We start from the raw sequence: 72,089 nt of genomic DNA, 5'->3' as shown, positions 1-72,089 counted from the left end.
ATCGTGCACATCTGAGCAGTGTCGGATTTCAATTCCAAAACGTTCTGACAGCCATCTGCAGAAGTCGACACAGTTGGTTAAAATCGGCCGGCGGCCCTGAGTGTGGTGCACATGTTCAAAACCCTCCTTGTGCCGTCAAGATGGGACACCTATCTGACGGCGGTCCACGTGTATTCTGAGGACCATCTGACTGCAATTTACATATTCTGATGCTGTCAAAACAGCATCTAAAACAATCTGATTGCGGTTGATTGAGATCTGAGAACAATCGGTCACAGCAAAGCCTGTCGGCATGTTGTGCCACATTTGTCCACCTCCACTGGACCCCGGCCAGGGAGGATGAAGGAAATGTTCTTATGTAATAACATATATGTGGCAGTCTGCGTGCATTAGAGGCTCGGTGCAGTGCCCCACAATGCAGCTGAACTCTTATTGAATCTTGAGGAGCATTGATACCAAATTAATGTGGGGAAAAAAAGGCTCTCCGTACCTCTGAGCTGAGCTCAGCCGGCTGCTACACGTCAGCGCAGAACGTCTCATTATGGGAGGAAAAAACCCGTTTTGACTGGTTCCAGTTTATTGTTTGTATTACAATGTTTGGAAAGAGGTGTCATTTGATTTAAACGGTGATTAGCTTGAAGTTATTAATTCTGACCGGACTCCATCTTTCTAACTTGACTCGGCAGAGTGCAGCATTTGAAGCGGTATAAACGGAACAGGACAGGAGTTGGTGACTTTAATCCGCACAAAAGTGAATCGCGATTTACATATTTTAATGGCTTTGAGAGGTGTTAAGAAGTGGATTTGCCACTTCTGAAAAGCAACTAAGCAAAGAACCAATGAAGCAGCGGTTCAGAGCACTGCTTTGTTGCTTCAAGCTTCAAAACAGAGCTGCAGAAACAGTTAATTACAAACCTGCTGCAGCTCTACAATCAACGTAGAGACATGATCATTTTTCCAACAAACACCCTCAAAAGCAATGGCCACTCTGAAGGACCAATAAGGGAATCGTTAAGCAAAAAGGCTGTTGATGTTAGTGGATCAAATCATTTCTTAACGATACCCAAAAATAACCAGTTCCCGATACCCAACCCTAGTCAGGACTTGCGTGTCTTTGGCTCGTTCACGTTGCAGCTCTCTGTGTTCCGGTGCTTCTGCAGCCACTGTGTGGTGCACCGAACAAAACACAAACACCACAGAATACTCAGCTTTCATGCATGCACACTGTAAAAATAAACCCTGTACTGTGGAAAAAGTTGTGTGCATTTTGAGTTTTATGTGTTTTGACTGGGTTGAGCCACCGTAGAGTACCTTCAGAGTGTTGAAGCCTGAAATGTTTCTTTTTGGCCCTAGACATATTATCTGTCTGTAAGTACTTGAATGAAAGTGATGTTAGCTTGCTTTAGATTGTACTGTAGATGATACATGATGCAAGATAGGGAGGACAACACAAGGTGGAGTTATGAAAAGACAGATATGTGAACAGGTGCCAAGAGTGTGAGTGAAGGAAAACACAAAGCAGACAACATAAAGGTGAGAGACAAAGACACGAGGCAGGTGCAGTGATGTGGAGTGGGAACATAAACAGACGGACGTGAGGAAAACAGAGAACACAGATCACACGGAAACCTAGGACAGAGTAAAATACAACTATGAACTGGACCAGAACACAGCATGAACATGAGAGCAGAAAAATAACTACAGAAGAAAAACCTACTTGAGAACTAATCAGAGAATAATAAGAAAATAAATGCAAAGACAAAACTAAAGTGGAACTGACTAAGAAAACAAAGTGGCTAAACAAAGTATAAGAAAAACAGAGACTACATGATAACAGAAAACAAATCCAACATTACAGCATAACTGATTACACAAATGAGAAAAGCAAAATAAGTGATAAACTAATCAATAGTGAACACACAAACTGACAAAGCAAAACTAGAACGGAAGTGAACAATGGCCAAAGTATAAAAGTAACAAAGAAACAGTGTTACAAAGCAAAATAGAATGATGAAAATAAACATGATGAAAATAAAATAACTAGTAAATCAGTACTAGTTAAATAAATATAATATAATAATAACTAGTAAATATAATATTTTATATATATATATATATATATATATATATATATATATATATATATATATATATATATAACATAATAAAGTAACTAGTAAATCAAAACTGGAGCAGAAGGTGAGTAAGAGAAAGGAGGCAAAAATGGACTCAAGACTCCGGATCCGGGCTGAAACCTGACAAAAGCCCCTTTCACACCGGGCCTGCTTCGAGTTATGTCGTGTGGCATCATGACAACACCACGTTGATGCAACCTAGTGCCAAGACACTACAGCTCAACACCACAACACCGTGAGGGACGCAAATGGTGAAGCAAAACGGACACCAAAAATGAAACATTTAATTTTTACTGCGTCGAGCACAGGACGCAGACAAGTAGTTTTCTCACAAGTGGAGGCAACGTAATGGTACTTAACGTGACTGGATGCCACCCGATGCCAATTTATGATTCCTGCTGTGCTTCCATTCCGCTCGCCGGCTCCAGTTGTCAGTCATGTTAACTTGTCAGTCATGGCCGCTTTCAGTGGTCCTTCCGCCTCTGCGGGACCCAGTTTGAGGACCTCCTGTCCCGTTCACGCACGCACATATAAACAATTAAAAACAACAAAAAAAAAGAAACTCTGCTGCCTGCTGCGGGGCTGCTCCTCGTTCTTCCTCAAAAAACTGTCATAAATGTGTTTAGAAACCAGTCATCATTTGTTTTATTATACATCTGTGTAGTTAATAAGTAAAATAATCTCCATGGACAATTCGCTCACGCACGCACATAAAATAAAAATAAAAAGAAACTCCGCTCCCCCTGCTGTGGGGCTGCTGCTTGCTCCAAAAACTCTTGTCATAATTGTAAAATAAAGGAAAAAAGAGACATAAGTCCTGCTCACAGGCTGCTACCAGATACAGGACATGTTCACATCTTCAGTCAAACTCCAGACATCTCCATGTCACTACATATTCAGTCCCTGATTGGTCATCGCAGCGCAACGAGATGAAAAAGTTCAGATTTTTCAACTTGGGGAGGAGGGCAACGCGACATGATGCGACGCAATATCGCGCTACAAACGCGCCAATCACTCAAAATCGCTTCACTCACATCGCTTCATTCGCGTCCATCGCATCACGTTGCGTGACTTAGTGCCAAAATGCGTCATTCCGTAGGGATTACATGGCAACCTGTTCTCTGCTGTCACTCACGTCGCGCCCAGTGTGAATGCAGCATTAGATTTAAGTCAGCCTTTATATCACATAAGTACAAATATCGTGACCAACAGAATGAACTCAGAGATTAAAGTCAGACTTTATATCACATAAGTACAAATATCGTGACCAACAGAATGAACTCAGAGATTAAAGTCAGACTTTATATCACATAAGTACAAATATCGTGACCAACAGAATGAACTCAGAGATTAAAGTCAGACTTTATATCACATAAGTACAAAGGTCACGTGACCAACAGAATGAACTCTGAGATTAAATTCAGAATTTATATCACATAAGTACAAACATGTGACCAACACAATGAACTCAGATTAAAGTCTGACTTCTTTACTTTATATGTGTGTACGATTAAAGAGCTTTGTGTAATTTTGACATATGTGGCATATTCACACTTATCACACAGCGAGTGAACAGTAGTCACACAGCGAGTGAACAGTAGTCACACAGCGAGTGAACAGTAGTCACAGCGAGTGAACAGTAGTCACAGCAAGTGAACAGTAGTCATATAGTTTGTGGAAAAGTCAGCAGCAAGTACCATGGCAAGGAATGTAAAAATGGCTAAAACTAAAGGTATGGAGAAGACACCCCAAGGATCCGAAACAACAAGGCTAAAAGAAACACATAAGCGGGAACAAGACATCTTAATGAGACAGCTGCTTCTCAAACAACGTAAGATAGACTCTTTAAATAAGAAGTTCCAGGAGCTTCAGAATCAGCTACAAAGTAACACAAAACAGAAAAATGATGTGGTCAGAACATTCGAGGCACAGATTACAACACTGAAGAAGCAACTGAGTGCCCAGGAGGTGAAGGTGAAGATGGCACAGCAAAAAATAACCCAGTCACAGTGGACGATTAAACAAACATCTGAATGCTGCGAAAGATACAAGAAGAGTTTCCTGCAGGAAAGGGAAAAAGTCAGACAAATGGAACAAAAGTTTAAAAAGTGTGAGAAAACTGTTTGCACTGCAGAGACAAAAATGCTGGAACGCATGAAAGAAAACAAGAAGGAATGTGAAGTTCAGATGAAGAAGTTGGAGGAGAAGTGCAACGATGAGATCAGGCAGAGCGAAGACAAAGTGAAAAGCATGATGTCACTGTTAAAAGTCAAAGATGAGTCCATTCAACAGATCCAAGAAAAGCTGTTTGATGTGATCAGAGACTTCAGAGTACAGTCTGAACTCAATATCACAAAGGATCAGAAAATTAAAGCGCTGGAAGAGACAATTTCAACCTTTCCAGCGAAAGTAAAAGCCCTTGAGAAGGATATAAAGGTGAAGAGTGAACAGCTGTCCCAAAATGAAAGCCAGATTGTAATACTTCAGAAATGTGTTAAGGACAGACAGTCTGAAATTCAATATTTAACAAATGAAAGCAGAGGACTTCATCAAAAATTGGGTAAAAATCAATTGGAGTACACCCATGTAAAAATGCAAGTTGTAAATGTTGAAACGCAACACCAGAAAGAAATGGATGAAATACATAAACACCGTGCAGAAGTAAAAGAATTGATGCTAACTTTCCAAAAGGAAAATGAAGCCCTTAAACAGACTGTCCAACAACAGACTCACACCATCTGTGTGCTGAAACACAAGCTGACCTCAAAAGAAGAAAGTTACAGCAAGCTGACTGTGGAGAACAAGACGTTCAAGGAGCATGTCCAAAAGCAGCTTCAACAGTGCGTGAAGGAGGAGAATCAAACTGTCAAACTGAGGGACAGAATACGTCATCTCCACTCCTGGTGTGACGGAGTACTCGGTGTTCATCTGATACCGGTACCTCTGGTTTGCCACGACCCTAAACATGGTGCTCATATGGAAAAGATGGAGAAAGAACTGCGTTTGTGTAAGAACAAGCTGGCCAAAGAGACTGATAAGTGTAGAAGGTACGAGATGGGACACAAGTACAGCATCTCCGTCATGGAGTTTAATAATGTGGTGAAAGAGCTGACTGAGTGCAAAAAAAAGCTAAAGGAATATGAAGATGAAGAAAGGAGAAGGAAGAGCAAACAGCATATCAGAGATATCCAAAAGGGAAAGGTACCAAAGAAATGAGAAGGATAAACGCAATATAGTAGAAACATCTATCCCAGAATACCTCAGCAGTACCCAGACGATGAGACTCTGGCAGTTTGTTTCTGATGACCATAATAATAATAATAAAAAAATTACTTTTTTGAGTTGTCCTTTGTCAAACTGTTTTATTATGTCCATGTCACATTTATTGCCAAATAAATACAAATATACTGAATCTGTATTTAGGGCCCGAGTAGCTAAAAGTCCTACGAGGACCCTATTGTAATTGCGCTGTTTATTATTATTATTATTATTATTATTATTTACTATTATTATTATTCTGCACAAAATGAAATAGAAATTTCTGCCTTTTCCCATGCTCAAAAACTCACCAAATTTTGCAAGGTCATCCGGTTGGATCCGAATTTTGATATTTTGGGGGTCCCGCACATGGTCGCAGCGAAATAGCACCCCCTAGAAATTTTCAAAAACCCCTCCACATTGGGGTTTTTTCGTCGTAGCCTCATGAAATTCGGTACACATACGAGGGTAGGCTGAAAAGTTCTAAGGCTCACTATAATGCAGTTAATGCATTACTCCTTCATGGGGAGCCTTAGAACTTTTCAGCCTGCCCTCGTATTTACCAAGCTAGGACGCACAAAAAAAGTCTCTTACCATCATGGTGAAATATCGACAGGAAGTCGGCCATTTTGATTTTAAGTTTCGATTTTGAGGTAATTTTTGCTGTTTTTGGCCATTTCCACTACTTACATTTGAACAAACTCGTCCTAGGGATCGTCTTAAAATTTGGTCAACATCATCACGTCACAATGGTGATCAAAAGTTATCAAAAGATTGTAATTAGTTCAAAAGGCCCGGCTGCTAGGGTTTGTCAGACTTTGGCGAGCTTTTTGGAGGGCGCCGTTTCACTTTGAACGGCTGTCACGCCCACATACTTAATCGTAGATCCTTCAAACTTGCTAGACATGATGAGTGCTCTGCCCTGAACGTCTGCATATATTAACTTCCCACCTCCGCCATAGCGCCCCCGGTGGTAACTGGAAACATCCTATTTTTACTTTAACAGGTCCTAATGTCACATAATTAACCCGATCAACTTCATTCCACTTCTAAAACATGCAGAACAAGTTGGTGAACGTAGGTGATGATCACTGTGAAGTTACGAGTAACGGCGTCCGTGTGGCAGTGCACCGAATATCGCCCCTTTGCCATGAAATTGCGTTCTTCCTTTTCACGGCTTTAATTTTGTCATATCATCATGAAAATTGATAACCTCTTAGACAACCTCTTAGAATTCATAGCGGCATCACCCATAGGGCGGGGCAAAATGCCTCAATAGCGCCCCCTTGAAATTTGAAACCCTGTTAAACCCTTGAAGCCCCATAGGGGTTTTTTTTTGGAGTAGGGAAATGAAAATTGGTACACATGTGTGACTTGCATAGACGCACAAAAAAGTCTCTTGCCCCATTGCTCAACTCCAAACAGGAAGTCGGCCATTTTGAATTTTCTTGTCATTTTGCCATGATTTCCACACGTTGTACAACCCCTGGCAAAAAGTATGGAATCACCAGCCTTGGAGGATGTTCATTCAGTTGTTTAATTTTGTAGAAAAAAAGCAGATCACAGACATGACACAAAACTAAAGTCATTTCAAATGGCAACTTTCTGGCTTTAAGAAACACAATAAGAAATCAAGAAAAAAAAATTGTGGCAGTCAGTAATGGTTACGTTTTTAGACCAAGCAGAGGAAAAAAATATGGACTCACTCAATTCTGAGGAATAAATTATGGAATCACCCTGTAAATGTTCATCTCCAAAACTAACACCTGCATCAAATCAGATCTGCTCATTAGTCTGCATCTAAAAAGGAGTGATCACACCTTGGAGAGCTGTTGCACCAAGTGGACTGACATGAATCATGGCTCCAACATGAGAGATGTCAATTGAAACAATGGAGAGGATTATCAAACTCTTAAAAGAGGGTAAATCATCATGCAATGTTGCAAAAGATGTTGGTTGTTCACAGTCAGCTGTGTCTAAACTCTGGACCAAATACAAACAACATGGGAAGGTTGTTAAAGGCAAACATACTGGTAGACCAAGGAAGACATCAAAGCGTCAAGACAGAAAACTTAAAGCAATATGTCTCAAAAATCAAAAAATGCACAACAAAACAAATGAGGAACGAATGGGAGGAAACTGGAGTCAACGTCTGTAAGAAACCGCCAAAAGGAAATGGGATTTACATACAGAAAAGCTAAACGAAAGCCATCATTAACACCTAAACAGAAAAAAACAAGGTTACACTGGGCTAAAGAAAAGCAATCGTGGACTGTGGATGACTGGATGAAAGTCATATTCAGTGATGAATCTCGAATCTGCATTGGGCAAGGTGATGATGCTGGAACTTTTTTTGTTGCCGTTCCAGTGAGATTTATAAAGATGACTGCCTGAAGAGAACATGTAAATTTCCACAGTCATTGATGATATGGGGCTGCATGTCAGGTAAAGGCACTGGGGAGATGGCTGTCACTACGTCATCAATAAATGCACAAGTTTACGTTGATATTTTGGACAATTTTTCAAGATGATAATGCATCTTGCCATAGAGCAAAAACTGTGAAAACATTCCTTGCAAAAAGACACATAGGGTCAATGTCAATCAGCACACAGAACAAAGTGCCACTCTCCTTTTCTTTGCTCTGTGATTATTTATTATAGTTATTTGTTATGTAATTGTGTATGTAGTTATCGTAGTATTTATTTATATACTTGGCCTGGCTCTGTTCTGTGTTTTTAATTTAACACCTCGTGTGCACTGAGCCATCATTTCCATGTGCTGTGTGTGCTCAGACATGGCTGACTAGCCCCCATGTGTTCTAATCTGTACATTAATATCAGCATGTCATGCAAGTGTGCTCCCCCACGTCACATGGGTTGAGGGGGCAGCCGACACACTGGCACACCACATGTGTTGGGGAAGCCGTGACACACACATGCCACATGTGTTGGGGGGTGGGGGAGGGCCTGCAATACAGATGTAAGCTACATGCTTTGTGGGGGGGGGGGGGAGTTCGGCACAGCCATGCCCATATGTGTTGCTTGGTAATGCCACACGCATGTGACTCTTGGACTCTTTTCATAGACAGCTCGAATGTGGTCAGCTGCTCTCAACTCTCGTAACAGGAGCGCGAATAGCCCCGCCTTTTCTAAGTGTCCAGTGAGCGGTGTTAGATGTTCATGTGTGACACCTGGAATTTGGCCGACACCTGCTGAGAAAGGGATCGTATGAGCATGCGCAGGGCAGTTGCTGTCCTTTGACAGCTCTACGAGGTGTTTGAGGTGGCTCCGATTTTTATTTTTTGCCATTTGGCTCCTCCTTCATGTGCCATTCTGCCTCAATCATGTTATGTGCGAAGGGGCCCTTAATAAGATATTTGCAGTAAGAATGGGACAAAATAACACCTGAAATAACACCTTAATGCAGGTTAGTTGAACTGGAAACTTAAAAATTGTCCAGGTCTTCTGTGTAAGAGAGATCTTGATCTCAATGGGACTAACGTGGCTAAATAGAAACTTTTTTTTTTAAGGCCTTGCAGGCCTTAATGCAGGAATGGGTGTATATGAACAAATGAAATGAAGTTGAACATACAAAGCATGAAATATCTTAGGTTCTTTCTGTCTGCAATGAAATAAAAGTCAAAGTAAATGTCAGTCAGAATCATTTGGGCGGGGTTTCTTTTCCACCCAGGAATTAACAAACATCTGTTTTAAAGGTCCAGAAGCTCAGGATCACAACTAAGGAACTGATGGAGTCGGAGGCATCTGATTGAAATGTGACATCATCCGTCTTCATCACCGCGGCCTGAAAGGCTGAAACCATTAAACAGTTGTTATATGTACACAACATCAGCGAGGTCGTATGTGTGAGGGGAAGTGTTTCTGGATCCATTATCAGAACAGTTTAATCTCTCAGGATATGAATGAAGGACTTCTTCTCTCCTGTTTTTACAACTCACGTCACCGCTGTGCCGGAGCGAAAGCAACACACTCCATTCATGTGTACACACATCTATGGTCTTTGTCATGCAGTTATTACACCTCCAACATATTCTTATATAAGCAAACCTTTTTCATAAGTTCTGAAAGCAGCAGCCTTGATCTGCTTTTTTCTGGCTCAAATCAGAGAGGATTCAAATGTCACTGAACGTCTGAATACCTCCAGTACACATTACAATACACACTACAATACACACTACAATACCAGTGAGGTGAGAAATACTGACATTTGTTTTATTATATTATTATTATTGGTTTTGGATACTGTACTCACACTTGCAGATGTTGGTCTTTAAGTTAGCTGGATGTGTGTATATGAGGTTATTGTCTTCATGGTGCTGTTAATACACTCGTACCTGTTTTTCCCTGTTTTGATGAGTTTTGTGCACGTTGAGGAAGAGCTGCACCAGGAGCATCTGCATATTTAAGGACTGTTGCCATTAATAGGGTTTTGTCCTTGTGCCTGCTTCTTACCCGAGGCAAATGTATGGCCATCGGGTAGTCCGTCTGTCTGTCTGTCCGTCTGTCCATCTGTCTGTGCTCAGCATAAGTCCAGTCCTGTTACTTCCAGGGTATTCAAATTCACAGGGAACATTCTTGGGACACAGACCTTGGACAAGTTCAAAGATGGATAATCTTGACATGTTTTAAGAAGTTAAAAAGTAACATTCTGTTTGGATCTGTTCTGCTTTGTTTTTGAGTGGCGGGGAATGACAGCCAATCAGAGTAGACGTCACCGTGATGTCAGTGGCTGGTCTCTTCAAAACTGCTTTGCTTTGTGTTTATATGCATGTCTCTCATATCCACCTTATTCCGAGCTCCCATCAGGCTTTGCGTGAATTATGGGTGAGACTTACGGTAAGAACCAGAATCAGCATTTGTTTACATGTTAACTGTTCATGTGAATCCAGACGTAAGCAGCAGCTGTCACAGCTCAAACGAGACAATGTTACAATCCCACTGTCTCCAAATACAGAGAGGCGGGAGGACGACATGAAGAAGTGGCCTAAGATAACATACGGGAGCATTTTTACCTACTTAGCTCTCGCTCCGGACGGGAGGCAGTGAACAATCTGAAAACATCTGAGGCACATCAGGACCTGCACAGTAATAAGGTCGGTCAGGTTCTGTTAAAAAGGTCTTGGGACACAACTTATTGACCTTCAGGCAGACGTAGAGTCCAGCAGAAGCCTTAAAATCCCACATCACAGAGCCTGAGTTTGAGTTTCAGCGTCAGATGAAACACAGACAGCAGGTGTTCATGGATCACAGGTCAGGGCAGATCACCAGGTGGGTAACTTTAGTTCATTAGAATCTATGAACTAATGTGACAGAATTCATGCGAGCCTTCATTAAGATAAACTCTAAGCCATATGTTTACATCCCTCCAGGTCCAGGTGTCACTGATGTGCCTCCAGCTGGTCATCTGGACACCTGCTTCCAACATCAGTGGATGAATCTGTTGCAAAGAAGGTTCTCATCATGTATCAGGTGTAATGTGTGTTACAGACAACAAAAGAGCACTGTGTGAAGGAAAATAAAGAAGGATGGAAATAAGACACTTTCAGTTGTTTATTTTTTATTGTTGCAAGGAAAACAGTCTTTTCAATACATTTTCAACATATGTTCCAAATCTTTAAAAATCTTTATCTCTGTTCTGTATATGTCACATTTTCCTCCATAACTGTCAGAAATAAACATGATTATTCCAGAGGGGCAAAGAGCCCCTAAATACTTAACTGTGTTATTTGCATAATAGTGTCTGCATGACTCACTTCTTGAATCCAGGTTTTTGCTTTTTGAAAAGTGTCTGTGTGCAGTCAGTTACACCGGTTGTGTTACCAACGTGCTCTTTAAAAGGTTTTGGCAGCGTTGCTTTGTTTCATGAGGCAATCACAAAGTGAGACCCTTCATGTGTTCACACATTAATGTCTACCCTCAGTCCCACTGTGCTGCTGACCTGACCTCTGATATTTTAATCAGTGTTTCAAATCAGCCGTGACACAGTTCTGCATTTACACATAACCACGACAAGTCACGAATGCCACGAAGTACACATTCTTGGCTGCTGATCATGAATGTGATGATTCTGGGCAGAGGCGTCAGGTGTCCTCAGGAACTGCTGCAACCTGTTACCATACGTTATGATTAATGGCACATGTTGCCGGAGAATTATTAGTAACCATTACGCACAGTCAAGAATAGTGTTCCACGTTGTTACGCGCTATTGCGTGTAACAGCGCATTAAGTTCTGTCACGTTGTGAACGAGGTGAATTGTCTCCACACACACACCCATATTCATCCAACCGAATTCAAATCGCTCCAGTTTTTCAGAAGAACTTTGTGACTGCATGCGTAGTTGGGCTCTGTGCCATGGAGTGGTGCAGAGAGAAGGAGGAGGACAGAGCCAGATGTGTGGCTTCATGCGGCTCTCGTCTGGCACATTTTCCCAAACATCAGGCACATGCAGCAGGTGGAACACCTGCAGGTGCGCGCTGAAGAGCACTGAAATTTGACTTTTAGCCGACTTGGTGTCAGCAATCAAACTGAATGCGGTGCAGCAGGGTTTAATTGTGCACGCGCTTCTTCCTCCGCCGGACTGGAGGAGGTGCAGAGATGTCTGGCTGCACGTGAGTCTCCTCTCGCTCCTCTGGTTGCTCAGACTCGTTCTCCCACTCATCGGTTACAACAGCAGGTGGAACACCTGCAGGAACGTCCTGAGGAGCTTCAGCAGGAACTGTGGACCGACATTTGGAGCCGAGTTTAATTGTGCGCACGTGACAGAAAACTGATCCGTTGTGGCGCACAGTGAAATGTGACCCGCGTTACAAGTCGTGTCAAAACTTGACAGTTTCCGTGTCATTTCCTAATAACACGTGACAGTTTGGGCTCCAAGAACCATCACAGGAACCACTACGAACGTTGTCACGTTCTATTAAGGATCAATACTCATCAAGACGGATCAATACGCCCAGTTGCGACCTCCACGATGTGAAACGAAATGAGGGTGGTGTGTGACATTCGTGGAAGATTTTTTGACAGACAAAAACACGCTCCACGAATATCAGGAATATCACACACCAACACGCACTATTAAGAAACCTGTTCAGAGGCGTTAAGTCACATTAAGAATGTCAGGAATGTGTCACGAATGACAGAAAAATGACATTCGTAACGTGTCTTGGTTATGTGTAAACGCACCTGTTTGATCAAAGTTATTAGAATTTGGGGCACAACCAGCATTGATGTTGAAGTGTTTGAATCCTGTGGAATCCCTGCATACAGATGGGAGTCTGCATCACTCAAGATGCAGTCAGCTGCAGGGTGTGGAGGTCCTGGTGGATGAATTTCACATGTGATGGTGGGTCCTTTAGAACAGGTGTGATCTTCTCCATCTCTGGGTCCAACATGACTACTTTGTTACCGCAAACAAGCTCCTCACCGTAATCCATCTCCTCTGTTTCATCTGAGGGCAGCGATAAAGGACATTATGATCAAGAAGTGATTCATGAGGGTTTTCATGACAACACTTTAATTACAAGATTAACCTTCCATCAACCCCACAACTTCCCACTGGTACCAGCATCACCGCTGTGCTCCAGAAACCAAGAGAAAACCTGGTACATAATAACAGCTACAATATTAAATCCAGATTAAGATTAAAATACTGTATTGTTGAACATTTAATGTCTGTACTGTACAGAATGTACTGAAATTGTGGCACTTTTAGGTTCATGCAGACCAGCAGTCCAAACACATTTTAAATTTTAACTCTTCAGAAAAGGATAGTATATGTTGTTGCTAATGATTGATTTGTCCTCCAGACACATGAAATCATACCTGTTATTCTGGTGACGCTGCTGTCAGTGCTCGTTAGCTTCTCCGCTGGTCTGTCACATCACAACCACAAACTAGGACGTTTCTCTGTGGGCTTTTTGTCAACAAAGTGAAAGAGCAGACATATAAAGTTTTAGGTGGTCTTTTAAAATTGAGTTTTTTCAGCCACATCCTTCTGGACTCCTCATTAGAGGTGGGCGATACCGGGAATTTTGGTGTTGATCCGATACCAAGCAAATACAGGCCCAGTATCACCAATATCGATACTGATACATTTTCATATTTAAGCTTCATAGATCCCAAGGATCCAAAAGACCCAGGAGAGAATTTTGCCAAACATTGTAGGTGACAACAAAATATCACAATCAACTTAAAACAAAATCTCCTGAGGTAGAGGGCTGACAAACCACAATACAAGGGTGCACTGCTCCGTGTTGTGTGACACAGCGCAGCGTTGCTCTTACAGACACAGAGTAGACTCTGATGAATCTGCGTGCGCAGCAGTCAGTGCGTGTGGGAGAGAAAAAAGCTTGAGTATCAATCTTTTTACATGAGGATCATTCAATATCAATACCAGCGTTGGTATCGATATTAGGATCAATCCGCCCACCTCTACTCCTCATCTCTCGGTCGGCGGTGGAAACTCTCTCAGTCCGGCTGCCCGTTAAAAACATTGTTGTTGTAGCCGCAGATTTAACTTTGTCTGGTTGTTAGTACAACCGTGAACAGCGCAACATGTTCCTGAGCTGCGCAAGGACATTTTTTAAATGCTACAGGAGCTGAACATCAACTAGAAAAGAAAACAATAAACCTTCAAATAAACCAGTCAGGGAAATGAAAACCGCTACAAAAAAATGACTCACTGCCACGCCCAGTGTCCAACAGGAAGTCGCACCCATAATCACTTCTACAGCAGCGCCCTCGGGAATAAGGTGGATATTTTGTGAAAGCTAGTGAGAAATAAACACTTCTAAAACTGCAAATGCTGTTTTTGGAACCTAATAACACCTCTGAACTTATTTCGTGGACATTAGCATGGGGCGCCACAGGGTGGTTGCAGGCTCCATTTGTGTGCAAATATTTCCTCTTTGTAATATATGATGTAAAAGACAGTGAGAAATAAACACTTCTAAAACTGAAAACCCTCTTTTTGTAATCTGATAACACATTTTGTGGTGTTAGCATGCACGCTAACATCCACTAACTCAAAGCTAACTTCTTATGGAGTTAAATTTGTCTCATTAATACCAACAAATGCACAGAGGGTGATCCACAAATATTCCTTGATTTGCATAACTTCTGCTTTTGTCAAAAGCTCATGTACACACATATACAAAGCCTCCTGCAGATGCTGTTAAAATATAAATATTATTTATGAATGACTGATTAATAGAGGAGCTTCATGTACAAATTGTATGTAAGACAACAAGATCTTAATACAACTCCTGGCAATAATTATGGAATCACCGGCCTCAGAGGATGTTCATTCAGTTGTTTAATTTTGTAGAAAAAAAAGCAGATCACAGACATGACACAAAACTAAAGTAATTTCAAATGGCAACTTTCTGACTTTAAGAAACACTATAAGAAATCAGGAAAATAATTGTGGCAGTCAGTAACGGTTACTTTTTTAGACCAAGCAGAGGGAAAAAATATGGAATCATCTCCAAAACTAACACCTGCATCAAATCAGATCTGCTCGTTAGTCTGCATCGAAAAAGGAGTGATCACACCTTGGAGAGCTGTTGCACCAAGTGGACTGACATGAATCATGGCTCCAACACGAGAGATGTCAATTGAAACAAAGGAGAGGATTATCAAACTCTTAAAAGAGAGTAAATCATCACGCAATGTTGCAAAAGATGTTGGTTGTTCACAGTCAGCTGTGTTTAAACTCTGGACCAAATACAAACAACATGGGAAGGTTGTTAAAGGCAAACATACTGGTAGACCAAGGAAGACATCAAAGCGTCAAGACAGAAAACTTAAAGCAATATGTCTCAAAAATCGAAAATGCACAACAAAACAAATGAGGAACGAATGGGAGAAAACTGGAGTCAGTGTCTGTGACCGAACTGTAAGAAACCGCCTAAAGGAAATGGGATTTACATACAGAAAAGCTAAATGAAAGCCATCATTGACACCTAAACAGAAAAAAACAAGGTTACAATGGGCTAAGGAAAAGCAATCGTGGACTGTGGATGACTGGATGAAAGTCATATTCAGTGATGAATCTCGAATCTGAATTGGGCAAGGTGATGATGCTGGAACTTTTGTTTGGTGCCGTTCCAATGAGATTTATAAAGATGACTGCCTGAAGAGAACATGTAAATGTCCACAGTCATTGATGATATGGGGCTGCATGTCAGGTAAAGGCACTGGGGAGATGGCTGTCATTACATCATCAATAAATGCACAAGTTTACGTTGATATTTTGAACACTTTCTTATCCCATCAATTGAAAGGATGTTTGGGGATGATGAAATCATTTTTCAAGATGATAATGCATCTTGCCATAGAGCAAAAACTGTGAAAACATTCCTTGCAAAAAGACACATAGGGTCAATGTCATGGCCTGCAAATAGTCCAGACCTTAATCCAATTGAAAATCTTTGGTGGAAGTTGAAGAAAATGGTCCATGACAAGGCTCCAACCTGCAAAGCTGATCTGGCAACAGCAATCAGAGAAAGTTGGAGCCGGATTGATGAAGAGTACTGTTTGTCACTCATTAAGTCCATGCCTCAGAGACTGCAAGCTGTTAGAAAAGCCAGAGGTGGTGCAACAAAATACTAGTGATGTGTTGGAGCGTTCTTTTGTTTTTCATGATTCCATAATTTTTTCTACGGGAATTGAGTGATTCCATATTTTTTCCCTCTGCTTGGTCTAAAAAAGTAACCGTTACTGACTGCCACAATCTTTTTTTCTTGATTTCTTATAGTGTTTCTTAAAGCCAGAAAGTTGCCATTTGAAATGACTTTAGTTTTGTGTCATGTCTGTGATCTGCTTTTTTTCTACAAAATTAAACAACTGAATGAACATCCTCCGAGGCCGGTGATTCCATCATTTTTGCCAGGGGTTGTAATTAAACAACTGCAAATTATAAAGAACACAAGACTCATACGGCTGAGGGTATTTTAATGTTGCCTTATGTTTGATTTTGATATTAGGGATTCAGTTGCCCCCCTTCTTTGTCTAAGCAGGGCCGAGATCACTAATCTTCAGGAAGAAATGTCAAAGCAATTTTGTGAGGATAACTTGCAGAATAAGCAGCAGAGGCCTTCGTGGTGTCAGACCGAGGCTCTGGAAGTGGAAGACACACAAACAAGCTCATTTCAAGCTCCATCCCTTGTGCTGATGGTCCCAAACACTCGTTTTAAAACTTGGTGGTGATCAGTCAATTCAACCAGTCGCACCAAGACTCTGGAACGCTCGTCCTCTGTCTTTACGCTTCATCGTCTCTTTTAAAAACCAAATGAAGACACTTTCATACAGACTTGTTTTTTTATGCTGTTTACTATGTTTTATACTGTTTGATATGCTACAATTTTATTTATATTGTTTCTTATGAAGCACTTTGTGATTTTTATCTGTGATAAATGCTGTATAAATAAAACATACTTTCCAATGCAAAGGAATATGATGAATGGTAAATAAATGGACAGCATTTATAAAGCGCTTTGGGTGTCTGATGCAGATGGAAAAGGGCCCTTTGTGATTTTCTAGTCAGGCTGGGATTTGAACTGAGGATCCTCTGGTCTCAAGCCAAACACTTAAACACTAGACCATCACCTCCCCCAATGATGAAAAATAATGTTGCTTTCAATAGTAATATGATCCAAGTGTTAAATGTCATTTATTTGAATTGTGTGCGATGGATTATTAGGATTTTATTTAAATTGTCTGTCACTGAAAGCATTGATGTGTAAGACGTCCAACCACAAATCAAATCAAATCAATTTTATTTATATAGGGCCAAATCACAACAACAGTTGCTCCAAGGCGCTTTATATTGTAAGGCAAAAGCCATACAATAATTACAGAAAAACCTCAACGGTCAAAACGACCCCCTGTGAGCAAGCACTTGGCAACAGTGGGAAGGAAAAACTCCCTTTTAACAGGAAGAAACCTCCAGCAGAACCAGGCTCAGGGAGGGGCAGTCTTCTGCTGGGAGGTTGGGGCTGAGGGAGAGAACCAGGAAAAAGACATGCTGTGGAAGAGAGCAGACCACAGTGCAGTAAAGAGGACTGGAAGAAGAATACTGCATGAAATAGGGGAAAAAATATATTCCTACAGCTCAGAAAACATGTACATCAACACCAAGAGCACTACCATCAACCAAACACACACATTTCTTAAAAACAGCAAGAATTTTGTGAGGCAACGTTTGTAACAATCTTGCAAAATTGCCAAAATCGCCAACAAAGGTGAAGGACGTTCTGTTTTTGACCCTGTTTGTCTGTTTGTGAACAGCGTGGAGTCCACAATTTGTATTATGAAATTTTTGCTTAAGATTCATATCCTGATAGGCAAGAACTGATTCAGTTTTCATTGTCAAAGGGCAAAGTCAGGAAAAATGTAGGAAAATTGGAAAAATCCCTTTCTTTAACATTGAACGAATTTTCAAAAATTCACAACTCTGTCAGAAAAGAGCAAATGTCTTTCATATTTGAGAGTGTTATGTAGGATGGTATCCTTTTTCGACCAACAAAGTTTGATCCAGATCTCATCCAGATTACAGATTTTGTGAGCATTTAAATTTAACATTGAAAACCCCATTTATTGTATATTTTACATTATATCTTAATCAAATGTGCTCCATTCACTCGCACATTTTAAAGTAAGATGCAGACTGGCATTTATCACCTGACAAGGTTTGATCTGGATCTGATGCGGATTGTGGATTTAGCAGATATCTGATTTTAACTTTGAAAAGCCCTTTTGAGCAATATTTTGTATTATATTTTATCTTATGAAAAGCCACTTCTAACATTTGACCTTGAAGGTAAAAATTAGTGGAATTGGAAACTAGTGTTGCTGGAGGTTTGTGTTCTACAAGCGCAGGGCTCTGGTTTGCAAATGGCCCATCACATGTTCCTTTGAAGAAACACCATATCAACCTTGGTGCTTGCATCACATTTTATGTACATTTTCTATGATCTACCCCGACTGAATAAAATTAAACCGTGTGGGACGGCGCCTCCTTTTGCTTCGAGTGCTGAACTCTCAATCAGCCGAGAGGCTTCTCGCTCTCAGATCGATCGAGCAGTCAGAGTATCTGACAAGTGGCTGCTGCTGCTGAAGGAAACCTTCCTAATTAAACTGAAGCTCCTTCTGTTCTTCCACTAGAATACTTTCTGCTTCTGGTCCTGCCAGTCACTATAGCGACCATGAGATGCTGGCAGTGCGAGTTGGATATTTAATTTACTTGCAGTCGCAGAGAACACACACACACACACACACACACACACACACACACACACACACACACACACACACACACACACACACACACACACACACACACACACACACACACACACACACACACACACACACACAGGGACCCAGACTGAGGTGTGTTTGTCTGAGGGCCAGTGAACATGAACTCAGCACATTTACTGTCACCGACCACTTTGCTGGGTTTTCCATCTCCACTTCCTCCTTTGCTGGAAATCCAAAGAAACATTTTACTTTCAGTAATGTATCAACCCGGACGTTCATTTCTTGACTTAAAGCAGAACAGACGCGTCAGACAAAAAGCGATGTCTTTTCATAGACATAACAATCATTGTGTCAAATATATGATCAGCACAGTATTGCAGTCAAGTGGTCAAACAACAAATCTACATTTTGCACAAATGTACAGTTAGTCACAGCATTTTTTTCGTTTTACACTGAAATTGTGATATGGCAAAAACTAAGGACAAAAGAAACAAAAAACAAAAATTGCACCCATGTGGGGACAGGACACTGCAGAGCCTAGTGATTTAATATTGAGTATCTGCTGATACCGAGTCCTGTTTTCACAGGTAACACATTTGCATTAAAGTCAGTCCTGTGTATGTGCTTGAAAACGGAATTTAATAACTAATGTACTTGTTTATTATTTTTAAGAAATCACTCCAGATAAGCTTTGATCAAACCCTGTATGAGTCTTTGACATTGGACGTCTCTGTTTACAACCAAAAATCATGATACCAAACTGCAACCTAAAAGACTTTACTTTAACCCTGTTTTGAGGATATTCATCAAGATCATGCTGAAGCTGTATGAAACTGTGTTCTTTTAAGGCTGAATGTTTAATTTTAGGGGCCCCAAATTTGGAGCATCAGCTGTTGCTCAGCGAGCCATTATTATAAGATTATTTAATTAACAATATTAAAAAGTGACATTTGCAATTGGAATCTCTTGCTGTAAATTATGAATATTGGAGTACCATCTCTGACTATTATTAGGTCAGAAAAGTTGAAAAGAGAGAGAGAAAAAATTGTATATATATTGTTCTTATTTTGGCTGCTCCAGTTTGGCTGGTGTTGCCACAGTAGGTATGATGGCACCACATTATTTGGCACAGGTTTTGCACTGGACTGTCTTCATGATGCAGCTACACACAGATGCAGAAGGCTGTGGTATGTGTAGATGAGAACAATGAACCTTTGTGCTATAAGGCAAGAGCTCTAAACACAATATTCACAGTTTTGTTTTTTTGACACAATATAGAAACACCATCTACATCATTCATATCTAAAAAGGAAGAGTAAAATAGGAGAGTAGAAAAGAGTATAGTAGAGCCACTTAGGTGCCTGGTCTTGAGAACCACGACTTACTTACATGTCTAATCATCAGTGTGGAATTGTGTTTTTGTGAGTGCAGTATTCAGGCCAAACACATCTTTTACCTTTGATTTTTTTTACGCAGTTTTTCTTTCTTGGTCAACCTTCTTCACATAGAAATATTGTAATGAATCTGTAATTTTGGCAATTTAAATGTCCAGTAGATCCTCCACTGATTGTATGTGAAATAATTCATATAGTCATTTGATTTTTCTGTGTTGTCAGTAATAATCATGTGTTTACTTCACTGACTTGACTCACATTTGGTAAAACTGATCAGGTGCTTCCCAAGAGGAGTTCATTTTGAATAATCTCTGGTCCCCTCCCTTCCCAGGGTAATGATGAGGCGTTTAGCAGGCAGACATTGTTAAATAGGTGGCTGGTGCAATTTTGATAACCGGCCTGGGGCCACTGCGTGGCGCTGCCATCTTGTCTGTGAGCATAGATAGATAGCTCTACAGGGAGGGTAACATTAAGACTTTACAGCAGGCCACAGAGCAGGTGATTAGAAACTCTGCAAGGCTTATGACAAATGTGGGTGTGGAATCCATTAGCTTAGCGGGAAAATCAGTGCAGAAGATCTACTATGGTGACAGTACAGTTTATGTGGCAGGGAGGGAAATTCGTCAGTTTGAGACTGTGGCCTGTTTTAGGTGTACCTTTAGTACACCTAAATGTCCCTATACACCTTAGTACTCTAAGCAGCTCAAGAATATGGACAGCATGTATATAAGTGACATTTACATGACAATTTATATGACAATATTGAAATATGATAATTTGGCCGTATTGTACAGCCCTACTGTCAACTAGCTGAATACCTTGAATATTAATTTACATCTACATTAAAAAAAAATGCTTAAAGTGGCAGGGGGTTAAGAGAGCTGTAAAAATGTGGAGAGTATGGGGGGCAGAGCCCTTCCAGAAGCTGAAAGGTAAAATAAGGAAAATGCTTAAAAAGGTTTTAGTCATGCTCATGCTCTCAAGACCCATTTTACTGAAACATCTGAAGGACCTAAAGGACATGGTTAGATGGTGAGGAGCTTTTCCAAGTATATGAGAGACAAATAAAGAAAAATGCTTAAAAAGGTGGGGGGTCTGGGGGGGCAGAGCTCCCCCCGAAGCTGAAAGGTTTTTGCCATGCTAATGCTCCCCTGAAGCATTTACTCAAAATAAAGTCTGAAGAACCTAAATGACATGGTGAGATGCTGACGGAGCTTCGTTCGTTCATGTCGGTGACATATGGATATTACTTAACTCTGCTGATCTTTCCTGCTCTGATTACTGCACACAGCAAACTTTACACCTGCCTTACTTCAAAAAGCTTCACGTAACCAATTTTTGTTCACAGTTTAGTGAATGTGGGCTGAGACCGGGACTATGTCACACATGTAAGGAAATATGGATCCTTGAAAACATTTATATACACTCAACAAAAATATAAACGCAACACTTTTGGTTTTGCTCCCATTTTGTATGAGATGAACTCAAAGATCTAAAACTTTTTCCACATACACAATATCACCATTTCCCTCAAATATTGTTCACAAACCAGTCTAAATCTGTGATAGTGAGCACTTCTCCTTTGCTGAGATAATCCATCCCACCTCACAGGTGTGCCATATCAGGATGCTGATTAGACACCATGATTAGTGCACAGGTGTGCCTTAGACTGCCCACAATAAAAGGCCACTCTGAAAGGTGCAGTTTTATCACACAGCACAATGCCACAGATGTCGCAAGATTTGAGGGAGCGTGCAATTGGCATGCTGACAGCAGGAATGTCAACCAGAGCTGTTGCTCGTGTATTGAATGTTCATTTCTCTACCATAAGCCGTCTCCAAAGGCGTTTCAGAGAATTTGGCAGTACATACAACCAGCCTCACAACTGCAGACCACGTGTAACCACACCAGCCCAGGACCTCCACATCCAGCATGTTCACCTCCAAGATCGTCTGAGACCATCCACTCGGACAGCTGCTGGAACAATCGGTTTGCATAACCAAAGAATTTCTGCACAAACTGTCAGAAACCGTCTCAGGGAAGCTCATCTGCATGCTCGTCATCCTCATCGGGGTCTCGACCTGACTCCAGTTCGTCGTCGTAACCGACCTGAGTGGGCAAATGCTCACATTCGCTGGCGTTTGGCACGTTGGAGAGGTGTTCTCTTCACGGATGATGTGAAGGAGATGTGTTGCACTGCATGAGGCAAATGGTGGTCACACCAGATACTGACTGGTATCCCCCCCCAATAAAACAAAACTGCACCTTTCAGAGTGGCCTTTTATTGTGGGAAGTCTAAGGCACACCTGTGCACTAATCATGGTGTCTAATCAGCATCTTGATATGGCACACCTGTGAGGTGGGATGGATTATCTCAGCAAAGGAGAAGTGCTCACTATCACAGATTTAGACTGGTTTGTGAACAATATTTGAGGGAAATGGTGATATTGTGTATGTGGAAAAAGTTTTAGATCTTTGAGTTCATCTCATACAAAATGGGAGCAAAACCAAAAGTGTTGCGTTTATATTTTTGTTGAGTATATATATATAAACATGTGTTTCAGTCCCATGAGCCAACCCCGGAGCAAGTCAGTGAACAGAACAGAACATATATCATCCTTAAGAGTTAAACTGTCCTCCTCGTGTCTGGAGTCTGGAGATGAGCACTGTGCTGAAACATCTACAGCCAAAAGCATAAAAACAGCAACAGATTCACAGTCATTTTAACCGTGATGCCTCGATGGAATCCTAAAATAGTTAAACTGCTAATATGTACAAAGTCACAGTTTACCCTTTTAGCCACATTCTTGAGTCTTTGTGTCCATTTTTGTGTCCTAAGTCCCACATTTGTCAGAATGACAGATTTTCTTTCCACATGAAGCAGAACTCTGGTGTAACTGTGACATCAGAGAAGAACTCTTGATGAATTCTTCATCACTTGACGTATGATCTCGGAGGTTCCTCATCAGTTCTGCTTAGTTAAAACGTTCAGTGACTTCACAGCTTCCGTTGAAGAATGACAGTGTCAGGGTCTGCAGGAATAAATAAATGACTTTTCATATTGATTTCATTCATTGATGTTGGAAACGTGCTACAATTATTCAGTGTGACGGACGGCAGAGTTCATACTGATCAATCATCTGAAGCAATTAGTCTGAAGGCATCAAGACAATTATGTGTTGGTGCTGTGATGAAGCTGTTTGAAGCAACAGGATGAGCTGAAGTCATCACAGTTTATCTCCAGGGTGTTGATGTTTAATTTGTTAATTCATTTTTTTATGTGTGTGATTCTGCAGCCTCTCAATGAGTTTGACAACCTGTATGAAAGGTATCAAAAAGTCCACAGAAGTTCAAATGATTTGGACGGCATTCATGCAGATTTTTAAGTTATGATTCCAGTTTTCCTTCTATCTAAAGTGGAAAAGCTCTCATTTTACAGAGAAGATCAGAACCAATTGCTGATTCATTCCAAAAATCAAATATTTTCCTGCTTCTTATCGAGGATCCTTGATTTTCTTGTGATTATGTATCCAGCTGCTCCACAGCCTGTCCTGTGGATTTTTATTTTATTTTATTTTTTAGCACTGTTGTTGTGCGTTACCTGTGCTGCTCCACAGCCTGTCTAGTGTCGGATTCCCTGTTTGGGAATCCGCTAGCTTAGCGTAGCTACTAGCTCTTAGCCGTTTTAGCATGGTGGCTTCTCCTGTCTCTCCCGTACTTTTCTGCTCTGGGTGTGAAATGTTTAGTTATTCCTCGGCCTCCTTTAGCAGTAACGGTACTTGTAATAAGTGCAGCTTATTCGTAGCTTTGGAGGCCAGGCTGGGCGAATTGGAGACTCGGCTCCGCACCGTGGAAAATTCTACAGCTAGCCAGGCCCCTGTAGTCGGTGCGGACCAAGGTAGCTTAGCCGCCGTTAGTTCCCCCCTGGCAGACCCCGTGCAGTCGGGAAGGCAGGCTGACTGGGTGACTGTGAGGAGGAAGCGTAGTCCTAAACAGAAGCCCCGTGTACACCGTCAACCCGTTCACATCTCTAACCGTTTTTCCCCACTCGACGACACACTCGCCAAGGATCAAACTCTGGTTATTGGCGACTCTGTTTTGAGAAATGTGAAGTTAGCGACACCAGCAACCATTGTCAATTGTCTTCCGGGGGCCAGAGCAGGCGACATTGAAGGAAATTTGAAATTGCTGGCTAAGGCTAAGCGTAAATTTGGTAAGATTGTAATTCACGTCGGCAGTAATGACACTCGGTTACGCCAATCGGAGGTCACTAAAATTAACATTGAATCGGTGTGTAACTTTGCAAAAACAATGTCGGACTCTGTTGTTTTCTCTGGGCCCCTCCCCAATCAGACCGGGAGTGACATGTTTAGCCGCATGTTCTCCTTGAATTGCTGGCTGTCTGAGTGGTGTCCAAAAAATGAGGTGGGCTTCATAGATAATTGGCAAAGCTTCTGGGGAAAACCTGGTCTTGTTAGGAGAGACGGCATCCATCCCACTTTAGAGGGAGCAGCTCTCATTTCTAGAAATCTGGCCAATTTTTTGGGATCCTCCAAACTGTGACTGTCTAGCGTTGGGACCAGGAGGCAGAGCTGTGGTCTTATACACCTCTCTGCAGCTTCTCTCCCCCTGCCATCCCCTCATTACCCCATCCCCGTAGAGACGGTGCCTGCTCCCAGACCACCAATAACTAGCAAAAATCTATTTAAGCATAAAAATTCAAAAAGAAAAAATAATATAGCACCTTCAACTGCACCACAGACTAAAACAGTTAAATGTGGTCTATTAAACATTAGGTCTCTTTCTTCTAAGTCCCTGTTGGTAAATGATATAATAATTGATCAACGTATTGATTTATTCTGCCTACAGAAACCTGGTTACAGCAGGATGAATATGTTAGTTTAAATGAGTCAACACCCCCGAGTCACACTAACTGTCAGAATGCTCGTAGCACGGGCCGGGGCGGAGGATTAGCAGCAATCTTCCATTCCAGCTTATTAATTAATCAAAAACCCAGACAGAGCTTTAATTCATTTGAAAGCTTGTCTCTTAGTCTTGTCCATCCAAATTGGAAGTCCCAAAAACCAGTTTTATTTGTTATTATCTATCGTCCACCTGGTCGTTACTGTGAGTTTCTCTGTGAATTTTCAGACCTTTTGTCTGACTTAGTGCTTAGCTCAGATAAGATAATTATAGTGGGCGATTTTAACATCCACACAGATGCTGAGAATGACAGCCTCAACACTGCATTTAATCTATTATTAGACTCTATCGGCTTTGCTCAAAAAGTAAATGAGTCCACCCACCACTTTAATCATATTTTAGATCTTGTTCTGACTTATGGTATGGAAATAGAAGACTTAACAGTATTCCCTGAAAACTCCCTTTTGTCTGATCATTTTTTAAATAACATTTACATTTACCCTGATGGACTACCCTGCAGTGGGGAATAAGTTTCATTACACTAGAAGTCTTTCAGAAAGCGCTGTAACTAGGTTTAAGGATATGATTCCTTCTTTATGTTCTCTAATGTCATATACCAACACAGAGCAGAGTAGCTACCTAAACTCTGTAAGGGAGTTAGAGTATCTTGTCAATAGTTTTACATCCTCATTGAAGACAACTTTGGATGCTGTAGCTCCTCTGAAAAAGAGAGCTTTAAATCAGAAGTGTCTGACTCCGTGGTATAACTCACAAACTCGTAGCTTAAAGCTGATAACCCGTAAGTTGGAGAGGAAATGGCGTCTCACTAATTTAGAAGATCTTCACTTAGCCTGGAAAAAGAGTTTGTTGCTCTATAAGAAAGCCCTTCGTGAAGCTAGGACATCTTTCTACTCATCACTAATTGAAGAAAATAAGAACAACCCCAGGTTTCTTTTCAGCACTGTAGCCAGGCTGACAAAGAGTCAGAGCTCTATTGAGCTGAGTATTCCATTAACTTTAACTAGTAATGACTTCATGACTTTCTTTGCTAACAAAATTTTGACTATTAGAGAAAAAATTACTCATAGCCATCCCAAAGATGTATCGTTATCTTTGGCTGCTTTCAGTGATGCCGGTATTTGGTTAGACTCTTTCTCTCCGATTGTTCTGTCTGAGTTATTTTCATTAGTTACTTCATCCAAACCATCAACATGCTTATTAGACCCCATTCCTGCCAGGCTGCTCAAGGAAGTCCTACCATTATTTAATGCTTCAATCTTAAATATGATCAATCTATCTTTGTTAGTTGGTTATGTACCACAGGCCTTTAAGGTGGCAGTAATTAAACCATTACTTAAAAAGCCATCACTTGACCCAGCTATCTTAGCTAATTATAGGCCAATCTCCAACCTTCCTTTTCTCTCAAAGATTCTTGAGAGGGTAGTTGTAAAACAGCTAACTGATCACCTGCAGAGGAATGGTCTATTTGAAGAGTTTCAGTCAGGTTTTAGAATTCATCATAGTACAGAAACAGCATTAGTGAAGGTTACAAATGATCTTCTTATGGCTTCGGACAGTGGACTTATCTCTGTGCTTGTTCTGTTGGACCTCAGTGCTGCTTTTGATACTGTTGACCATAAAATTTTATTACAGAGATTAGAGCATGTCATAGGTATTAAAGGCATTGCGCTGCGGTGGTTTGAATCATATTTGTCTAATAGATTACAGTTTGTTCATGTAAATGGGGAATCTTCTTCACAGACTAAAGTTAATTATGGAGTTCCACAAGGTTCTGTGCTAGGACCAATTTTATTCACTTTATACATGCTTCCCTTGGGCAGTATTATTAGACGGTATTGCTTAAATTTTCATTGTTACGCAGATGATACCCAGCTTTATCTATCCATGAAGCCAGAGGATACGCACCAATTAGCTAAACTGCAGGATTGTCTTACAGACATAAAGACATGGATGACCTCTAATTTCCTGCTTTTAAACTCAGATAAAACTGAAGTTATTGTACTTGGCCCCACAAATCTTAGAAGCATGGTGTCTAACCAGATCGTTACTCTGGATGGCATTTCCCTGATCTCTAGTAATACTGTGAGAAATCTTGGAGTTATTTTTGATCAGGATATGTCATTCAAAGCGCATATTAAACAAATATGTAGGACTGCCTTTTTGCATTTACGCAATATCTCTAAAATCAGAAAGGTCTTGTCTCAGAGTGATGCTGAAAAACTAATTCATGCATTTATTTCCTCTAGGCTGGACTATTATAATTCATTATTATCAGGTTGTCCTAAAAGTTCCCTAAAAAGCCTTCAGTTGGTTCAGAATGCTGCAGCTAGAGTACTGACGGGGACTAGCAGGAGAGAGCATATCTCACCCGTGTTGGCCTCCCTTCATTGGCTTCCTGTTAATGCTAGAATAGAATTTAAAATTCTTCTTCTTACTTATAAGGTTTTGAATAATCAGGTCCCATCTTATCTTAGGGACCTCGTAGTACCATATTACCCCATTAGAGCGCTTCGCTCTCAGACTGCGGGCTTACTTGTAGTTCCTAGGGTTTGTAAGAGTAGAATGGGAGGCAGAGCCTTCAGCTTTCAGGCTCCTCTCCTGTGGAACCAGCTCCCAATTCAGATCAGGGAGACAGATACCCTCTCTACTTTTAAGATTAGGCTTAAAACTTTCCTTTTCGCTAAGGCTTATAGTTAGGGCTGGATCGGGTGACCCTGGACCATCCCTTGGTTATGTTGCTTTAGACGTAGACTGTGTTTCATAATTATTGTATGGCCTTGCCTTGCAATGTGGAGCGCCTTGGGGCAACTGTTTTTTGTGATTTGGCGCTATACAAGAAAAAAGTTGGTTGGTTGGTTGGTTGGTTATGACAGAGTTTGATTGTTTAAAAGGTTCAAGTTAGACTAGAACATTTCCAGCAAAATGCTCTTTACAGCCACAATATCAGTTCTTCTTGTGACTGTGTGAGGATGTTTTTGGCACAAGAAATTATGACGTTTGACACGAAAGGGATGGATCACAGTTTTATCTTCCATCATTGGACTCGTACCAGCGGTTTTGTGATGTTCGCAGGGTCTTTGCTTTATAAACTATAAAGCAGCGGTTGTTCTCTTTTTGTTGTTTTTTTTTATTTTAAGATTTGAGAGATAGATATTTTGTAGAGCCCAACCAATATAGATTGTGAGTGGATACAGATAGTGAATAAAAAAAATAAATAAAAAAAAATCGATAAATAAAAATAAAAATCTGATAACAGTAAATCTGCCAAAATATACACAAAAATGGCAATGACTCTGAACATTTCATTATCAAACCCTTATGAAAAAGGAAAGTCAGTGATGATTAATGTTTTACAGTTTGTACATTAAGTTTATTATTAATGACTACAAATATATCTACCAACATACATCATGCTGCCTTCACTCAGTATTTGCATGAAATGGACTTCTCTATTTTGGGTCCCTCTAGGTGGCAGCCTAGAGTAGACATGTCTCTTGTCCCTGTAAAAACATGGCACTTTGCCTTTGTGTCTTGTAGCTAATGTGATCAAGGGGCGATGGGGGTCTCAGCCATACTTGACAGCAATGGAAACAATGCCATCAGAGTGCCTTCTGTTGGACAAACTACATAATGACACCATTTACAACAGTCAAAATGTTTCATCTGCATTGTTTGGGAGGTAAAATAAAAAAAATAATGCCGATACTGATATGTTAGTGAATGGCTCATATCAGCTGATAATATCAGTTGACTGATATATTGGTCGGGCTCTAATTTATTTCCTCATCACATTCCTACGAGTGCCGTTGTGAGGCATTTCTATGTGTTTTTGTGTAAAGAAATCTATTTTGTTGAAAGCCATTTTAGATCAGTGTAGCTCATCCATCGTTTTCCTTTATCTTCAGCTGTTCCTTTGAATCTGCACCATTGAGCCTTCTTATTAAAACTCAGTTGTGGAGATCTGGGTGACCTCTGACTGTAGGTCCTGCTGGATCCGCCTGGCATGAGAGCCCCTGGGGATCCTGTCCATGCCTAGTCATGCCGGCTTCTTCCCTGCTTCTGATGGAGCGCAAATCGATACTGGCTCCCTCGTAGTGTTGCGACCTCTGTTGAGACTGTTGTGGTCCACATGGGTCCGGCATGGAAGGCAGAAATCTCTGAAGCATCGCTTAAAGTTTTCATCCAAGAATGCGTAGAGGACGGGGTTGAGGCTGCTGTTGGTGTATCCTAAGGCGATGCACAGGTGCCAGCTGGCTATCACAAAAGGGTTCTTTTTGTCGATCTCCACCATCGTCTTCACGATGATGAAAATGTGGATGGGGGTCCAGCAGATAATGAAGGCTGCTACGACCACCAGGACCATGCGTGTGATGCGCCGCATATTGCGGTCTTTCTCCTTGGATCCGGACAGCAGACGAACGCTCCTCAGACGTAGGATCATCAGGCCGTAACAGATGGTGATGACCAACACAGGAAACACAAATGCAAAGATGAAGACACAGATCTTTGTCACCGTGTCCCAGTACCAATCAGGATCAGGAAATTTGAGTGCGCAGAAGATTTTACCTAGAAGAAGAAGAAGAGTAAATGTATCATAAAAATCATAAATGCGTGTCATTAGTGCTTCTTTTTTTCCTCTGTCTTGTACTTCTCTCCTTTCTCGTCTTTATTCTTGAAATGCAAAATAAAAAAATAAAAAAAAGTCTTCCTGCCATTACTTTTTCCTTGATGTGGTCATAATAGTCTGTAGTAGGACTTCCTGCCTTTTAGGCTCCAGGACCACATGATCCTGACCTGGAACAAACATGTTACAAAATGGATGGATGGATCCAGAAATTTGAACGCAGATAAAATAAATTCTGATTTATAAGAATCTCTCCAATGGGCCAAATAATTTGCTTAAAACTGAACATATTTTGGGTTAAATTGGAGAGTTATTTTTGGCTTTACAACACAATCAGAAAGCCTTGGTAGAAAATTCCTAACACAGGAGCTCTCTATAACACCCCCCAACAGTCCACCCTCCAGCAGAACAGTAAAAGTATATTGAGTACAGCAAACACTATATTGACTTTGGATCATGAATCTTTCAATTATTAGGCTTCACTATAAAGAAATGCTGGTTCCTTATGAATGGACCATTTGACCAACGACAAATGGTCCATTCAGCTCGGCAGTTCGTGGTTGAAGTCGATGCCTCCAATGTTGCGGTGGGAGCAGTTCTTTCCCAGAGAAGTCTGTGTGATGGTAGGCTTCACCCATGCGCCTTCCTGTCCAAGAAATTGTCTTTCACAGAATGGAACTACAGCATTGGCGACCGCGAACTGTTAGCGGTAAAAGTGGCCTTAGAGGAGTGGCGGCACTGGTTGGAGGGGGCACAGATACCATTCGTAGTTTATACCGACCACAAAAATCTGGAATATTTGCATTCAGCTAAATGTCTCAGTTCCCGCCAAGCTAGGTGGGCAATTTTCTTTAGTCAGTTTAATTTTGGATTGTCCTATCGACCGGGCTCGAAAAACGGTAAACCCGATGCCTTGTCCCGACAGGGGGACCCAGGTGACACGCCCTCCACCCCTGGCACTATCTTGCCTGCATCCTGTTTCGTGTCCGCTATTACTTGGGATATAGAGTCGAAGGTCAAATCGGCCTTGAGTAAGGAACCTGCCCCCGCCGATTGTCCACCGGACCACCTATACATTCCCAAGATGCTCAGGGTGGAGGTGATATGATGGTGCCATGATAGCTGCCTGTTCTGCCATCCAGGAATCAAGAAAACTATATCAATAGTCAAACAGCGGTTCTGGTGGGTGGGTCTTTCTACGGACGTAGGGGAGTATGTTAATGCATGTCAAATCTGCGCTACACAGAAATCATCTAATCATCCACCTGCGGGTACCTTATTTCCCCTCCCAGTTCCAAAACGCCTGTGGTCGCACATTACAGCAGATTTCGTTACTGGTCTTCCGTCCTCTAAGGGTAACACTGTCGTATTAACAGTAGTCGATCATTTGTCTAAAATGGTTCATTTCATTCCTCTGCCATGCCTCCCGTCAGCTAAGGAGACGGCGGAGGTCATGCTGTCTCAGGTTTTTAGTTACATGGGTTACCTCAGGATATTGTGTCCGACCGGGGTCCACCATTTGTGTCGCACTTTTGGAGGGAGTTCTGCCGTCTCCTTGGGGTCACGTCAAGTGTTACCTCGGGCTACCATCCACAGGCCAATGGGCAAACTGAACGGTTAAACCAGAGATTAGAAAAGGGTCTCGACCTCCTGCCTGTTTCTACTGACTCTGACTAGCCTGATGATCCTGGTACCTCTGCTGTGTTTACTGGACTGCCTTTCTGTGTACCGACCATTGCTTGCCCTCACATTAAAGCCTGTTTGCAACCTCAGCCCAGACTTTGAGCCTTGCATTTATCTCCAACCTCACCTTCCTGTCAGTTAGCACTGTTACCTCACAGAAAGAAGGTCATGGGTTCGGTTCCCACCTGTGACCTTTCTGTGTGGAGTTTGCATGTTTTCCCCGTTTTTGTGTGGGTTCCCTCCGGGTGCTTCGGCTTCCTCCCACATCCAAAAACACGCAGGTTAGATGGACTGGAAACATTAAATTGTCCGTAGGTGTGAATGTGTTTGTGTGTCTGTATGTGACTCTGTGACAGACTGGTGTCCTGTCCAGGGTGAACCCGCCTCATGCCCTATGACTGCTGGGATAGACTCCAGCCCCCCCAAAAAAGAAGCCTCTGTGGATCATTAATTTTTGGAGTAGTTTGGTCACAGGTCAAAATCAACGAAAACATCATCCCAACTCAAACAACCCACAAGCCTAGACTTGGTGGGGATATTACTTTGATAGATATATACATGGGATTAGATTTTGGAGTAGTTTAATTAAAGGTCAAGGTCAAGTAAAACTTGTTCTTCTTCCAGCTGCGCCCATTAGGGGGCGCCACAGCAGCTCAATTTTTTACATCTCACCCTGTCCTCTGTATCTTCCTCTGTCCCACCAAAATGGGACACCACTTTTACCTTCTTCTCCTCCTGCCTGGTGGCTCCATCCTCAGCATCCTTCTCCCTATATACCCTGGGTCCCTCCTCTGCACATGTCCAAACCATCTCAGTCTCGCCTCTCTGACTTTGTCTCCAAACCGTCCCACCTGAGCTGTTCCTCTGATATGTTCATTCCTAATCCTGTCCATCGTCATCACTCCCAAAGAGAATCTCAACATCTTCAGCTCCGCCTCCTGTCTTTTTGTTAGTGCCACCATCTCTAAGCCGTCCAACATAGCTGATCTCATTACTGTCTTGTAGACTTTCCTCTTCACTCTTGCTGATATTCTGTCAGGAAAACTTGACGCCAAAGTGGGCAAGGTGTAAGAGCTGTTTAAGAATATCACATCCAAAGATAATACCTCCAGTGTTGTCTTGTAAGTTATGCTCATCTTTTGCGGCTTAAACAACAAACATTCACATAACAACACACATCAAAGCAAAGAAGCCGTCAGACGTATCTCACCATTTTCGGCCACTTTGGTTACAGCCATGATCATTATTGGTACTCCGATTGCTGACGACAGCACCCAGATCAGCACGTTGATCATCTTAGCCTTCACCGGCGTTCGAAACTCCAGCGCTCTGACCGGGTGGCACACGGCGATGTAGCGGTCCACACTCATCATGGTGAGAGTGAAGATGCTTGTGAACATGTTGTAGTAGTCGATGGCAATAATGAGCTTACACAGGACCTCCCCGAATGGCCAGGTACTCATGAGATATTTGGCACTCTGGAAGGGCAGCGTGCTGGTGGCCAAAGCGTCAGCCAGAGCCAAGTTGAAGATGTAGATGTTTGTTGCTGTCTTCATCTTGGTATATCTGGTTTTAATCACAGATAAGAGAACAGAATAAATATCAGGTGTAACAAGAGCAGTTCAAGAGAAGAATAAGGTCCAACCCTTATCAAGGAGAGTGGTTCTGGAGCCGAGGCTGTGCATGGAGGCGAAGCCCACCAGATCTAAGTGGTATCGTTCCACCTCCCACACAAGCACCGGCTCCTTCCTCCACAGGTAACGTTCCACACCCCCAGAGCTAGCCTCTGCCACCCAGGTTTGGTCTGTCAAGGCCCTCAACTTTCACTGCCTACCATGTGACAGTGCACCCGAACCCAGCGGTTCACCCTGCAGGTGGTGCACCCACAGGGTCATTCATACCAATCAATCACAAATATTTTGTTAATCAGCATATGGTTTTGTTCATCCATCTAGGCTTCTTGGTTGTTGAGATGAACCAAAAAGGTCTTTTAGTGGACCATGGTTTCCTTGACCTTTGACCAAACTACTGCAAAACCTAATCACCTCCTGATATCTATTCAAGTAATATTCTCACCTAGTTTTAAGGAAATCCATCCACTCATTTTTGAGTTATCTTGTCCACACACACAGACACACACACACACACACACACACACACACACACACACGACTATCAAAAAAAAAAAGACCTATTGCTGTTCTGTTGACGTGCAGTCTAACAAACCATTTTGTTATATATATATATATATATATATATATATATATATATATATATATATATATATATATGACAAACACAACACTTTTGTTTTTGCTCCCATTTTTCATGAGCTGAACTCAAAGATCCAAAACATTTTCTACGTACACAAGAGACTTATTTCTCTGAAATATTGTTCAGAAATCTGCCTAAATCCGTGTTAGTGAGCACTTCTCCTTTGCTGAGATAATCCATCCCACCTCACAGTTGTGACATATCAAGATGCTGATTAGACAGCATGATTATTGCACAGGTGTGCCTTAGGCTGGCCACAATAAAAGGCTACTATGAAATGCATAAATACTGCAAATCTACTCATTAAAATGCATGTATATCAAAATCATAAAATTTGCTGCACGTTTTATGAACATCCACAGCAATTGTGGTGATTTTGGATATTTGCCTGACGAACATTATTTTATGAATAAATACCCCGTGTTGGATACATGTGCCAGTTTTGGTGCTTTTATAACAATTTGAATGTTCCTCCCGATGCTCATGCTGAGCTTCTCACCAGGACAACTCACTCTTGATGTAATAGCTCTTGGCATCACACTCAAGCAGACAAACATGATTAACAGACATTTCAGATTCAGGTCTGGGATCACGCACTCCACAGCCACCTTGGGTCTGAGATAAGAGCCACCTGGGCAGACAACCGGTCCAGCCCTGCCTCTATGAAGCAGATTTCTTTTAGGTTCGTTTTTACCTCTGAGGAAAAATACAATAGTGTTGAGAAAATAAACATCTCCTGATGCAGTACAGAGCTTCATATATATTTCACGTAGTGGTCGGTGCTTTGGACCGTGGGATTGTACAGATTTCTGTATGAGACAGTTTTCCTCATTTAACCAAAGAAAGAAAATGCAGATCATCACTGAATGGCATCAGTTTGAGAACAGATTTTGGATTGTTGGACTCAGAAATTCTCCCTTTTGTTTACTGACACGGTGAGTTCTCATTTGACTCAGTACTGCAGTATTCCATTCTCTGATTACACAGAAATGCACACACAGGAGCTGGACCAGAATGCCTTAAGGACAAATCAAAGGAAGATGAAAAGAGAAATATTTCACTGAGGTATAGTGAGGCTGGAATCAGAGACTTTTATTAGAATGTTTCAACCAGTAGACATTTGGCTCCTGTTGCAGTGGTAATGAAATTCAGTTCAGTATGTTCTTGCATACTAAACAACACACACTTTGCAACTCCAGAGAAACCTGAATACTGCAACCTGCATACTAACATTTATATTAATATACAGAAAACGTATTATTTTACACATTATTTTTTTATTCTTATTTTATCTGTTGCCAGTATACAGCAATTTTCATATATTTATTTAATGTATTCATGTATTGTGCTGTTTAATGTTCAGTTCTGGTTGAGTGGGCTGAATAATTTTGTCTATTTATTGTGGAAATATTCTGTATTTTTTTTATTTTGGACGTGTTTTTTATGTTTTCATACATCTTGAAAGCTGCTGCAAATCAGATTTCCTTCAGGGTAGTAATTAAATTATCAATAAACAGTATATTTTTATGAGCACATATAAATATTTATGCACAGGTTGTTTTTCATGGGTTATGCAAAATAATATTACCATAAAATAATGTGTACAATAAACAATAAGACAAACTGTCATTAACAATATTCTGCAGCTTCCACTTCAGTGAACATTATGTTTCCACTTCAACAGCTACAACACGAATAAACTGATCTGGTAAAACTCGACCTTCACATTATCCTGTAGTTTTTGTTTTTACTTTTTTGTCTCTATTAATGGTGTTTTAACCAGAAGTACATGATGTGCATTGATTTTTGTGGTCGTTCTTCAAACAGGCACATAATAATAATAACCTGAGGGTTTGTTAGTTGGTGCAGTAACAGGAAGCAAACATGCGGTCGGCACGGGTCTAATCTGAAAACCACGTGTGTGACAGATTCACAACCATGTTCATGAGTGAAAGATTCAAAGTCCTGCTATAGATGAAGATACAAGACTGTGTTTTCACCCATGATTACTCAAACAAAAAGGACTGATTTTAATGTGACTTGGGGGAGGTATGGCGACACTGAAGAACCTATTAGATTTGAGTGCAGATCAGGGTCGGGTCTCCCAAAGGCATCTTAAGGCTACACTGGTACAATTAGAAGCACTGTTACAATACTTATTAAACTTAAGGTGCCATATCTTGATGATTTATCGCAAACATTCTGAAGCACATAGTCCAAGTATAATTACCTCGAGGTAATTACTATGTGTTTATGGGGTTTATGTTTTCACCCCTGTTTGTTTGTCTGTGAACAGCCTGTAACCCACAATTTTTCATACATCATTATGACATTTTTACAGAGGAGTCATATCATTTTCAAGGTCATAGGTCAAAGTCAAGAAAAATCTTGGAAAATTAAAAAAAAAAAAAAAAATCCCTGTCCTTTAACATTGAACAAATTTTCAAACATTCAGAACTCCGTCAAAAAAGTTTGCATTGCTTTCATATTTGAAAGCATCTCTGCTCGGTCACAACACAGATAATTTTTCACGTCAGGTTAGAACAAGGGTTGACAGCGGCCTGTAGATGTGTAGGTCCTCCACGGCGGCCTGTAGATGTGTAGGTCCTCCACGGCGGCCTGTAGATGTGTAGGTCCTCCACGGCGGCCTGTAGATGTGTAGGTCCTCCACGGCGGCCTGTAGATGTGTAGGTCCTCCACGGCGGCCTGTAGATGTGTAGGTCCTCCACGGCGGCCTGTAGATGTGTAGGTCCTCCACGGCGGCCTGTAGATGTGTAGGTCCTCCACGGCGGCCTGTAGATGTGTAGGTCCTCCACGGCGGCCTGTAGATGTGTAGGTCCTCCACGGCGGCTCCCTGTAGCACCGCCGAGGCTCCGTGTCCGGAAATCTTATTTATTTTGGTTTTTCTTCCCCTCAGCAAAGCCCTTTAACTAGAAAATCTCAGGAGTTTTCAGACAGAGTGACACTTTGACTTAACTGCAGGCATCAATCACAAGGACAGAACTTGTTTTTGGACACAAACTCTGTTTCTTCTGAGGGAGGACGAGAGCACCAGAGCGAGCACGCACCAGAGGCCGAGGATTATAGACACAATTAAACTATTCCGCCACCTTATCGCTTGCTCTGCTTTCACTAACATTGCAGTACCGACTGTACAACGCACTCGCACTATGTGTGTGCACGATGGCGACAATTAAGTAGAATTCATGAGACAACATTGAGGGCAATTTGTGCATTAAAGCATCATCACAAACAAAATAAATCATAAAAATTCAATTAAATGGTGGATATCTAAATGCATACACACACACACTCACATCTTCTTCAACTGCTTAGTCCAATTAAGGGTCACGGGGGGCTGGAGCCTATCCCAGAGGCAGGGTTCACCCTGGACAGGACACCAGTCTGTTGTATCTGAATGCATTTGATTCAGATGTTGTTGTGCTTGGGTTTATGCACTGTTTCTCATTTGGTTGTGTTTTAAAATTCTGGTGCACTGTCTGAGTCATTTTGTTTGTGCACATTTCTTTTGTATTGTTGTTATGAGTATACGAGGTCTGTCAATAAAGTATAGGTCCTTTTTATTTTTTCAAAAACTATATGGATTTCATTCATATGTTTTTACGTCAGACATGCTTGAACCCTCGTGCGCATGCGTGAGTTTTTCCACGCCTGTCGGTGGCGTCATTCGCCTGTGAGCACTCCTTGTGGGAGGAGTCGTCCAGCCCCTCGTCGGAATTCCTTTGTCTGAGAAGTTGCTAAGAGACTGGCGCTTTGTTTGATCAAAATTTTTTCTAAACCTGTGAGACACATCGAAGTGGACACGGTTCGAAAAATTAAGCTGGTTTTCGGTGAAAATTGTAACGGCTGATGAGAGATTTTGAGGTGATACTGTCGCTTTAAGGACTTCCCACGGTGCGAGACGTCATGCAGCGCTCTCAGGCGCCGTCGTCAGCCTGTTTCAAGCTGAAAACCTCCACATTTCAGGCTCTATTGATCCAGGACGTCGTGAGAGAACAGAGAAGTTTCAGAAGAAGTCGGTTTCAGCATTTTATCCGGATATTCCACTGTTAAAGGAGATTTTTTTAATGAAAGACGTGCGGGCGGATTGCAGCGTCGGCTCGCAGCCGCTGCGACGCTCCGCCACAGGAAAAACACCTCCGTTGGAAGCCTTAAGGACAAGTTGGAACATGTCCAGCTGTTAAACAATTTCTCATATACTCACTCCACTGAAAGCCATCAAAAGCCGCCTGGATTTTACAAATGGTTATCAACACGGAGGTGTTTTTCCTGTGCCGCCGCACCGCGCCGGCTGCGTCCCGATGCGTGGACCCGTCCGCCCGTCTTTCATTAAAAAAATCTCCTTTAACAGTGGAATATCCGGATAAAATGCTGAAACCGACTTCTTTCTTAAACTTCTCTGTTCTCTCACGACGTCCTGGAACAGGCTGACGACGGCGCCTGAGAGCGCTGCGCGACGTCTCGCTCCGTGGGAAGTCCTTAAAGCGACAGTATCACCTCAAAATCTCTCATCAGCCGTTAAAAGTTTCACCAAAAACCAGCTTAATTTTTCGAACCGTGTCCACTTCGATGTGTCTCACAGGTTTAGAAAAAATTTTGATCAAACAAAGCGCCAGTCTCTCAGCAACTTCTCAGACAAAGGAATTCCGACGAGGGGCTGGACGACTCCTCCCACAAGGAGTGCTCACAGGCGAATGACGTCACCGACAGGCGTAGAAAAACTCACGCATGCGCACGAGGGTTCAAGCATGTCTGATGTAAAAACATATGAATGAAATCCATATAGTTTTTGAAAAAAATAAAAAAGACCTATACTTTATTGACAGACCTTGTAGGTCTGATACTTTTTAGATCACTAACATATTTTTGCAGGCATAGTGGATATAGCTTAATAGTTAAAAACATTTGTTAAGTCTGAAATCAAAGGTTTTAGTACCTGTCACGTTTTGTAGCAGACAGACAGCTATGAGTCATACAGCTCTATCCTATGTTACCAAAGAGAGAGAGAGAGACAGAGAGACAGAGAGGAGGAGGAAGAGGAGGAAGAAGAAAAAGAAAAAGAGATCAATTCTCTTCAAACCATACTGACTCACCGCCATATCACCCAAGTCATGAACAGGCAGACAGTTTTGACTTATGGTTAACATTTTAAACTAATTCCGGACAAGTTATTGAAATTAACATCATGTCTGTTGCTTTATAAAGTGAAAATATCAGCTATATGTTTCATTTTTAAAGTAATACACTTATTTTGAACGTTTTATCGTTTAGACACACATGCTGCAGTGCATTATAGGTAAATACTCTTCACACTGCCATGAACACTGCCATCTACTGTAGATGGCAGTGTTCATGGCAGTGTGAAGAGCATTTGCCACACATTCGCTAAAAGTGCTGAATCCACTTAAACAGAATTTTCAGTTTTCAAATTGCCTTTTTTAACAAGTGAAAAAAAATACATATTTACAAATACAGACTTATTTGTAAAACCCACCACACATTTCAGCAAGTTGTGTGTTATACCGACCAACTGTGTCAGGAAACTAATTTACCCATAATGCACTGCGGCATGTGTGTCTAAACACTAAAACCTTCAAAATTAGTGCATTACTTTCAAACTAAAACATATTGCTGATATTTTCATTTTATAAAATGACAGACGTGATGTAATTTTAATAACTAGTCCGTAAGTCAAACTGTGTGCTTATGCATGACTTGGCTGATATGCTGGCGAGTCTGTATGGTGAGAAGAGAAATTGTCTTTATTTCCCCTGCCTCTTCTCTGTCCTTTCTCTCTGGTAACCAAGTCTCTTGCTGAGAGAAGGCTGATCTGACACAGAAGCGCTGGCTCGTTGTTGTGTCAGTAGGTGCTAGTGTACTGAAGACAATACTGAAAGCTAACGGTTTAGCTTTAATCTGTAACTTATGCAAAATTTTTTAGGGGTTTATCGGTTTAGCTTTATATAAGTTAACTTTTCAGGTAGCAGATTAACTGTTAAAGCTAACTTTTTGGTTAGCTGTGCCCACCACTGCCAAAGTGTACCTAATAAAATGTCCGGTGAGTGTACAATACTTGACACCAATACAGCATATTAACTCTGCAAATTTGGAATGCCCCCTTGTGGTTGACAGTGGCACTGGTGGATGTTTGTGTGCTTTGATTGTCTTGTTGTTCATGAGACCGTGAGACAGGCCCGGTGGGTTTTCAAAAGAGTAGAACATTAGTTCTAAACATTTCAGCACAGGACATGTTCAGGTATAACTAATAACACTAAAGATGGGTTAGGGTTAGGGTATTGTGTTAGTTTCAATTCTCTGAAATGTTAAATTCTCTGAAATGTTTAAAAAGGTTGTTTTGTCTCTCAGTTTTTAAGAAAGTGGGGAATAAAAGAGAAAAGGAATTGGAGAATTTGATCAAGTCTTTTCTGATTCAAGGACATCTATCTTTCCTCTAAATTTAATCTAATATGTTCATTACATTTTAATATAATGAACTCAAACAGAGAAACAAAGCGGTTCGGTCAGAGACGTGCTGTCCTCATTTGTTAAGGAAGGAATTAAAGTTACCAAGTGCAGCATTACCGCCGACAGCAGCAGCGTTTTATCACACATTTTAAAATCATTCCTTTATATTTAGTGACTCGCAACCCACCTGTTCACAGGGAGGTGGAGTGGGGGACTGCGGCCCATACTTTTAAACACTGGTCAAGATACAAACAAACAGTACAAGTTTGAATTAGTTGTCAGAAATGTTCCTGTGTGTTTTAAAGTTAATACACTGCTCATTTTAGATTCCTGCCATTAATTCAGATATTCCATCACACTTTTATTTTGACAGTCCTCTATTCTTTCCTGTCCATCCTTTCTTTTTCTTTTTTCTTTATTCAATGTTTTACCAGGTAAGTCAATTGAGAACACGTTCTCATTTACAATGACGACCTGGTCAAGAGGCAGCACAACGACAGAAGAGAAAAACAGAGATTCACAGTCCCCACATACAACAGTGAAAAACATACAGTAAAACAACTGCTAAAACGGTTCAGAACGCTGTCGCCAGACTTCTGACATGTAGCAGAAGGTCTGAACATATCACACCCTTATTTATCATTACAGCGATGCATCAACTCCTCAACTAAGACTGAACTCGAAGCTAGACTGCCTGATGTCTTAGCTTCACATTTGACAAATACCCAGTCAGTAGACAGACTTGTGGATAGTTTAAACTCAGTGCTTAAAACGACACTTGACATGATTGCACCACCTGTGTTGAAACCGCGCTCCCCCAAATCGCAGTCACCTTGGTTCAATGATTATCTGCGTGATCTCAAGCATAAAGCAAGAGGTCTAGAACGGAAATGGCGTTGTTCAAAATTAGAAGTATTTCACCTTGCATGGCGTGATGCTATCTTAGACTATAAGCATGCATTATTGGCTACAAAGCGGACTTATTACTCTGATTTGATCAACAAAAACAAGCATAACTCAAAGTTCTTGTTCAACACGGTGGCAACACTTATGCATGGACAACCACCTGTAGTTTGCTCTCCTTTTACAGCACAAGATTTCCTGGATTACTTTGAGAAGAAAATAGAAGACATTAGGTTGAACTAAGAAGTCTGTGGGTCACAGAGCTTTCTCTTATCATGCCCCTGTTCTGTGGAATGATCTCCCTGCATCAATAAAACAATCAGATTCTGTGGAGACTTTCAAGTCCAGACTTAAGATGCACTTATTTTCCCTTTCATATGGCAGCATACTGGTACAGTTTTGTTTTATGCTTTTTACTCTTTTAATTCATTTTATTTGTAAACGGAGCGTACCACGGCCTCAACTTCACCTAAATTCTGGGTCTTTTAGTGAAGTTTAGGGCTAGTGGCCGGCGATCACCTTAGTATTTCTTCTGTTTTTCTTGTTGATTAATGCTGGCAAATTATACTGTATTTTTGTCTTTCTGATGCCTGATTGTGTTTTTCTCTGTTTAAGGTGTAGCTCCATCCAGAGATGGGAGTTGTGTTTGTGTTGGCGATCCTCCTGTCCTGTGCACCAACAGCAATTCTTGTATATTCATCCGTGAATTGTTCTGTGAATTATTTCTGTAATTTATGTTTGTAGCATGGCCCAAGCAGAGGGTCACCCCTTTGAGTCTGGTCTGCTTGAAGTTTCTTCCTCAGAGGGAGTTTTTTCTTACCACTGTTGCTCTGGGGGCTGGTAAGGTTAGGCCTTACCTGTGTGAAGCGCCTTGAGGCAACTCTGTTGTGATTTGGCACTATATAAAGGAAATAAATTGAAAATTGAATTGATTTTGGCATCTTTACACTGGCTCCGTCTCTGTGATAGCAGATTTTAAGGTTTTGTTATTGACTTATAGGGTTGTTCATGGACTGGCGCCATCTTATCTGGCTGATCTGGTGGAACTCTATGTGCCGGCCTGAGCTTTGCGGTCGCAGGATGCGGGACTTCTCTGTGTTCCCAGGGTGAAGAAGAAGTCAGCAGGTCAAAGAGCCTTTTCATATCGTGCACCCACCCTGTGGAACAGTCTTCCTGCGACCGTGAGGCAGTCTGAGTCCGTGGACATTTTTAATTCAAGACTCAAAACCTATTTTTATTCTCTTTCTTATAGATAGTTTTTATTTTTATTTGTTTTATTCTTTTACTTCTGTTTTTATTTATGTATTTGAATTTTTTATTCATTTTTAATTATTTATTCAATTTTATGTTGACTTGTTTTATGTAAGGCGCCTTGAGACGGCTTTTGCTGTGATTTGGCGCATTATAAGATAATTAAATTAAATTAAAAACAACAACAATGAAACAGAAAATGCTAAGAATTAAGATATACATTATTAAAAACATATGCAATGGTCCTGTAAAATATTAGAAATTGAGTTTTTAAAAATAGATAGGGGTAAAAACAAACTAAGTTTTAGAGACTGTTGTAAGTTATTCCAGTCACTTGCTGCAGAAAACTGGAAAGAGGAGCGACCAAAGACTGTGCGAACTTTTGGGACCACCAGACTGATGTAAGTGCTGGAGCAGAGAGCACGACTAGAAGTGTGGATGTTTAATAAAGAGCTCAAATAGGACGGAGCCAAGCCAATCAAACATTTGTAAATACACAATAGCCAATGGATTTGTCTACGCGTGTGGAGAGAGGGCCACTTCACCATTGAGTACAAATCACAGTGGTGCGTGGTGAAAGGTGCACCTGTAACAAAGCGTATGGCAGCATGATATACAACATCAAGTTTGTGGAGTCTTTGGTGCCATTCTGTAAACTAAGTCTCCATAATCAAGGATGGGGAGAACTGTAGTTTTTACCAAAAGCTCTCTTACTGGGCGAGTGAAAGTATTTTTGTGGCGGTATAAAAAGCCAATTCTCGCCTTTGCTTTGGTGAGTAGGTTAATGATGTGGGTTTCAAAAACTAGAGAGTTATCAAGCCATACACCTAGATACTTATAGTGCGAGACAATCTGAATTTCTGATCCGTCCAGGGATACAATTTTACCTGGACTCTCAGGGAGCGGGAGGTTTCTGTTAAAGAACATACATTTGTTTTTTCTTGTATTTAACTAAAGGCGAAGCTCAGAAAAGGCATGAAGCGAGATAAAGCTGTCTTGGAGCAGAGACAGACTAGTGTTGAGACAGGGGCTGTGCGCATACAGGATAGTGTCATCTGCGTACAAATGCATTTGACACTGACTTGCGGCATGCGTGATATTGTTTATACAAATATTGAACAGGGTGGGACCCAGGATGGATCCTTGAGGCAGGCCTTTGTGAAGAGGTAGGGGTTCTGAGAGGAGCCCTTCAACTCTCATCGACTGCATACGCCCAGAGCAAAAGCTTTTAAACCATGTAATGGAATTATCTGGAAAACCTGTCTCCCGTAGCCTATCCATCAAGATGTTTAAGTCCACAGAATCAAAAGCTTTGGCTAAGTCAACAAACATAGCCACACAGTACTCCTTATTGTCAACAGCATTGATAATATCATTGAGGACCTTCAATGAGGCAGTCAGACAGCTGTGCATGGCTCTAAACCCAGACTGCAATGGATTATAGATGTGATAAGACTCCAGGAAATCTATTAGTTGTATGTTGACAATTTTTTCAAAGATTTTCGAAAGACAGGGCAAGATGGAAATTGGCCTGAAGCAGTTCATGTCACTGTTGTCTCCTCCTTTAAATAGAGGAGTGACCGCAGCAGATTTGCAATCTTTTGGAAAAACCCCAGTCTGTAAGGAAAGATTGAATAGTCTACAGATGGGGGCTGCTAAGATGTGGGCTGCTGCTTTCAAAAAGAAAGGCTCTAGTGAATCGAGTCCGGCAGATTTGGAAGTGTCCAGTCTCAGCAGTTCATTGAGCACTTCAGATTCCAGGATGGGCTAGATAGAGAAGACAGGTCTATCAGGGGCTGATTGGGGTTGTTTCACAGGGGTTGTGGCCTGAAATAAAAGGTCTGTGTGGCCAGCCTGAGCAAAGTGTTTGTTAAAATTGTCCATAATTTTTGCCTTATCAGTGATAACCACACCATCAACTTTGATCATGATTGGCAGACAGGGACTTATTTTCTTATTTTCCATAGACTTAATTGAACTCCAAAATTTTTTAGGGTCAGCACTACTAGCGAGTAATTGCTCTTTAAAATGAGTAACTTTTGCCCTTCTAATTGTCTGAGTGCATTTGTTTCGGACAGCTCTATAGGTCTGCCAGTCTGATTGTTTATTAGAGAATTTAGCTTTTTGCCAAAGATGGTGTTTCTGACGAATGTGCTCAGCTAGATCTGGTCTAAACCAAGGACTATATCGATTTTTAAGCCTTATTTTTCTTAGGGGAGTGTGGTTGTTCAAAATTGAGGTGAACAAACTTTTGAAATGTGACCAGGCAACCTCAACATCAGTGATAAGATCAATACTGTGCCAATTAACTTGGCATAGATCATGTAGAAAGGCCTGCTCATCAAAATGTTTTGTTAGCCACTTCAATATAATCAGAGGTGAGGTTTGCGGGGTAATGCTCTTGCGGACACAGGCTATGACACAATAATCACTTAGACTTTGACAGAATACACTTGAGACATATTTATCAGGTCTGGTAGTAAGTATAACATCAATCAGTGTCCCAGTGTTCCTGCTGTTGCCACGCCCACTCTTCTACCAGTCACCTGACCTCCACATTTGCCACCATTATCCCCTGACCTTTGGATCCTTTTGTTTTTCTGACTGTAACACCTGTTTTTGTGACCTTGACTTTATTTTTTCTCGTCTCTGTCAGATGTCCATTTGTTTACGAGCTCAGATTCTGCCTTTTTGTTCCCCGTCCAGAATCTAATCACCTCTTCCAGGCTTCAATCCTCGTTTTAAATCTGCTTCCTGCCTCCAAGTTTTTGTCAGTTCTTGTTACAACAAATCAAAATGGCAAACAGAGTTTAATCCAAGACACAATATTACTTAAATAACAAAGACTTCCACTTATCTAACTTAGTTATATGGAAAGTCACAATTTCTGTGCTTATGCCAGGTCCAACAACTATTAAACCCTGTGTATAATTAATAGATGCACGACATTGAAATCTAAATGCACCATGAAGCAGTCAATTGATCCGTTTTAATGTTTTAAATTGGTTCAGTAATTTTATTTAGGTTCTAATTCTGCATCATTAAACTCTTGCAAAAGCACAGTACAAAAATACTTCCATTAAAAATATAGTAACAATACATTAAAAAAAATCTTTCCAGAAAATACTATAAATTTTACAGTATCAAATCCTTGTTGTTGTCCTTTTGGCTGTTCCTGTTTTTGTTCAGAGTCACCACAGCGGATGCAGCCAGATCCACATTGAAATTTGGTCCCTAATCCCCTAGTTGTAACCAGTGTGTAGTGAGTACCTTGTATGGTAGCACTCTCACATCGGGGTGAATGTGAGGCATTATTGTAAAGCGCTTTGAGCCTCTGATTCACATGGAAAAGCACTATATAAATGCAGTCCATTTACCATTTATTTGGCACAAGTTCTCCAGTATTACCCGTAGGAACACACACAGAGAACATCTCCCATCCAAGTACTAACCAGGCCTTCTGAGCTCTGAGAGGATCAGGCTGACAGACTGAGAGCAGACCGGCTGCATAGTATCAGATCCTTGGAATTTGCAGAAATGAATTAAAAGGAGAGAGAAAAACAGACAAACTGGAACTGGGGAGAGTCCGTTTAGGGAGGCAGCACACTGACTGACTGTACCACTGATCTGTCAAATGGTGTTAGAAAATGTAAAGAAGTAAAGAATCAGTTTCATCCTACTGATATAAACAAATATTAACAGACACGACTTTGGCTACTCATGAATATTTTGAGGAATTGGTCAAAGATACACCTATAACTGGTCATGTGACCACTTACCTTTGGTGACCTTGAATGGTCAAAGTCAAGGTCATAACTGTTCAACTCAAACAGTTTGGGGCAAAAATGGATAAAACATGGTGGAAGAGGTGAGGGTTAGCCAAGGATGAAATGGTGTAATTTTTGACAGAATTGATGATTCAAAGTTTTGGCAGTTTTGAACCAGTTCCAACCGTCAACACAATCATCATGTGCACCACGTGGTTAAGGACGGTAGGTGATTTCCTGTTTGTTGATCTCTTTGTTGGCATCTTCTGTGAGAGAGTTAAGAACATTCTCATGAAAGAAATAAGATCTTCTAATGTTTTCTAGCCCAGGAAGCACTGCGTCAAACATTAAACCAGGAACAACGCAGCAGTCCGTGCAGGGTAGATGCTCATCATTACCCCTCTGCTCTTATGAAGATAAGGTCATTACCTCTGCTGACCAGCTGGTGGCGCTGGGTTTTTATGGTTACAATGAGGACCCCGGCTGTGGAATATCTTCCAAAAACAGACCACAGTCAACCTGCTGAAGCAGCTTGGCAGGGCTGTCAAGACGTGATGCCCAGAAGATGTGACAGAGTCTCAGAGTCGATCCATTGCCATGGTTACGGTGTGTGTGGCTTCAAGCCTTCAACACTCTTCAAATTTGGCACTGGCTGTTCCCACTTATGAAGACGTAATTGGCTAGAAAGCATTTCAAGAAGATATGACATCTGCAGAAGCCGAATGAAACCTTCAGATACTGCAGCACCTCTGGCAGATGTACCGACCGTCAAGGGGACCGTTTTTAAAAATAACAAGAGAAGAATCTCATTTCAGCTGAAGGTTCAGACTGTTAATCCAAACTGTGTGCAGCTGGCACTGTGAGTGTGCATGAAGAGTGGAAGGAAAGGTGAAGATCCAGATGCGCCACACTCACAGTGACGGACAGGAGCTTGGCAAGAGTATAATGAAGCCATAAGAAATGATTGTGATGCATAAATCGGGCAGACGAGTCGTCTTTTCAGCGAGTATGCGATAAAATGACAGCATTTTTCAGAAAGCAGTGACTGTTTATACATGAAGTTACATTTCAATTTTTTTCATTCTTCTGAAATGTTTCTGCTTATGTTCTGCCCATCTGTTACATGTATAATCTAGTGAGAGGGGAAAGCTTTTAAATGTTTTTAATTTATGAATTATGCATAAAAAAGCTACAGTCCATCCAGAAAGTATTCACAGCGCTTCACTTTTTCCACATTTTATGTTACAGCCTTATCCCAAAATAGAGTAAATAATTTTTTCCATCAAAATTCTACACACAATACCCCATAATGACAATATGAAAGGTTTATTTGAAATTTTTACAGATTCATTAAAAATTAAAAAATATGAAATCACATGTACATAAGTATTCACAGACTTTGCTCAATACTTTCGTGATGCTCCTGGCGTCCTATTCAGGGTGTGCCCCGCCTCATGCCCCATGACTGCTGGGATAGGCTCCAGCTCCCCGTGAGCCTTAGTTTGAGTAAAGCTGGGTTCACATGGCAGGATAATTAGGCTGATATTGGACCCGATCTTCCCCTTCCGACAATCTTAAGGACGCCCCGACAATCGTGATGACGCTAAAGATAATCTTATCAGATATTCCTCCCATGTGTGGTGTGTTCAGAGCGCTCTGATCTGCTCGGAAGGATGTCAGGAGCGCTTCGATTGCAAATCGGGGCTATTCAACATGTTGGATTTCTTTGGCCTGATATCGCAGCGTGACCGACCACAAACGTGCAGCCTGCTGAATGTGACGTGCAGCCAATCAGAAAGCGAGGTGACGGATGTACAGAGCAGAAAATAAAATCAAACCAGCTTTTCTGACTTACCAGAAAGTCCGGTGGTCGCGCTGTCTCCACTCCTTTAAAGAACGCCTTTTTCTTTTTGTATCTTTTTTCCCTGTTTTAATTAGTCCACAAAGTACCTCCATTTGTTTACTCTGAAGTCACGTTTAATCTCAAGAGATTTTGCGAGATTTCCTGTCTGAACTGAAAATGTTTGTGTGCGAAATCTGTTCGTGTGTGGTGGTGTTGTTCTTACTGTGTGGCTGAACACCACACACTGTACGACCAAACCTGTTAGAGCCATGATTTTTTATCTTCATGTGTGGTCTCTCAGGTTTTGGAAACCTAAAGATAATTTTAAAATCCTGTTGTGTGAACCAGGCTTAAGTGGTTGAAGATGAGTGAGTGAGGAGGCCACTGTGCTCATTTGGACCTTCAAAGCAGCAGAAATGTTTCTGTTCCCTTCCACAGATTCGTGCCTCCAGACAATCCTGTCTCAGAGGTCTACAGACAATTCCTTTGACTTCATGCTTGGTTTGTGCTCTGACTGTCAACTGTGGGACCTTATATGTAGACAGGTGTGTGTCTTTGAAACACCCAGCAGCTGCCATGAATGACTTCTGCTTTTCAGCTCCTTTTTGATGAAATGTTACTACAGAGTTCACAGAGGTCCTGTGTGCACAGTTGGGACTTAATCTGTTGGGATTATGTGTGTCAGACAGGCTGGCTCAGCTCTGTGGTGCTTCCAGGACTGACTTGTTTTCCGTCTCAGAATTTGTGTGGAAGTCAGAGCGATAAACAAACAGTCACAGTCCTGTTCTGACTGATGGACAGCTCGCTGGATTTCAGTTCACCTGCTGCCAAAGAAAGAACAAATGTGACTGAACCCACCTGGAGTTGTGATGCAGTTTAAATTTTGTGAGCGAACACCATCTGAGACACGCTCATTACGGGGAAAATAACAACATTCACACGAAGCAGCTCCAATTTCACACACAAACGTTACGACGTTCCTGAGAGCTGTTGCACGATTTGACTGAGCTGCCACTAGGTGATGAACGTCACCGTGTCTGAGCCAATAGGTGTGATGAAGCTGGATGATGAGTGGAGCAGCGTGTCCTGACAGTGCACCCTCAGAGCGCACGCTCACAGCACCGCGGCCGTCCACTGTCCAATTATATGCTTCACTAAAGACTGAATGAAGGCTTATGGCCACAGTTATTTGTCATATCTTTATTTTTTCCTCAGCTTGGCCTTTGTGACATATTCAGAAGTCAGAGCCTTTGATGGGATTTAAACTGCTTTATGTCTGTAATGACTCGGACGTCATTATCTCTGCCAACCAACAGTGTGCAGTAAACAGACTGTGGTTTTATAACACTTTTCCATCTGGTGGAGACACTCAAAGCACTTTACAATGACACACACACACACACACACACACACACACACACACACACACACACACACACACACACACACACACACACATATATCAGTGTAATGGCATGTCAGGCGCTCTGCTACACACAGGCAGCACCTTGCATTGGGGAGGGGGGGAGCTCAGCCACCAACCCCAAACCTCCAGTTCTGTTAAATGCATGCAAATGGCACATATTGCAATTACTTGAATGGCCACTTGAGGCTCCATTCGTGATTCACTTCCTGTTGACCCCCGTGTTAAAATCTCCAACAGCCTTTGTCCAAAAATCAAATAAATTTTATTTATATAGCGCCAAATCACAACAAACAGTTGCCCCAAGGCGCCTTATATTGTAAGGCAAGGCCATACAATAATTACGGAAAAACCCCAACGGTCAAAACGACCCCCTGTGAGCAAGCACTTGGCTACAGTGGGAAGGAAAAACTCCCTTTTAACAGGAAGAAACCTCCAGCAGAACCAGGCTCAGGGAGGGGCAGTCTTCTGCTGGGACTGGTTGGGGCTGAGGGAGAGAACCAGGAAAAAGACATGCTGTGGAGGGGAGCAGAGATCAATCACTAATGATTAAATGCAAAAATGGTTTTGTTGTGTGTATCGAGCTTCCCCCTTCATGATAAGTGTACAGGGAGTGAATTATTTTTATAACATTAGTTTAAGCCACAGCATGATGAATAAGGACAGGCAGTGTTTGAAAGGAAGTGGTTTCCAGAGTTCTGTGAACAGAGACCGTTAGCTGGAGCCACTTGCTAATGTGGACCAAACATGTCTGTCCTTCCAGAGCATTAAATTACAAATATCTGAGATGATGCGGCTTACTGTCTGCTTAAAGGCACCGATGGACCATCTAAGAACTCTGTGCACCAGTATTTCCATCCAGTGAAAATTTCATATTATGTCATTTATGTATTAAGATTGGTTGCACTGTTAGCAGGTGTTGGTAGCTCGGTGACTTTAGCTCCACAGCTACTCTGTACTCACTGAAGTTATTGCCAGACAACATTTTTAATACCCAACCCAGTCCACAAAAACATACGTTAATTTAAAATACCCCAACAATGGTGAGCCTGTTAGCTTTAGCTTCTTTGGTAACTTTGAGATGGGGGCATTTTTGGGTTTCATTTGTCCCACCCTGGTCACCCACAGTCTTTCACACACTTCTCTTTACCCATTTCAGGGTTGGCTGGGACTTAGGTGGAGGAAATGAAAAATGGTGTCATCCAGACCGGTTCATGCAGGCACAGGGCATAAAAATGACAAGTGTGTCGGGTGGCAGTGACACTTATATCTGCCACAAATCACTACATAACTCAGTACAAGAACGCTATTCTACAGAGCACCGTTTCTCCCTGTTTAATCCTGAATAACAAGTCAGGGCATGTTTTGAAGCCTCACAGTAACTTCTTGATTCATCTTTGTCAGTCTTGAACAAACTTGGTATATGTAGTAGTTACAGCCATCAACAGCCCCAGATTTGGAATTAGGATTCTATGGACCGTAGTTACGTTCTCAATACACATATTGAGTTCCCATTTGGAACTCTGACTACTTCTTGGTATTTCTCTTCTGCTTCCCCTCTCAGACTGTAGCTGTTTTTTTAGTCAGATTACTGCGTGCCTGATGTTGACATTCCTCCTGCTTTCATTGCACCGTTAGCACCAAATCCAGTGTGATAGTCTGAATCAAGAAAATGTGAACTCAGTCCATAATGTGACTGCAGCATTCGTCAAATCCCGAACCATCGAATGAATACTGATGAACATTCAAAGACAACAGTTTCAATGTTCTGTTCTTCCCTCATCACATTCATTTGTCTGCACATTTATTGAAATATATAATAAATTCTTAGCTGCTCCTTTAAAACTCTCTCAAATCATAATATGAGCCAGTGTTCATGAAATGATAAATATGCTGCATAAAAAATTTAAAAGCTTTAAAAAATTATTAATCATTTAAAAGTGATAAATGCCATTACGTGACTGTATGTGTGTGTCTGGATGGATTTTAAAGTGTGATTTTTTCAGACGTGCCAGCAGCACTGGCTCACGGAGATGTTTAATGTGTGTGTCTGTCTCTGGGGTGTCTCATGTCACTGCCGAGTCCTCCGACTCAAAACGCTGATCACTTGATAAACTCTGATGCTCATTCGTCTCCCTCTTAATGCCTTCTTTCTTTTTCCTTATTTTCCACTCTGCCTCTGGAGGGCAGTGACCACAGTTGTAAATATTTATGAATTACTCTTTTTTTCCAGTGGTCAGACATTACTGCCTGCAGAAAATGACTTGCTGTTGGCCTCTTTGTATATCCAGCAGCCTCTTGTTCATCTCTGTTTTCTCTTCTCCCTGCTCTTCCTTTTCTGAGTGTAAAAATCAACCATACCTCCATCTTTATGTGGTGGAACTGAGATTCATTCTCTCTGCTTGTTTAAATCACCATCTGGCTGCTGTGAAGAAAGGTTCAGGTGGAAAAGTGCACAAGGAAAGATTAATATTTGGACTGAGGATACAATCAGTTGAATCCTCATAAGTGGGAGAAAATGTCAGGATGTAATGAATCTTACCTGAGAATGAATGTGGTCTTTATGTGGAAGCTGCAGAAGGCAAACTTAAATCAAAGTAGAGCATCGTGCTCGTAGCGCACAAACCTCCACCAGCACCAGTTTCCAATTCCACAAAAATTTACCATGGAACAAATGTTTAAGGTCAAAGACCTGTTAGAATTGACTTTTCATAAGATGAATTAGATGTGGTAAAATGTCAGGAGGATGTATTTAGTTCATCCACTTGAATCAAAGTTTTTTTTGTGATGAAGGGTTTTTTTTTTCAACTTTTTTAGGTAATTTTCATAGATCATTGGTTTTCTCTGCTGTGCACAATTCGTGTGCTTGTTGTCACTGGGTTTCTGACTGATACCTGGAAGACAAACAGACATAAAATTGGAAATTTTGGTGGTGTAGGTAAATCCATAACAGAAAAATGAGAGTGACTGAGGCACTTTTGATTGAGATGTAATGCAAAATATGAGGTCTGTTAGAAAAGTATCCGACCTTTTTATTTTTTTCAAAAACTATATGGATTTGATTCATATGTTTTTACGTCAGCCTTCGTGCGCATGTGTGAGTTTTTCCACACCTGTTGGTTGCGTCATTCATCTGTGGGCAGGCTTTGAGTGAGCACTGGTCCACCCCTCTCGTTGTTGTTTCATTGCGAGGAAATGGCGGAATGATTTGGGCTTTTTTTTCCATCAGAATTTTTTCAGAAACTGTTAGAGACAGGCAGCTGGAAACCATTTGAAAAATTTATCTGGCTTTCGGTGAAAATTTTACGGGCTTCACAGAGAATAAGGAGTGTTACTACAACTTTAAGGACGGCCCACAATGGCGAGAGGCAGAAACCACCACATCATTTCTAAACGGATCGCTGTGTGGAGCCGGGACCGTCGTGTGCAATTTCTCTGGTTATCACAAGAGCTGGACATCAGTCATTTTCCATCAGATTTCACTTTTAACAAGAGATTTTGTCATGGAAAGCCGTGCGGCGGCTTCGCGCGTCAAGACCGATTCGCTGATGAAGCGAGACGAAGGAACACCTCCATTTTGGAGTGTTAGAGGACAAGTTGGGACATGTCTATCTCGGCTTTCAGTGCTTACCAGTCGAGTGAGTATAAGAGAAATTGTGAAGAGCTGGGCATGTCCAACTTGTCCTCTAACACTCCGAAACCTCGTATACATCAAATGGGCTTTTATTCAATGTTAAAGATAAGGATTTTTCCTGACTTTGACCTATGACCTTGAAAATTTACACTCAACAAAAATATAAACGCAACACTTTTGGTTTTGCTCCCATTTTGTATGAGATGAACTCAAAGATCTAAAACTTTTCCAAATACACAATATCACCATTTCCCTCAAATATTGTTCACAAACCAGTCTAAATCTGTGATAGTGAGCACTTCTCCTTTGCTGAGATAATCCATCCCACCTCACAGGTGTGCCATACCAAGATGCTGATTAGACACCATGATTAGTGCACAGGTGTGCCTTAGACTGCCCACAATAAAAGGCCACTCTGAAAGGTGCAGTTTTGTTTTATTGGGGGGGATACCAGTCAGTATCTGGTGTAACCACCATTTGCCTCATGCAGTGCAACACATCTCCTTCGCATAGAGTTGATCAGGTTGTCAATTGTGGCCTGTGGAATGTTGGTCCACTCCTCTTCAATGGCTGTGCGAAGTTGCTGGATATTGGCAGGAACTGGTACACGCTGTCGTATACGCCGGTCCAGAGCCTCCCAAACATGCTCAATGGGTGACATGTCCGGTGAGTATGCCGGCCATGCAAGAACTGGGACATTTTCAGCTTCCAAGAATTGTGTACAGATCCTTGCAACATGGGGCCGTGCATTATCCTGCTGCAACATGAGGTGATGTTCTTGGATGTATGGCACAACAATGGGCCTCAGGATCTCGTCACGGTATCTCTGTGCATTCAAAATGCCATCAATAAAATGCACCTGTGTTCTTCGTCCATAACAGACGCCTGCCCATACCATAACCCCACCGCCACCATGGGCAACTCGATCCACAACACTGACATCAGAAAACCGCTCACCCACACGACGCCACACACGCTGTCTGCCATCTGCCCTGAACAGTGTGAACCGGGATTCATCTGTGAAGAGAACACCTCTCCAATGTGCCAAATGCCAGCGAATGTGAGCATTTGCCCACTCAAGTCAGTTACGACGACGAACTGGTGTCAGGTCGAGACCCCGATGAGGACAACGAGCATGCAGATGAGCTTCCCTGAGACGGTTTCTGACAGTTTGTGCAGAAATTCTTTGGTTATGCAAACCGATTGTTTCAGCAGCTGTCCGAGTGGCTGGTCTCAGACGATCTTGGAGGTGAACATGCTGGATGTGGAGGTCCTGGGCTGGTGTGGTTACACGTGGTCTGTGGTTGTGAGGCTGGTTGGATGTACTGCCAAATTCTCTGAAACGCCTTTGGAGACGGCTTATGGTAGGGAAATGAACATTCAATACACGAGCAACAGCTCTGGTTGACATTCCTGCTGTCAGCATGCCAATTGCACGCTCCCTCAAATCTTGCGACATCTGTGGCATTGTGCTGTGTGATAAAACTGCACCTTTCAGAGTGGCCTTTTATTGTGGGCAGTCTAAGGCACACCTGTGCACTAATCATGGTGTCTAATCAGCATCTTGATATGGCACACCTGTGAGGTGGGATGGATTATCAGCAAAGGAGAAGTGCTCACTATCACAGATTTAGACTGGTTTGTGAACAATATTTGAGGGAAATGGTGATATTGTGTATGTGGAAAAAGTTTTAGATCTTTGAGTTCATCTCATACAAAATGGGAGCAAAACCAAAAGTGTTGCGTTTATATTTTTGTTGAGTATAGTCAGTTGTTGCCTATCAGGATATGAATCTTCAGTAAAAAAAAATTTCATAATATATGAAAATTTGTGGGCTTTAGGTTGTTCACAACTTCACTGACGGAGGCAGTAAGAACAAAAAACTGTCACCATGGGGTGGCGCCACAGCACCTTGGACTAAATTTGTAAAGACTAAAGTGCTGTTGGTTTAATGCATACTTTGACAACCAAATGTCTTAACTTTTTTTGTAATAATACACACATCTAAACCAAAGAAGAGAGAGACATGTAACCCGAAGTACACTGTCTCCACAGTGAAACATGGTGTTGGGAGTGTTATGATGTGGAGATGCTTCAGTGCCTCTGGAACTGGGAATCTCCTCAAGGTGGAAGGAATCATGAAGAAAGGACGACATGTGAAGATGTTGAAGAAAACCTAAAGCAGTCAGCAGGAAAACTGGGTCTCTCCTGGTGTCCCTCCTTGTGAAGCACTACCTCCAGAAGCCCAAACTCAGTGTTACTGACGAGCCTGCACACAAAGCTCTGAATTCAGTCCCATTGAAAAATATGGGGTGAACTGAAGACAGAGGTCCATGCCAGAACACCATCAAATATGGAGGAGCATGAGATAATAATCAAAGAATAATGGGCTGGGATTCCTCAGGGGACACATCTGAGACTTGATGAAAATTACAACAAATGACAACAGACTACAAAAAGGACACACAACTGACTTATTAGCATCAGGGGCTTATAGTTTAGACCCTGGTCGTGTTTAGTTTTTGTGAATTAATTTTCTTCTGTGTGTAAATTAAAATAATGTAAACATCCCAAATAAAACTAGAGTGTTTAAAAATGCTGTGTTGAAAAGTCTTTGCTCTGTTGAAAAAATAAAGCAATGTTAAAATCCCCTCAGCCGTATGAGCCTTGTGTTCTTTATAATTTGCAGTTGTTTAATTATTAAGATCCTGTTGTCTTACATACAATTTGTACATGTTCAATGAAGCCCCTCTATTAATCAGTCAATCAAAAACAATATTTATGTTTTAACAGCGTCTGCAGGAGGCATTGCATGTGTGTGTACATGAGCTTTTGACAAAAGCGGAGGTTATGCAAATCAAGGAATATTTGTAGATCAGTGTCTGTGCATTTGCTGGTATTAATGGGACAAATTTAACTCCATAGAAAGTTAGCTTTGAGTTAGCTTTTGCGTTAGTGGACATTAGCATGCACGTTAACGCTGCTTTTTCTGTTTTAGAAGCATTTATTTATCACTATCTTTTACATAATATGACAAACATGCATATAAACACACAGCAAAGCAGTTTTGAAGAGACCAGCCACTGACGTCACTGTGCAGCTCTACTCTGATTGGCTGTCATCCCCCGCCACTCAAAAACAAAGCAGAACAGATTCAAACAGAAAGTGAGTTTTTAAGCCATTTTTGAACTTGTCCATAGTCTGTGTCCCAAGAATGTTCCCTGTGAATTTGAAGACTGTAGCAGCAATAGAACTGGACTTATGCTGAACACAGACAGACGGACGGACGGCAGGTCTTTGCAATAACCCATGGCCATATATGTTGGCCTCGGGTAAAAAGCACTTGAGAAAAATTTAGTCAACCTCATCTGTGTGCGTTCAGCTGCCTCACAATAGTAAAACCTCAACACTTTGCCTGGTCACACATCATTAACACAGCAGCACAAATGCATGGACAAACATGGACACTGTGAAAAACAAAAGACAACTGCCACAATTGGAAACTATCAAGGAAACTTTCACTGAAAGTAGGACCCATTTTCTTTTGGTCAAATCAATAATAAACACTATTTGTAATTACAGTAAAAGCAATATTAAATATTGAAATATTTAAATGTGCAGAAAAAAACAAGATTGTGCAGCCAGGACCTAATTAAATCCACCCCAACTACCCTGACTTTTGCGGAGCCCACATGTTGGCAACTCCGTGTTGGTTCTTTGATCAAGCACTGATCATAACTTTAACCGTTTCCATAGCAACCTGGCCTGCAATCAACTGAGCAAGTTCATGCTTCATTTAACACAGAACATTTTTTTAATTATTTTTTTTATATGGTTTGGTATGCTAGCATGCTTAAGAATAGATCAGTGGACACCACTGGAATAGATCATTCAGTTCTTCATGTTCTGAACCTGTTTAGTCCTGTTAAGGGTTATGGGCTGGAGCCCATCATATTTCTTTGTCAAGCATCTCCATCCATGAAACAGAACCTTAGAGAAATGAAAGGATGAACTGTCAGCATTCAGAAGGAGTGACAGAGAATAGCACCACCTAAAGTACAACATTCTCTATTCTGACTGTGGTTGTTAGCTGTGTGTGTTTTTTTTCCTATTGTTGTGCCTGCAGGTTTTCCCAGAATTCCCAAATTTGCATTTGCATCCTGTAAGAAGGGTCATTATAATTTCTTAACAATTGCTGTTTGAGTTGAAGGTTATGAATGTCACAGAAAGTACAAAGGTATGAATTTGGTGTACGGTGTAGATTCTGACTACAGTATATCTTGCCAAAGGAAAGTGTAGATGTTGTTATCGGTCTGCACCAGCAAACTGTCTGGAAAACATGGTGCTTTGAGACTCAGCCCAGCTTGCGAGACCTCCAATTTTTCACATTAACTACAATGTTTGTTGGTTCTCACTAATTATCCTTCCCAAAAAATAAATAATAACCTGCCTTTCCCAGGCTGCCCCCCCGCCCCCACATCCTAGCTAAACCCCTGCAAACTATAAATGAACAATCTAAGGTTCTAAAAATAATGACTGAAAGCCCATCACATTCTAGCTACGCCCCTGAATGTGTTAATCTGACGCTAAAAAAAGACTTATGAATGCCTTAAAACGTATTTTAAAAACCCTCTTGTCCCCAAAATAAAAAAAGGACAATGAAAGCACATACGGCGCACGTTGGATTCCGTCTAAAAATGAGATGAATCTCAGGGATATAATGTAGATTGTTTGTTGGGCGTAGTGTCCGAGGTGCAGCTGAGTGGGAATCATGAAAAATTGCTCCTGTGACGACTGGATCAACTCTCCCTGCTGTAAAATGTGCAGGTTTCTGATCTGCGTGAAAATCAGGGAACAAAGTCGAGCTTTACGCACGACATCGGGCACAAACTGAAGGAATTAAGTACAAGTGAACTTCAATTCACGTGACTGACAAATAAACGTTCATTTTACGTTTAAATTAAGCTTGTGACTCCAATAATAATAATAATAATAATAATAAAAACCAAGTTGCAGTTTTTACCTGATCACCCCGTACATGACCAGGATGTTACCCAGCAGTCCCACCACGCAGATGACGGAGTAGAGAGCCGTGATGGAGATGGCTATGATGATATCCCACGCGCTCCTGGGGGAGCTGCCGGAGCCGGTGTAGTTCTGCAGCCGGTCCTCGTCCGGGAAGGTGACGTTAAAGGGGATGACGGAGTAGAGATCAGAGAGGGCCAACCGGGCTCCGGGCTCCGTGTAGGGCTCCATGCCGCGGCGGAGCTGTCCACCCGCTGCCGTGCTGAAATGTTCCAAATTACGGACAGAAACTTGATACCGGAGGAGAACGCGCGTCCCGACCGGAACCAAACCGTGCCTGGACTTGACAGGGTTCGGGTTAATTTCAGCCCAGTTGGGAGAACTTGGACCTGCCAGCGGAAGTGAGTTGTGTCCGATTCTCTCGCTACGTTTTCACCTCTTATACGGTCCAACGTGCCCCCACCTCACAGAGCCGCGCGTCAGCGTGAGGCTGCGCGTGAAAACTCACGCACGTCAGCGCGGGATGCGCTCCCAAATTTCATCCTGGCTCCGCGTTTTAAACCGGATTCAACCAAATTTAAAATGTAATCTGGGTACTTAATTAAATCATCAGTAATGCAAGTTCTGTGAAGATCCGTTTATTAGTAAACAATCTATATTTTTTTTATTTAACTTCACCCCATTATAAAGGTAACCTTTATTTATTTATTTTTGCATTTCGAAAATGTGTTCTTAAAATGTGCCACATATGGAATTTACAGTGGCGGACCTACACGGGGGGCTGTTAAAGATCTAGAAGCAAAACAAATAAGCAAACAAGAAAAAAGATTTTCTTAATCCAAAACCATTTTCAGATTTTAAAAACTAGTTGTATAAACAGCCTTTTGGCACATTAAGCACACAACCTTCAGGTACAGGAGCCCACTGTGGACACTGGTCCTGTATACCAACACTGTCTTGTTGGATTTGTTCTTCTGACCAGATGTAATTTTCAGCACAACAGTTTCACATTTGTTACCACACTGTTTATGTGCAAAAAATAAATGATTTACTTTTTCCAAAAACTGATTCTAATCTAAGGGATGATTTCATCCATTCACAAATCATTGTGTGGAGGCAGCCATATGGATTTTGAGAGGTGGGACTGGATTGGTTGTCTGCCTGGGTTGTTGCCATCCAGGACCTGGGGCGGTGATGCATCCACCACACTGTGGTGGATGCATAAGCTTGGGACTCCGACAAGGGTGGTCGCATCTCTTCCACTCTCCCTTATCTCTGTTCTCTGTCTTTAACCTTCAAGTCCCTACTTCACCAGACTGTGAATTCCTCAAAATTATATTGGATTGTGGATCTATTGGACTACTATTGGATTAATTGGATAGAATTGATCAGCTGGTCTCTGAACGCTATTGACACCATTTTTTTCTACAAGAAGGTCAGGACCGGGGGATCCTACCTGCCCAGATGGAACGTATCCTGCGGGCTATGTCCTCGACTCCTGGGGGTCTTGGCGTGTTGCACGCTTGGTGCCTTTCTCCATTGAGGACATCAAGGATTTATTCATTTTTGGTCTCATGGCAGCAGGGCTGGTACTTTTTGGCTTATGTGCTGCTCTGATCTACCGGAAAATTGGCAAGACGGTGGCATCAAGAACCACGGGCCCTCACTTGTCCGTCATGATTAACGAGGTTGGCAAGGCAGTGCATTCTCAGACTGCTTTGATTCTTGAACTCAGACATAAATTGGATGACACCTTGGAGCTGATGCGTGCCTTGCAGTTGAAGCTGAAGGTTTCGGAGGCCGGTGAATATTCTTAATTCATAATTGGGAGTGGGCTGTTCAAGTGGAACTGTTAAAAGTGTTTTTCACTTCTCAGCTACAACACTCCAGGCTGTCTAGCCTCAAGGATCAAGGACAAATTGCCCAATGTTTACCTCCAGAGGAGTTTATTCAGGCCTTGGTGAGATTATTCGGCTCCATTTTATCTCAACCCACAAAGACAATAAACTGATAGACTTACACATGGACTGAAGCATGCTCCGGTTTTTCCCTTTACCTCCCTTCTTGCCTCCCCTGTGGCAGGCCCCCATTCTTCCCAAGCTGGCAGGCAGCGCGACTCCAGTTGCAGCTGCTACCACACACTCACATCGCCTCAATTTGGAAAACGGACTGTTTCAAGTTTAGTGCACATAAACAATGTCAAATGTATATGTGTTGTCTTAATTCTGATGTGTGCCATTATTACGGTAAACAAGTAATAATTGTGGATTAATTGCTGTTTGTCTGTGGAATGTGAGTGTGGCAATCTCGTTGTAATGACAATGATAATAAAGCTATCCATCCATCCATCCATCCATCCATCCATCCATCCATCCATCCATCCATCCATCCATCCATCCATCGAGGGGTAAGTCAAACCCATTTCAGAATGGAAAATAAGTTAAGCCCAGAGTCTGTTACCATGGTAACTGTCTGTGAACATAACTGGTCAGGAGCAGATTTTCTTTAACCCTGAATTTCTCCCAGTGCCCTCCCTCTGACACAGAAAAGTCAGATGTGTGTGGGTGTGCGTGTGTCTGGCACACAACCCCTCACCCCACCCATGCAAGCCCCCATGCACACAACCTACTACACACACAGCACCCCCCTCCCGTATTTATATCGCCCTTTTCCATCTGCATCAGACACTCAAAGCACTTTACAATTATGCCTCACATTCACCCCGATGTCAGGCTGCTGCCACACAAGGCGCTCACTACACACAGGGAGCAACTAGGGGATTAAGGACCTTGCCCAAGGGCCCTTAGTGATTTTCCAGTCAGGCTGGGATTTGAACCGAGGATCTTCTGGTCTCAACCCCAACGCCTTAACCACAAGACCATCATCTCCAATATGTGTGATCCCATCATTAGAAATGTGTGTGTGTTCAGCTGTACAGCTGTGTTCTGTTCTGTTGAGTTTTGTGAATGAGAATGTGTTTAGAGTTTTGCAAAAATTGTGTAAGATCTGCAAATTGTGTCTAATGAGGTGAAAACTGCTTAAAGGTTTTGCCAAAAGAGTTTTTTGATTGAAGAAATGAGTTCAGGCTGCTGTGGAATTGGTTCAGGGAGTTTAGTGTTTTAGTAATTCAGAAAAACTGTAACAGATCAAAAAAGGAATTCTACATAAGCAAAACTCGAGCATAAATGTAAAATCTCTGCTGCTGTGGCAGTGAATTAAAATAATAATAATATGGGGTGAATGTCATCCAAGCACCTTTTAAAGTGCTTCCACATTGGAGATGAATGAGGTTAAACTCCTTTCCCAGAAAAAATGACTGACGTCTCTATTTGAACAGGATCACATAACCTCAGGTAAGTTCTGCAGATCATTTAAAATAATTAAGAAGGCTCTGGAATCGTTACCAACACACAAAAGAACACACTGTAAACAATGAGTGAAATGGTGCATTCAGACTGGAAAAAGTGTACAGATGAACTCTGGTAATAATTACTTTAACCCACCTCCCCAAATAGGGCTAAATATGAGATTTTCTATTTGTTAAACTAGGTGAGATAAATTAAGCATAATGCAACATTTAAATCCCATGGCAGTTTTTTTAAACTTCTTCTTACATTAAGTTTGTATATATATATATATATATATATATATATATATATACAAACTTACAAGCTTGCCTCTACTGGTGGTTGGCTCTCACTGCGGTATTGTATCACTTCCTGTTCCGGAGCACAGCGGTGTTTTTCTGTATCTGTTAGCTGTTTAATCTGCGCAGTTAGATTGATCTAGTTATCTAGATTACGATTTGTTTCCCAGTGTAATCTTTACGTGCCTTAACTAAAGCACTCCTTCTGCTGAATCACCTCTAAATTATTTACACATTATTCACTTTGCGTGTTTTTAGGAATCCGCTAGCTTAGCGTAGCTACTAGCTCTTAGCCGATTTAGCATGGCGGTTTCTCCTGTGTCTCCCGCACTTTTCTGCTCTGGGTGTGAAATGTTTAGTTATTCCTCGGCCTCCTTTAGCAGTAACGGTACTTGTAATAAGTGTAGCTTATTCGTAGCTTTGGAGGCCAGGCTGGGCGAATTGGAGACTCGGCTCCGCACCGTGGAAAATTCTACAGCTAGCCAGGCCCCTGTAGTCGGTGCGGACCAAGGTAGCTTAGCCGCCGTTAGTTACCCCCTGGCAGATCCCGAGCAGCCGGGAAAGCAGGCTGACTGGGTGACTGTGAGGAGGAAGCGTAGCCCTAAACAGAAGCCCCGTGTACACCGCCAACCCGTTCACATCTCTAACTGTTTTTCCCCACTCGACGACACACCCGCCGAGGATCAAACTCTGGTTATTGGCGACTCTGTTTTGCGAAATGTGAAGTTAGCGACACCAGCAACCATAGTCAATTGTCTTCCGGGGGCCAGAGCAGGCGACATTGAAGGAAATTTGAAACTGCTGGCTAAGGCTAAGCGTAAATTTGGTAAGATTGTAATTCGCGTCGGCAGTAATGACACCCGGTTACGCCAATCGGAGGTCACTAAAATTAACATTAAATCGGTGTGTAACTTTGCAAAAACAATGTCGGACTCTGTAGTTTTCTCTGGGCCCCTCCCCAATCAGACCGGGAGTGACATGTTTAGCCGCATGTTCTCCTTGAATTGCTGGCTGTCTGAGTGGTGTCCAAAAATGAGGTGGGCTTCATAGATAATTGGCAAAGCTTCTGGGGAAAACCTGGTCTTGTTAGGAGAGACGGCATCCATCCCACTTTGGATGGAGCAGCTCTCATTTCTAGAAATCTGGCCAATTTTCTTAAATCCTCCAAACCGTGACTATCCAGGGTTGGGACCAGGAAGCAGAGTTGTAGTCTTACACACCTCTCTGCAGCTTCTCTCCCCCTGCCATCCCCTCATTACCCCATCCCCGTAGAGACGGTGCCTGCTCCCAGACCACCAACAACCAGCAAAAATCTATTTAAGCATAAAAATTCAAAAAGAAAAAATAATATAGCACCTTCAACTGCACCACAGACTAAAACAGTTAAATGTGGTCTAGTCCCTGTTGGTAAATGATATAATAATTGATCAACATATTGATTTATTCTGCCTTACAGAAACCTGGTTACAGCAGGATGAATATGTTAGTTTAAATGAGTCAACACCCCCGAGTCACACTAACTGTCAGAATGCTCGTAGCACGGGCCGGGGCGGAGGATTAGCAGCAATCTTCCATTCCAGCTTATTAATTAATTAATTATCAAAAACCCAGACAGAGCTTTAATTCATTTGAAAGCTTGACTCTTAGTCTTGTCCATCCAAATTGGAAGTCCCAAAAACCAGTTTTATTTGTTATTATCTATCGTCCACCTGGTCGTTACTGTGAGTTTCTCTGTGAATTTTCAGACCTTTTGTCTGACTTAGTGCTTAGGTCAGATAAGATAATTATAGTGGGCGATTTTAACATCCACACAGATGCTGAGAATGACAGCCTCAACACTGCATTTAATCTATTATTAGACTCTATTGGCTTTGCTCAAAAGTAAATGAGTCCACCCACCACTTTAATCATATCTTAGATCTTGTTCTGACTTATGGTATGGAAATAGAAGACTTAACAGTATTCCCTGAAAACTCCCTTCTGTCTGATCATTTCTTAATAACATTTACATTTACTCTGATGGACTACCCAGCAGTGGGGAATAAGTTTCATTACACTAGAAGTCTTTCAGAAAGCGCTGTAACTAGGTTTAAGGATATGATTCCTTCTTTATGTTCTCTAATGCCATATAACAACACAGTGCAGAGTAGCTACCTAAACTCTGTAAGTGAGATAGAGTATCTCGTCAATAGTTTTACATCCTCATTGAAGACAACTTTGGATGCTGTAGCTCCTCTAAAAAAGAGAGCTTTAAATCAGAAGTGCCTGACTCCATGGTATAACTCACAAACTCGTAGCTTAAAGCAGATAACCCGTAAGTTGGAGAGGAAATGGCGTCTCACTAATTTAGAAGATCTTCACTTAGCCTGGAAAAAGAGTCTGTTGCTCTATAAAAAAGCCCTCCGTAAAGCTAGGACATCTTTCTACTCATCACTAATTGAAGAAAATAAGAACAACCCCAGGTTTCTTTTCAGCACTGTAGCCAGGCTGACAAAGAGTCAGAGCTCTATTGAGCTGAGTATTCCATTAACTTTAACTAGTAATGACTTCATGACTTTCTTTGCTAACAAAATTTTAACTATTAGAGAAAAAATGACTATTAGACCCCATTCCTACCAGGCTGCTCAAGGAAGCCCTACCATTATTTAATGCTTCGATCTTAAATATGATCAATCTATCTTTGTTAGTTGGCTATGTACCACAGGCTTTTAAGGTGGCAGTAATTAAACCATTACTTAAAAAGCCATCACTTGACCCAGCTATCTTAGCTAATTATAGGCCAATCTCCAACCTTCCTTTTCTCTCAAAAATTCTTGAAAGGGTAGTTGTAAAACAGCTAACTGATCATCTGCAGAGGAATGGTCTATTTGAAGAGTTTCAGTCAGGTTTTAGAATTCATCATAGTACATAAACAGCAGTAGTGAAGGTTACAAATGACCTTATGGCCTCGGACAGTGGACTCATCTCTGTGCTTGTTCTGTTAGACCTCAGTGCTGCTTTTGATACTGTTGACCATAAAATTTTATTACAGAGATTAGAGCATGTCATAGGTATTAAAGGCACTGCGCTGCGGTGGTTTGAATCATATTTGTCTAATAGATTACAATTTGTTCATGTAAATGGGGAATCTTCTTCACAGACTAAGGTTAATTATCGAGTTCCACAAGGTTCTGTGCTAGGACCAATTTTATTCACTTTATACATGCTTCCCTTAGGCAGTATTATTAGACGGCATTGCTTAAATTTTCATTGTTACGCAGATGATACCCAGCTTTATCTATCCATGAAGCCAGAGGACACACACCAATTAGCTAAACTGCAGGATTGTCTTACAGACATAAAGACATGGATGACCTCTAATTTCCTGCTTTTAAACTCAGATAAAACTGAAGTTATTGTACTTGGCCCCACAAATCTTAGAAACATGGTGTCTACCCAGATCGTTACTCTGGATGGCATTACCCTGACCTCTAGTAATACTGTGAGAAATCTTGGAGTCATTTTTGATCAGCATATGTCATTCAAAGCGCATATTAAACAAATATGTAGGACTGCTTTTTTGCATTTACGCAATATGTCTAAAATTAGAAAGGTCTTGTCTCAGAGTGATGCTGAAAAACTAATTCATGCATTTATTTCCTCTAGGCTGGACTATTGTAATTCATTATTATCAGGTTGTCCTAAAAGTTCCCTGAAAAGCCTTCAGTTAATTCAAAATGCTGCAGCTAGAGTACTGACGGGGACTAGAAGGAGAGAGCATATCTCACCCATATTGGCCTCTCTTCATTGGCTTCCTGTTAATTCTAGAATAGAATTTAAAATTCTTCTTCTTACTTATAAGGTTTTGAATAATCAGGTCCCATCTTATCTTAGGGACCTCGTAGTACCATATCACCCCAATAGAGCGCTTCGCTCTCAGACTGCAGGCTTACTTGTAGTTCCTAGGGTTTGTAAGAGTAGAATGGGAGGCAGAGCCTTCAGCTTTCAGGCTCCTCTCCTGTGGAACCAGCTCCCAATTCAGATCAGGGAGACAGACACCCTCTCTACTTTTAAGATTAGGCTTAAAACTTTCCTTTTTGCTAAAGCTTATAGTTAGGGCTGGATCAGGTGACCCTGAACCATCCCTTAGTTATGCTGCTATAGACGTAGACTGCTGGGGGGTTCCCATGATGCACTGTTTCTTTCTCTTTTTGCTCTGTATGCACCACTCTGCATTTAATCATTAGTGATTGATCTCTGCTCCCCTCCACAGCATGTCTTTTTCCTGGTTCTCTCCCTCAGCCCCAACCAGTCCCAGCAGAAGACTGCCCCTCCCTGAGCCTGGTTCTGCTGGAGGTTTCTTCCTGTTAAAAGGGAGTTTTTCCTTCCCACTGTAGCCAAGTGCTTGCTCACAGGGGGTCGTTTTGACCGTTGGGGTTTTACATAATTATTGTATGGCCTTGCCTTACAATATAAAGCGCCTTGGGGCAACTGTTTGTTGTGATTTGGCGCTATATAAAAAAATTGATTGATTGATTGATATATATATATATATATATATATATATATATATATTATGTTTAATGATAAATTATAAAGGAGGAGAAACCCGACACTATCAATGAGTGTTTCCTCCATATTTTACGGAACCAAAATACATTTTGTTTGTTTCAGGCTAACTTGGTTCACGATGACGTTCCTGTGTCTTATGGACATCTTATGAAGATGTTAGCATGCTAACATCTAGCTAGATTTAGAAACCTTTATTTGTTGCTAGCTTTCACAATGCCAACATATTAGCTGTTTGAGTGTTTTTGTCCCATCTTGATTCATCTTGTTCGAGCGAGTAGCCAGCTGACATCACGCTGCCTTTTATTCTCAGATTAGCAGCCGTGGTGCTGCATCACTCAGTATTTGCATAAAATAGACTTATGGTTTATTTTGGCCCCGCCTATCTGGTGGCCGTTGTATCTTGTCAATGCTAAACGCCCACTCTGACTGAAAATGAATGACAAGTCGTTGCTTTGCCTCTGTTGCTTGTAGCTAATATGACCATAGGGTTATGGTCCACCTGTAGTACCTTCATAGGCCAGCAGTGGGTCACAGCCCATACTTTGGGAGTCACTGTATTGTGGGATCTGTGATTTTAGGTTACAAGCTGTGGGGGGAAAAAAATATACAATTTCCTTTTCACACAGAAAAAAATATCTTTGTGTCTCTAAAACATCACAAACAGTAACATCATCTATAAAACATCACAAACAATAAGACACTGCAGCAGTAAAAGTGTTTCAGTAAATATTGTTTCATCAACATATCATTATTGGATAAAACTGAATGTGGCACCATTAAGACCTTTTAACATGAAACAATTTATTAATCATTCAGATCAACATAATAAATGCAAAATCACACTGTCCCATAAAGTAGATCCACATTTACTATGATTTGTATTAACATGAGTCAGAGGAGAAAGTGAAGGTCATCACTTCTCTGCAGCACAGCGCGTCTGCAGCGTCCGTCTGAGCCGAGCCGGCCTGCAGGAGAACAGAACCTCCCATGTGTGTCGGGCTGATCTGGTTCCCGTGCCCGCTGTAGGAGGCGACGTGCTGAGCCTTCATACGGCCTGAGATGGAATTCAGATGGGTGGTGAAGCTCTTCAGACCTGTCACTCCATTTAACACATGCCTTCACCGGCCCTTCTGATCGTCCTCATGACCACATCTACTCACTTTTATTGTCCTTCCAGCACAATATGGCTGCACTTCCAGGTAATTTGCATCAACTGCTGCTGCTCTCCGACTCTGTCACTGCCATCACTGTCTAGCTGAACTAATAGCTTCTCCAGTAAAACATCTGACATTAAATTATGGTTTAGTTATTCCTCTCTGCAGTACGTTTCTGCTTTTCTGTCCATACAGTGCAGGTTGTACAAATACGACCGCCGCCCTTAATTACCTTAAAGCTTTTGAAGAATTGCATGAATGTAGTGTTGCGGTTGTGTCATTTGCCTCGTCTGCACGAGACAGGGCAGGTGTCAAAAGGCACTCTTCTCCAAATGGTGAAACCAGAACCAGGCCATCGTATACCCGCTTGCTGAAAGACCATGAACACCGTGCGCTCAGGACAATGCCTGCTGTCTTAGGTCAGGTTCACACAGCAGGATAATTAGGCCAATATCGGACTCAATCTTCCCTTTCTGACAATCTTAAGGACGCCCCGACAATCGTGATGACGCTAAAGATAATCTTATCAGATATTCCTGCTGTGTGTGGTGTGTTCAGAGCGCTCTGATTGCAAATCGGGGATATTCAACATGTTGGATTTTTTTGGCCCAATATCGCAGTGTGTGTTGTGTCCCTCCGACCACAAACGTGCACGCAGCCTGCTGAATATGATGTGTAGCCAATCAGAAAGCGAGGTGACAGACACACAGAGCGGAAAATAAAATCAAAACTGTTGCTGTTCTGACTTACCAGAAAGTCCGGTGGTCGCGCTGTCTCCACTTCTTCAAAGAACACCTTTTTCTTTTTGTATCGTTTTTTTCCCTCTCTTTTAAATAGTCCACAAAGTACCTCCGTTTGTTTACTCTGAAGTCACGTTTAATCTCGAGAGATTTTGTGAGATTTCCTGTCTGAGCTGTAAATGTTTGTGTGTGAAATCTGTTCGTGTGTGGTGGTGTTGTCCTCACCGTCTGGCTGAACACCACACACTGTACGACCAAACCTGTTAGATCCATGATTTTTTTTTATCTTCACATGTGTGGTCTCAGGTTTTGGAAACCTAAAGATAATTTTAAAATCCTGTCATGTGAACCAGGCTTAAAGGCAGCTTCAGACAGCAGGACCCAAAGTAACAGATGCTGCTGTGGGTGAGTGTTTCCTACCACCTTATGAGAAGCGATTCATTCATTTTGAGATGTTCAGACTTTGAGCACTATAAATGACTGTTGGCCGAGCTGGAAGATCATTTTTGAAACTACAAGAACTGTAGGAGTGTGTGTGTGTGTGTGTGTGTGTGTGTGTGTGTGTGTGTGTGTGTGTGTGTGTGTGTGTGTGTGTGTGTGTGTGTGTGTGTGTCCCTGAGACAGACTGGCGTCCTGTCCAGGGTGAGCCCCACCTCACACCCTGTGACTGCTGGGATAGGCTCCAGCCCATCAGTGACTCTTAATTGGAATAAGCTGGAAGGCTCAATTTACCACTTGATTTATGCTCGTGTCCTCACTGATGGTCATGAACTTTGGGTAATAACTGAAAGAACAAGGTTGCAGATACAAGTGTTAGAAATGAGATTCCTCTGTGGGGTATCTGAACTTACACTCCTGGACAGGGTGAGGAGCTCAACTATCTGGGACGGAATATCATTGTCAGGACAGGGATCTGGGGGTGTGCACTGGGTTTGGATCAGCTCTCAGATCCCTTTACTTTCCTGTCAAATCAGTTCTGTTTTTTTCCTTGATTCATCCCACGTGAGGTCGACTTCACTGACTCCAAACTGGATAACCATCATCCTCTGGATGCTGCACCATTCATCTTCCATCTGCCTCAAAACATTAAATATTTGGCTTTTCTTTTCAGCAAAATTCATCTGAGTGTCACACATTTATTTTTACAATCCTGTCTGTATTTTTCATCTGTAATTTGAAGTTGGTGCTTCTAAACTTTTATTTCTTGGATGTGCAGGAAACAGGTGTAGATTGCTGCACTTACAACAAGAGCAGCTGAGGACATGGCAAAGTGACTTAGAAGGTTGAGTGATGAAGTTAAAACCCATTTTAAAGCACTGCCTCTGATAAATCTGTGAGATGGATGAAGAGCTGTTCATTTCTGGGTTATTTGCGGTAAATACTTCTCATCCATCACACTTCCAGGACTTCTACAACATATTGTGGCTCACTTTTGATTCATTCTGGTCATTGTTCCTCCTTTTCAAAGCACTTAATTTAGCTCATTGTTCATCAGGATGTCTTGTGCTGGCGTTGGGAGATCCTGCATCTCCATGAAGACCTGTTATGGCCAGTTAGGTCAGCGAAGGAGCAGGAAGCGGATTGGTTGGTTTGATTTAGTGCAGTGGTCATAAACATCAGAGCCATGAAAGAGCCAAGATGTGTTGGTCTGAATATAAAGGAGCCGATCTGTGATGTTTAAAACAGGGGTGCTCAAGTTCGGTCCTCGAGAGCTACCTTCCTGATACTCTTAGTTGTCTCCCTGCTCCAACACACTCATTAAAAGTCTGCTAACGAGTCTTTCATTGGATTCAGGTGTGTTGGAGCAGGGAGACAACTAAGAGTATCAGGAAGGTAGCTCTCGAGGACCGAACTTGAGCACCCCTGGTTTAAAACATTGAGGTGCAAGTATCAGGAATGTTTCTGTGTAGGCTCTCAGTTGTCCAGGTGGTTTCCATAGTAGAGAAGCTTGAATCTTCGACTGGACTGGGTTGCTTGATACGAGGATGTTTTGCTTCAAATCGCAGAAGCTTCCTCAGCTAAAATTTGTGCTCTGGTAGTCTGACTTCTGTCTTGACTCTTGTAGAGAAGAAAATACAGAAGCCAACAAAAGCTGGAGTTTTTTTTTAAACCTAACCAGACCCCTCCTACCGAGAGGCCGACTGCTATAGGCTAGTGACTAAACAATAGCTCTAATTAGCACCTATTGTGCTCTAGTTAACACCCTCCTAATGACAGGGCAGCCGTCCCTCTCCTGATGGCTCCCTTGACGACTCTGCTGATGACGTGAATCACTCATTACCATGAACAAAAGACTGAAACTGCTTTGACCTGAGTACCCCATTGTAAACAGGGGATAAAGCGTGTCTCAGACACCCTCCCCAGTTAAGGCTGGGTTTCAAATGTTTCACATAGAATGCCTTCTTGACCCCTCTCTCAAACCATTTCTTCTCTCTGGCTAAGATTTTAACTTCCTTGTCCTCAAACATGTGGTTAGTGTCTTTAAGGTGGAGATGAACCGCAGACTGAGGTCCACTGGTGCCCTCTCTGCGGTGCTGGTATAGCCTTTTGTGTAAAGGTTGCTTAGTCTCACCTATGTAGTGTTCGTTACAGTTTTCCTGACATCTGATAGAATACACTACATTGCTCTGTAACTAGGGATCCTGTCCTTAGGGTGAACTAATTTCTGTCTCAAGGTGTTAACAGGTTTAAAGTAAACTGGGATTTTGTGCTGTCTGAAGATCCTCTGTAGTTTTTCCCCTACTCCTGCTAAATAAGGGAGAGACACTCCTCTTCTTCTTGTCTCTGTCTCCTGTCTATCTGGTCTCTTTGTTCTCTGGGACTTTGGCACTTTGTCCAGGGACCATCGTGGGTACCCACATACTGTGAGGGCTTTCCGGACAAGTTGTTGTTCTTTAGCCCTTCCCTCTGCAGTTGTGGGCACCTGTAGAGCTCTGTGTTGAAGCGTCCTGATCATCCCGATCACACGCTTGTGTTCAAGGGGGTGGTTTGAGCCAAAGAGCAGATATTGGTCAGTGTGAGTGGGTTTTCTGTTAACCCCTGTCTGGAGCTGCCTGTTCTCTCCAATCATAACATCACAGTCCAAGAAGGCTAAATGGTTGTTTCTGGCATCAAATTTCAAATTCAAAATTCAAATTTATTAATTTATATAGCGCCAATTCACGACAAAATCATCTCAAGGCGCTTCACAACATAAAAAACAATTAAAAATTTAAAACACAATAAAAACAACCATAAAAGAAAAACAGCAGTAAAAGAATAGAAGATTAAAAACACATCATAACACTAATGATAAAACAGGGAAAATAAATGAGTCTTTAAACGTGATTTAAAGGTCTCCACAGTGTCCGACTGCCGAATGTGTGCTGGCAGATCGTTCCACATAGCTGGGGCGCGGTAGGAGAAAGCTCTGTGACTGGCAGACTTTTTATTCACCCTGGGAACACACAGAAGTCCTGCACCCTGAGAACGCAGGGCCCGAGCTGGTACATAGGGCTTATCAAGTCAGCCAGATAGGGAGGTGCAAGTCCATGAACATTTTTATAAACTAAAATCAGTACTTTAAAATCCGATCTTGCAGAAACAGGAAGCCAGTGCAGGGACGCCAAGATTGGTGTGGTCAAACTTTCTGCTCCGTGTCAAAAGTCTGGCAGCAGCATTCTGAACCAATTGAAGACCCCTGATCCTGGACTGCGGTAAGCCAGAGAATAGAGCATTACAATAGTCCAATCTAGAAGAGACAAACGCATGAATCAAAGTCTCAGCATCAGCCATAGACAGAATAGGACGAATCCTCGCTATATTTCACAAATGGAAGAAAGCAGTCCTCGTAATGTCTCTAATGTGGAGATCAAAGGACAACGCAGGATCAAAAATTACTCCAAGGTTCCTCACTTTATCCGTATGACGTATAACACACAGACCTAAGCTAAATGCTAGCTGATCAAATTGATGCCGATATTTCGCTGGACCAAAAACCATAACTTCAGTCTTATCAGAATTTAAAAGTAGGAAGTTACTAGACATCCAACTTCTTACTGATGCAAGACAATCTTCCAAGGATTTTATGTGAGT

The 72,089-nt window shown here is 41.7% G+C and overlaps 1 protein-coding gene across 1 annotated transcript; it reads right to left on the bottom strand.

Moving 5' to 3' along the window:
* Positions 1-28,922: 28,922 nt before the first annotated feature.
* On the bottom strand, positions 28,923-58,211 carry oprd1a (opioid receptor, delta 1a). Its single transcript, XM_034161332.1, has 3 exons — positions 57,923-58,211; positions 32,528-32,883; positions 28,923-29,576 (listed from the first exon to the last, which is right to left on the bottom strand). Exons 1-3 carry the CDS (start codon positions 58,153-58,155, stop codon positions 29,047-29,049), a joined length of 1,119 nt encoding a protein of 372 aa, XP_034017223.1. The 5' UTR covers positions 58,156-58,211; the 3' UTR covers positions 28,923-29,046.
* Between the last annotated feature and the right edge of the window lie 13,878 nt (positions 58,212-72,089).

Source organism: Thalassophryne amazonica, chromosome 20 (assembly GCF_902500255.1).
Source record: "Thalassophryne amazonica chromosome 20, fThaAma1.1, whole genome shotgun sequence".
NCBI classification, from domain to species: Eukaryota; Metazoa; Chordata; class Actinopteri; order Batrachoidiformes; family Batrachoididae; genus Thalassophryne; species Thalassophryne amazonica.
The sequence above is the reverse complement of the archived record's forward strand: the minus strand, read 5'-3'. Positions and strand labels throughout refer to the sequence as shown.

Excerpts from the sequence above, each read along its gene's own strand:
- oprd1a (XM_034161332.1), bottom strand. The coding sequence starts at position 58,155 with ATGGAGCCCTACACGGAGCCCGGAGCCCGGTTGGCCCTCTCTGATCTC. Across the intron at positions 32,884-57,922 it reads GTCATGTACGGGGTGATCAG|ATATACCAAGATGAAGACAG; the intron begins GTAAAAACTGCA and ends GATTAAAACCAG. Across the intron at positions 29,577-32,527 it reads AACCAAAGTGGCCGAAAATG|GTAAAATCTTCTGCGCACTC; the intron begins GTGAGATACGTC and ends TTCTTCTTCTAG.